Genomic DNA, 72,089 nt, shown 5'->3' with positions numbered 1-72,089 from the left:
CAATAACGTTTCACCAGGCAACGCCGGTCAACTGCTGTTTGTGTATGAGAAATCGTTTGGAAACTTTCCTCCTGCCAGCACGTTGTAGGTGTCGCCACCGGCGCCAACCTGGTGTGAATGCTCTGAAAAGCTAATCATTTGCATAACACAGCATCTTCTTCCTGTCGGTTAAATTTCGCGTCTGTAGCACGTCATCATCGTGGTGTAGCAATTTTAATGGCCAGTAGTGTAGTTTGAAATGAAGGGAGCAATGAATCGGTTTGTACTGCGGAAGCCGGTGGAACATGTGGCGCTGCCGCCCGCCGGCTGCGCCTGTCGGGACCGCGCTGGACGCTTAGCGGCCGTGCAGTGTGGGAGTGTGGCGGCGGCGGGCGCGCGGACCCCGGCCGAGAGGAAGGGCCCAGTGAGTAATCTTCGACACGCAATCATCCAATCAGGGCGCGCTCAAGGACGGCCCACGCCGCGCCGCGCGGCTTCACGTGCGCACACTCGTCACCGCGGGCTGCTCCATCCCGCGCAGACCCCCAGCCGGGACCAGCAGCAGGGCAGCCGGAGCCACGTCACGGCTCCCTATCCGTCTTCCAGACCAAATAACGAGCAGCCACGTTATTCCTTCCTATACTGCACAGCCAAATCCTACAAACGGCAAAACAGTCGGGAAAAATACACTACTGGCCACTAAAATTGCTACACCACGAAGATGACGTGCTACAGACGCGAAATTTAACCGACAGGAAGAAGATGCTGTGTTATGCAAATGATTAGCTTTTCAGAGCATTCACACAACGTTGGCGCCGGTGGCGATACCTACAACGTGCTGACACGACGAAAGTTTCCAACCGATTTCTCAGGGCGTTGCCTGGTGAAACGTTGTTGTGATGCCTCGTGTAAGAAGGAGAAATGCCTACCATCACGTTTCCGACTTTGATAAAGGTCGGATTGTAGCCTGTCGGGATATGCAGTTTATCGTATCGTGACATTGCTGCTCGCGTTGGTCGAGATCCAATGACTGTTAGCAGAATATGGACTCGATGGGTTCAGGAGGGTAATACGGAACGCCCTGCTGGATCCCAATGTCCTCATATCACTAGCAGTCGAGATGACAGGCATCTTATCCGCATGGCTGTAACGAATCGTGCAGCTACCTCTCGATCCCTGAGTCAACAGATGGGGACGTTTGCAAGACAACAACCATCTGCACGAACAGTTCGACGACGTTTGCAGCAGCATGGACTATCAGCTCGGAGACCATGGCTGCGGTTACCATTGACGCTGCATCACAGACAGGAGCGCCTGCGATGGAGTACTCAACGACGAACCTGGGTGCACGAATGGCAGAACGTCAGTTTTTCGGATGAATCCAGGTTCTATTTACAGCATCAGGATGGTCGCATCCGTGTTTGGTGACGTCACGGTGAACGCATATTGGAAGCGTGTATTCGTCATCGCCATACTGGCGTATCACCCGGCCTGATGGTATGGGGTGCCAGTGGTTACACGTCTCGGTTACCCCTTGCTCGCATTGACTGCACTTTCACCAGTGGACGTTACATTTCAGATGTCTTAGAGTCGGTGGCTCTCCCCATCATTCGATCCCTACGAAACCCTAAATTTCAGCATGATAATGCACGACCGCATGTTGCAGGTCCTGTACGGGCCGTTCTGGATACAGAAAATGTTCGACTGCTGCCCTGGCCAGCACATTCTCCAGATCTGTCACCAATTGAAAACGTCTGGTCAATGGTGGCCGAGCAACTGGCTCGTCAGAATACGGTAGTCACTACTCTTGATGAACTGTGGTATCGTGTTGAAGATGCACGGGCAGCTGTACCTGTACACGCCATCCAAGCTCTGTTTGACTCAATGCTCAGACGTATCAATATCGTTATTACTGCCAGAGGTGGTTGTTCTGGGTACTGATTTCTCAGGATCTATGCACCCAAATTGCGTGAAAATGTAATCACATGTCAGTTCTAGTATAATGTACTTGTCCAATGAATACCCGTTTATCATCTGCATTCCTTCTTGGTGTAGCGTTTTTAACGGCCAGTAGTGTATACGATCAGCAGTCATAAAACTTTGTCACCTCGAAGAAAATCAGGCTGCCACGATGAAGTTTATTGTTTGTCCTTCCTTATGTATTCATCCTTCAGTACACCAATTTTTTTCCGAATTCGCGGCAGAGACCAGGTTGTAGGAGTCTTAATTTTGGCTATTCAGGACACTTTACACCTGTAAAATCACCTCGTCATCGATCTGAAAATGCCTGCCACGCAATGGTTTCTTCATTCAAGGTAATAGAAAGAAATCACTGGGTGCCCTATGACGAGGATACAGACGGCAAGGTAAAATTTGATAGCCGACAAAAGCAGCATAAGTGACTGTGTTCTGTGCAAAATGCGCGTCGTTGTGGACCAGTAACACCATCTTCCCGCGTCCTCCTACGTTTCATCTTGACACACCCCGTAAATATAAAGATAGTAACTGCTCTCGAAAGAACAGATACGAGTGATGGGTAAAGTATCTATTAGCAGTATTACGTATGTAGAATGTGGACAGTTGGGTATGTAAGTCTCACGGGAAACGTGCAAGGGTCGAGTCCCTGCAGTCGCGCTATTCATCTGCGTCCTCGGTGGCTCAGGTGAATCACACAGGTCTCGCATTCGGGAAGACGGCGGTTGAATCTCACGTCCGGCCATCCTGATGTAGGTTTTCCGTGATTTCCCTAAATCGCTCCAGGCAAATGCCGGGATGGTTCCTTTGAAAGGGCACGGCCGACTTCCTTCCCCATCCTTCCCTAATCCGATGAGACAGATTGCCTCGCCGTTTCGGCACGGTAACTCAGCGTGTTCTGTCAGAGGGCTAGCTGCCCTCTGCAATAAAAAACTGAGTTAATGGATCAACGACGAACTGAAACAGGTGTCTTGCGACGTCCGCACAGAGCAGATGCAACGAACTAAAACGAAGAAAATGAGACTACAAAAAAAAAAAAATAAAAATAAAATAAAAAAAATAGAGCGTCTGCCATGTAAGCAGGAGATCCCGGGTTCGAGTCCCGGTCGAGGCACACATTGTCAGCTGTCCCCACCGAGGTGTGTCAACAATACCTGTCGGCAGCTGAGGGTTTCAATTAATTATAATTTACCTCCCGTAAACTTGTCAGGAGATTTTGGAAGTGTGCTCCTGTGCAAATTCGCACCTTAAGAACTTTTTGTTAGCGCCACATCATGGCAGTCCCAAAAAACGCTCAGCATCATCTTGCCCTCAGATGGCTGGGTCTTTTCCTATTTCAGTGCTGGTGAATCTACACGTTGCCAGCATCACTGAGAATGCAATCATTATTCAGTAGTGGTGTCAGCCGTGTCTGCAGCAAGCATAACTGACAATGAAGTCAACAAATAATAGCAACGTACGAGGTGCGGCTAGAAAAAAACCGGACTGATGCTGGAAAAAACATTTATTTACAATTATTTACAATTTCATGTTATCTCCTTCAATGTACTCTCCTCCTCGGTCTCTACACCGCTCCATACGAATTTTCCACTGTTCATAGCAATGCTGCAGATCATTTTCGGTAAGTCCATACATTACTTCCGTCGCTTTTTCTTTTACTGCTTCGACAGTCTCAAATCTAGTTCCTTTCAAAGCTGACTTGACTTTAGGGAAAAGAAAAAGTCACAGGGGGCCAAATCAGGTGAGTAGGGTGGATGATCTAAGATGGGATGTTGCGTTTTGCCAAAAACGTCTTCACTGACAACGCACTGTGAGCTGGGGCTTTGTCTTGGTGAAGGATCCATGACTTTTTTCTCCACAAATCGTTCCGTTTTCTCCGTACTCGCTCACGTAGGGTAGCCAGGACGCTAATGTAGTAATGCTGATTCACTGTTTGTCCCTCTGGTACCCAATCAATGTGCAAAATCCCTTTGATGTCAAAAAAAAAAAAAACAATCATCATTGCCTTGAATTTCGATTTTGACATTCGTGCTTTTTTTTTGTCGTGGAGAACCAGGAGTTTTCCAATGCATCGATTGGCGTTTAGTTTCGGGATCGTAAGTAAAAAACCACGATTCATCGCAAGCAATAACATTTTGTAAGAAGGTGGGATCACTTTCAATGTTTTCCAGGATGTCAGAACAAATCATTCCTCGGCGTTCCTTCTGTTCAATTGTGAGACACTTTGGAACCATTTTTGAACACACTTTGTTCATGTTGAAACTTTCATGAAGAATCTGCCTAACACTTTCCTTGTCAACTCCTGTTAACTCAGACACTGCTCTGATTGTTAAACGGCGATCTTGTCGAACAAGTTTACCGATTTTTTCAATGTTTGCATCAGTTTTTGCTGACAATGGTCTGCCAGTGCGAGTGTCATCAGTGGTGTCTTCGCGGCCATCTTTAAATCGTTTAAACCACTCAAACACTTGTGTTCGCGATAAACAATCATCGCCGTGCACTTGTTGTAACATTACAAACGTTTCACTTGCAGATTTTCCTAGTTTGAAACAAAATTTGATGTTAACACGCTGTTCTTTCTGTACACTCAACATTTTCCGACGCACAGACAAAACGTCAACTACTTAAAACAGACGCCACGGGCAGACTGAGTGCAGGAGGCGGATGAAACTCGAGCAGTAGGCGGAGCGAGAGTCACGTGACAGGCAACGCGACTTTCAGCCTTATTGCATTCGTTTTACTGTTTCACCAGTACTAGTCCGGTTTTTTTCTAGCCACACCTCGTATTTGAGCAGCCCTCCTGCTATTCGTGGTTGAGTGCTGCACAAAATCAAGGTCTCGGGAATTCAGAGTTGTCGGGCAAATTAACGCGAAAAAGCCAAGTACTGTCACGTAGCTACTATATAGTCTGTTACGAGTACAAGTGCAGATATTTTGATCGTTGGTATCTTAATATGTACCCACTTCACGGTGTCACTTGTTTTTTCTCTGCGCGTATCTTCCCGTAAACATGTCGCACAACTTAAACCTGATATTTTCTGAACGGAAGTATCTGCACCACTATGTCGACTAGGCTTGTCAGCATAGATAACCATTTTGCATCCACACTTCAACATCTGATCTGCTGGCCAGGGGAAAATGAGCATTAATGGCTTATTCTTGCCACATGTACTTGGAGCTACTAACCAACCTACAAACGTACTACTCCTAATAGCTATAATTATTATTACTGGTGTAATGTTGTTCAGTACACTGTTCTCAGTCACCAATAAAATTATCTGCACTTACACGACTAACGCTCTGTATAGAATACCACTCATGATATGGACATCTTTTATTCTACATAAACATGTCCAAGGTTTTCGACAAGTGACCATATGCAAACAGATAACTTGTCTAACGTTTAATAGACTTTGTTTATGGCGCGCCTAAATATTGAGTCAAATATTTTTTTTTTTTTGTTTTCAGTCGGACAATGTACTATTTTGATGACGCTACAAAACTAAAGAAACATGAATACACTGATATAATGTCTGCGTTTGAAGTGCCATTTTTCACAAAAACAGTCAAGTCCTAAAATTTAAGGGACTACTTACATTATTGTCACTGCTGCAATTCACAATCTAGGTTTGCAGAAGTTATCGAACGCTGTTAAGCAGAGTATATCTCTCCACTTAAAAAATAGATAAAATAAAAAATGTAACAATAAACTCACTAGTAACATGATAGATAAAAATTTACGACTATTAATCGTCACCAAACTACTCGCTGTTTTTCGAACTGTCTCACGTTGTGAATATGTTTTTTTTTTTCTCGGTATCTTCAGTCGATGTGCGTTAAGGGGTCCAGCGGACAGTATCACTAATGGATTTCCTAACACTGGCCGCTCAGTAAATCCGAGTTTTTTGTTTTGTTTTTTTTAATTTTTTTATAGAAGCTGTTAGCGCAGCACTAAGTGATCGAATCAAAGAAAAGTGGTATCTATTTACAAAGACATCTGATGTGTGACGTTCTTCTGAATTTGACAGTACGTTGATTTGCGTGGTATTATGATTTGAAGAATTTGTTAATAATAGTAAATTGGACAAGAATCGGTGGAAGTTTTAACTGTGTTTTATGTCTTCAGTTTCTGTATATTATAAACTCGTCAGAAAGAATTGTTAATGGACTTCAAATGAAGACCCTACTTCAAAAATTGATTAGTGCTAATATCTTCCGGACGCGTTAAGATCCCATCAAACTTGTTATTTTCAGAGAAGTACTGAGACAGCGTCAGTCAAGGAAGACATTATACCCAATTTTTGTGACGTCAGTAGACTATCAGATGAAAGGAAGTGGGCTATCAGCTCAACGTTTGAGTAACCATTTCGTTAGAGCTGAAGGCACAACTTTACTGTCTTTTGCCGACGAAAGCCGGACTTCTTCGCCCTCTCTCAGTACGCACCAAATAAAATCTCCACATTTCTCTCTGTATTTTTCTTAAGAAAATTTTCAGTCTTGTTTGAAGCGGTCAGACAGAGAAACAAAGTACTCAATGAAAAGATCCTTAAGACGATGTGCGGAAAGCGAATAAAGTCTGTAAATATTTTCTCAAGACCTTGGGAAAAGCTCCAACGTAAATTTCCCCGTGCGGCGTCGCCTTTTATGCTGAATTTGTGTCCACCGCTGCACCGTCACGATACGCAGGCTAGCGAGTTGAAATTTAACGAGGCCTTGAAAGAACCACGAAGTGCTTTGATGTCGAAGCAGGAGTATTCCCACTTGACATTTGCAAGGATAAGATTTTTAGCGTGTTGCGTCGACAGCTTAAGAGGTATGTAATCACTTTTAAGCAATGCTTCCATTTTTCATTATTGTGGCGACATAGTACTATTTGTCAACTTTTGCGTACAAACTTATTATCTGTAATGTGGGTCGTTTCAAACTGTAGAATTCTTTGCCGTTAACAGCTGTTATCGTTAAATGAACATTGGCATTACGGAGGCAGTACTTCATAAGACAATATCGTTGAAGATCGATTCCGGAATAAACACTTATATCACATAAGTACATTTGTGAAAATACATCTGACAATTTTAAAGCACTGTGCAATGCAAATAAATACAAATGTTATTTTCATAATGAAATAAATGTTCGCGTTAAATTTTATAAAATCCGCCCTAACTGAGCGTTCTGAGTTTTATAATACAAGTTTCCTCAGGTGTTACAAATAACTATATAATATTTATAACTCTTTGTATTAAATCCGTGTTGTTGTTGTTATGGTCTTCAGTCCTGAGACTGGTTTGATGCAGCTCTCCATGCTACTCTAACCTGTGCAAGCTTCTTCATCTCCCCGTAACTACTGCAACCTACATCTTTCTGAATCTGCTTAGCGTATTCATCTCTTGGTCTCCCTCTACGATTTTTACCCTCCACGCTGCCCTCCAATACTAAATTGGTGATCCCTTGATGCCTCAGAACATGTCCTACCAACCGATCCCTTCTTCGAGTTAAGTTGTGCCACAAAGTTCTCTTCTCCCCAATCCCATTCAATAGCTCCTCATTAGTTATATGATCTACCCATCTAATCTTTAGCATTCTTCTGTAGCACCACATTTCGAAAGCTTCTATTCTCTTCTTGTCCAAACTGGTTATTCTCCATGTTTCACTTCCATACATGGCTACACTCCATACAAATACTTTGAGAAATGACTTCCTGACACTTAAATCTATACTCGATGTTAACAAATTTCTCTTCCTCAAATTTCTCTTCCTTGCCATTGCCAATATACATTTTATATCCTCTCTACTTCGACCATCATGTTATTTTGCTCCACAAATAGCAAAACTCCTTTACTACTTTTAAGTGTCTCATTTCCTAATTTAATTCCCTCAGCATCACCCGACTTAATTCAACTACATTCCATTATCCTCGTTTTGCTTTTGTTGATGTTCATCTTATATCCTCCTTTTCAAGACACTATCCATTCCGTTCAACTGCTCTTCTAAGTCCTTTGCCGTCTCTGACAGCACTACAATGTCATCGGCGAATCTTAAAGTTTTTATTTCTTCTCCATGGATTTTAATACCTACTCCGAACTTTTCTTTTGTTTCCTTTACTGATTGCTCAATATACAGATTGAATAACATCGGGGAAAGGCTACAACCCTGTATCACTCCCTTCCCAACCACTGCTTCCCTTTCATGTCCATCGACTCTTATAACTGCCATCTGATTTCTGTACAAATTGTAAATAGCCTTTCGCTCCCTGTATATTACCCGTGCCACCTTCAGAATTTGAAAGAGAGTATTCCAGTCAACATTGTCAAAAGCTTTCTCTACGTATACAAATGCTAGAAATGTAGGTTTGCCTTTCCTTAATGTAGCTACTAAGATAAGTCGTAGGGTCAGTATTGCCTCACGTGTTCCAATATTTCTACGGAATCCAAACTGATCTTCCCCGAGGTCGGCTTCTACCAGTTTTTCCATTCGTCTGTAAAGAATTCGCGTTAGTATTTTGCAGCCGTGACTTATTAAACTGATAGTTCGGTAATTTTCACATCTGTCAACACCTCTTTTCTTTGGGATTGCAATTATTATATTCTTCTTGAAGTCTGAGGGTATTTCGCCTGTGTCATTCATCTTGCTCACCAGATGGTAGAGTTTTGTTAGGCCTGGCTCTCCCAAGGCTGTCAGTAATTCTAATGGAATGTTGTCTACTCCCGGGCCCTTGTTTCGACTTAGGTCTTTCAGTGTTCTATCAAACTCTTCACGCAGTATCGTATCTCCCATTTCATCTTCATCTACATCCTCTTCCATTTCCATAATATTGTCCTCAAGTACATCGCCCTTGTATAGACACACTATATACTCCTTCCACCTTTCTGCTTTCCCTGTTAGGAAAGTGCATTTCTCAGTAACATTGCGGGCATCATTTCTGCCACAATTTAATGCGAGGGAATGCTGAAAAGTAATGCCTCTGAATTTTTTATTGTGCTTGTAATGGCGGTTGAGGTATGGCATGTCATGCGCGTTACTCTGGCGGTTTTCTCATTTCACTCACGCAAGTTGCAACCCATGCTGATAGAGGGCTTCGAATTGTAGCCTCTAACATGGCGGTGTGTAAAGTAAGTATGTCGGTGCGCGAGAAACAGCTTCCTGTAATCGAGTTTCTAATCGCAGAAAACGCGCCTCCAACTGAAACCCATAGAAGAATCAAAACTGTGTAAGGTGATTATTGCATTGACATCAGTAATGTACGACGTAGGGTTGTTCGTGCTCGTAGCGAAGGAAACGGTGGTCCTAACAGCAACGTGTGTGATATCCTATTTTCATCTGCTTCCAAAATTCAAAGAACACCGTCAAAGACTTCACTTTAGTAATGATGAAGTGTTGCAGTCAGAGGTGAGATTGTGACTCCGTCAACAGAGCCAAACACTCCACAGTGATGGTATCAACAAACTGGTCTCTCGTTGTGTTAGACGCCACGGTGACTGTGTTGAAATATAAACTTCTACACATGAAGAATAAGATGTAGAACGTTATTAACTTGTTTTATTTAAAATCATTAAGAATTTTCACATAAAAAATTCGGAGGCATTACTTTTCAGCACGCCCTTGTAGAAATTTCAACACTGGCTGCCAAATTTGAGTTATATTCCGCCATCAAGCATCTGCCGTAGGGATAATCTCATCCCTAAAGCCAGTTGGCGATTGTTGCACAGTACGACTTCCATCGCACAGTGGAAGAGAGGTCCATTAAGTCTTCAGTACCAGGAGAGCAACTGAACGTATTGCCTGCCTTCTTCCGACAGGAATTTCTGTCATGTTTAGCAATCCCTGCTTCCTTGTTGTGCAGCCTATCACAGAGTCCACTTTCGGTTGCCTGGATCTGATCCCTGTGTGGCTAAAGTCGGTAATTTTCTGACTGAAGAGGTGTTCTATTACCGAGCGAGGTGGCGCAGTGGTTAGCACACTGGACTCGCATTCGGGAGGACGACGGTTCAATCCCGTCTCCGGCCATCCTGATTTAGGTTTTCCGTGATTTCCCTAAATCGTTTCAGGCAAATGCAGGGATGGTTCCTTTGAAAGGGCACGGCCGATTTCCTTCCCAATCCCTCGTTAACCCGAGCTTACGCTCCGTCTCTAATGACCCCGTTGTCGACGGGACGTTAAACACTAACCACCACCACCACCAGGTGATCTGTTCGACAGTTGCTTACATGCTCCTCTAATGGTTTTTCCAATCTCTTGATCACACACAAGTACACTTGCCCATAGCTACAAGGTATTTTGTTGAGTCCTACATCTCTAGCAGTTGTCGAGAACCGTTGACCAGTCTTAAACATTCTTATACTTTATTCTTGGGTTTGTTTATTGCAATGGTATGCTGTTTTCCCAAGATCTATTGTGTACAGCCCATGAAAAATTTAATGACGTGTGAAAAGACATGGAAAATTATATCTATATTACTAAGTGGCTGTCCTAGAAATAGGTACTAGTATCAGGTTGCCTGTTTAACAGCTTCCAGGGCAACAAAATTGATTTTCAATATTTCACGTAATTATTAACCGGATTTAAAAATTTAAAATGCTGTCACAGTCTCCTCATTATGAGGTACAATCTTATGTTGAAAGCTTAACTTGTTCGACAAGATCGCCGTTTAACAATCAGAGCAGTGTCTGAGTTAACAGGAGTTGACAAGGAACAAGTTTACCGATTTTTTCAATGTTTGCATCAGTTTTTGCTGACAATGGTCTGCCAGTGCGAGTGTCATCACTGGTGTCTTCGCGGCCATCTTTAAATCGTTTAAACCACTCAAACACTTGTGTTCGCGATAAACAATCATCGCCGTACACTTGTTGTAACAATACAAACGTTTCACTTGCAGATTTTCCTAGTCTGAAACAAAATTTGATGTTAACACGCTCTTCTTTCTGTACACTCAACATTTTCCGACGCACAGACAAAACGTCAACTACTTAAAACAGACGCCACGGGCAGACTGAGTGCAGGAGGCAGATGAAACTCGAGCAGTAGGCGGAGCGAGAGTCACGTGACAGGCCACGCGACTTTCAGCCTTATTCCATTCGTTTTATTGTTTCACCAGTACTAGTCCGGTTTTTTTCCAGCCACACCTCGTAGATGACATGAGTGCGTGTGAGCTTCGCGTCACGTCTGTCTTGTTGATGCCGATGATACAGATGATAGCGAGGGCAACCCAAAGCCGGAACACAGCCTGCTCCTCTCAAATAACACAAAGAGGTCTTCGACCCCAACGGCCCCTTCCGACGATCGGCTCACAACGGTGTCACGTGCTTTCACTCCATGAGGAGACAATGCGCGGAAACGTTAGAACTTGTGCAGGTGTCCAGACTGGAGGGAGTATTGCACTCATCTGCGCAAATCTCAGCACGTGAGAAGTTCGAAATCATGCATTTTACTAATTTGTAATATTCTTACAGAATATAAATTGCATTGTACAAGTAAACAAAATAGTTGATCACGTGGCTTCTGCGCTTTTATACAACCAAAGCAATTTCTCTTGATGCAACTAAAGTTTACATGCCAGAAAATAAAAATGTCTATAATTATTGTTGTTATTTTGTACGCAATGGAACATTCTTCATCATGATCAAATGTTTTATACAAGTTCGACGAAGTATTGAAGCGATGTTTGGTGCACTGATATTTTGCGGTTTTTTATTTTGCTTTTTCGTTGAGGAAATGGCGTTTTCTAGCACTAAATGATAAACCTGTTTTGGTACTTTATTTTTACTACAACATCTCTCTCAGTCATGTTACAAACCAACAATTTTCGAATAAAACCTGAATTAAAAGTTGACAGTTTGAATTTTGCTATAAATAATGCTTATTTTTAAGTAACAGACGGGAGGATAACTATGCAGAACAAAAATGTTCCGTATGTTACCCAGCCCTTTGTAAAGGTATTTCACAGTTTATGTTACATACTTCTAGAGATTGTCGAGGGGACTTAGTAGATCCAGTTTCGCATAGAAACCCAAGTCCGCAAACGTCATACAACGACGCTGAAGAACGTCAAAGTTACAGGCACCGGCGCCTGTAAATGTACGTATATACAGGGCGATTCCATGATGATGTTGGAATCTTTAAGGATGATGCAGAAGGATAAATGCATCAGATTGACGTAAGGGGAACGAACGAGTCGAAAGTTAAAAGCAAAAACCGTTCTTATGCCGCTAACAGTGGATACATGTATCGACTATGTTTTTGATAAGATTGTAGGGTAGGCAGCTTTCAGAGATGAAAGTATGTTGGAAAACAAAGAAAAATGTCTAATAAACGTGGGCTCTAAAATGCATACCTGAGGAGCTATGAGCACTTGTTCATCATCGCTAGTGTGAAACACGTGTCATCTGTTGAATACGTGATCAGAGCTCCTAAGGTACGCATTTTAGAGCCCATTTAGACTTTTTTCTTTTTTTGGTCCATACTAACTCCTCAGAAAGTAGCGTACGTTACCTTCTTAGCAACAACAATATCGGCACATGTATTCAAATGCCATAGGTATTAGAATGACTTTCCCTTGTAATTTTCGACTCGTTAGTTTCCGAACCAGGGACCCTTACCCCAAATTACCGCCTCAATCACCCTTGAAAGTTTGTAACATCATCACGGAATCACCATATATATACATTTACAGGTGCCCGCGCTTGTAGCTTTGACACTCTGCAGCGTCGTTGGTGTTATTTCCGGAAATGGGGCCGGCCTCTGTGGCCGAGCGGTTCTAGGCGCTTCAGTCTGGAACCGCGCTGCTGCTACGGTCGCAGGTTCAATCCAGCCTCGGGCATGGCTATGTGTGATGTCCTTAGGTTAGTTAGGTTTAAGTAGTTCTAAGTTCTAGGGGACTGATGACCTCAGATGTTAAGTCCCATAGTGCTTGGAGCCATTTGAACCGGAAATGGGTTATTAAGTAAAACTTGATATATTGAGTTCCCTGTAGAGCCTTTAGAAGTGTGTAACATGAATTGTGAAACACCATGTGCATATTCACTCAGTTACAAGATGTTTCAATGCTTATGGTTTTTAGGGTAATCTAGTAAGATGTGGATTGCATACGTCAAGGAAGGGATCGGTATTAGGGTGAAATGATAATTAAATCAAGACCCTGATCTGCCGACAGGTCATGATGTACATCAACGGGGACAGTTGAAAATGTGTAACCGCATCGGGACTCGAACCCGGGATCTCCTGCTTACATGGCACACGCTCTATCTGAGCCACTGAGGGCACAGAGGATAGTGCCACTGCCGGGATTTATCCCTTTCACGCTCCCCGTGAGACCCACATTCCCAACTTAATGCCCACACACTACATTCGTAGTGCCCCTGCCCATTACACTCATTACCCACGGCAGACTATCTTACCGAGTCCCGTAAGAGTACGGGCAATGCGTGTGCATCCTCACAGAAGAAGAAGGTCAATGTCCGGTTAGCCTTAACTATATGAAAATAGTATCTGTTCTTTCGGACATGTCCGAAAGAAAACATACCATCTTCATACGGTATTAGGGTGGTTTTACAACTCTAGTCGGAACCATGGCCACAGCTGAAAATCTCTTCTTGGCGATGTTTGTATGTATGTATGTGTGTGTGTGTGTGTGTGTGTGTGTGTGTTCGAACTATGTAGATAAAGTTACAGGTGATTGGTGAACTGGAACGTGCGTAGGACTTTTTAGTTAATGTCGCCGTAGTTCAGTCTTGTAGTATCCTCGACGTCAGTGTAGAGTCTTGTGTCTTAGGGAAGCAAGGGAGAGGGTGTTGATATGGGTGACCAGTATCCTATTTCTACGTGGATTAACATGGTTCTCTATTTACTTGAACTGGAAGTATTTACTTATCTTGCATAGAGTCCGTGTGTTGTGGTACTAGCTCATCTGTAATAGTCCTCTTGCAGACAATGTCTGTAATCTTGCTATTACAAACTTTGCTGGTCGCTATGCACTGTCGTAGCCTGAGTGAATCAGTGAGTGAGCTAGTGAATGTGGCCCTCCGGGCATCGGCGGCGGCCCAAGTACGTGCTGTCGAGCGGGCGTTGTCGGCGTGTTGCTAGTCGGTGTGTCTCTGGCCTCTCTCGTGACAGGCGGCTCGGTCCAGCGGCTACTATCGATCTTCGCGGTGCATCTTTGCCGAACAGTGTGCTGGCGACGGCTTACGCCAGCACAGGTTTCACATGTGAGCAACTACGGCGCTGTTCTTATTCTACCTAACGATCGTATTCTATTTTACTTCATTTAGAGCGCGTTGTCCGACAGAGCAGAAAGCTACGAAACGGTGCCCGCGGACACACGCCAGATCGGTTGCGGTGTGGGGGTGCCGTGGCCAGTTACCTGGCGCGCCAGGGGTTCTATTTGCGTCCGCCGGTGCGTGCTGTGCTGGCGTCGCCCGCTGGCGCCCGGCGCGGCGGTAGGAATGCGGAGGTAGGCAGCCGCGAGTGCAGGGCCCGCAGCTGCCCCTCTGCGGCTGTTGTCCGCAGCCTTCACAGGGACACGGCGGTGCGGCGCCGTTACGGGACCCAGGTGGTACCGTTCCTCCAGGGCGGCTGCCGAGTGCGTGGTGCGGCGCGCCGTGTGTTGCAACGGCCGCTCCGGCGCGTGCGGCCGCCTCTGACCGACAATAAAGCCGCTGGAAACATCCCGCCGATACCTTTCACCCGTCACTCCTTTCACTGCTAGGCGCGTGTGGACTGAGCACCGCCGCACAGTCTCTCAGCGCCATCCCGACAACGGTTTATGTAGAAGGGCTTTTCGCTCTGCAGCGGAGTGTGTGCGCTGGTTTGCGGTTTCCTGGCAGATTAAAACTATGTGCCCCACTGACACTCGAACCTTGGACAATGCTTTTCGTGGGCTCGGTACCGACTGAGATATCCAAGCACCAATCACGACCAGACCTCGCAGCTGCACTCCCACCAGCAAAGTATGCAGGAGAACTTCTGTGACGTATGTAAAGGATTTTTTTTTAATTACCGCTATCAGTCACAAACTTTGTCAACTATTGTATTGCTGCAATTTTGTCATATGATGACATGATGGAGACCGTGGCTGTTGTTTGAAGACAAATGTTCATGGTGTTGGGAATAGCAATTATTTAGCGACATGTTTTGAAATAAATCTTCAGGCTAGGGTTGGGGTTGGGTTGGGTTGTTTGGGGAAGGAGACCAGACAGCGAGACCATCGGTCTCATCGGATTAGGGAAGGACGGGGTCAGGATGGCCGGACGCGGGATTGAACCGTCGTCCTCCCGAATGCGAGTCCAGTGTCTAACCAATGCGCCACCTCGCTCGGTCATCTTCAGGCGAAATGGCAATACAAAAACAACTTTAAAGTGGTTCAAATGGCTCAGAGCACTATGTGACTTAACTGCTGTGGTCATCAGCCCCTAGAACTTAGAACTACTTAAACCTAACTAACCTAAGGACATAACAAACATCCGTGCCTGAGGCAGGATTCGAACCTGCGCCGGAGCGGTCGCGCGGTTCCAGACTGAAACAGCTTTAAAATAAGGCCATACTGATGCTACATAGTCTTTTAGTAAATATTGTGGTCATCCTGTGGAAGAAGAGAAAACTTAGTAAGGGGTGCTGTCACTTTGGAAGCTGGACTGATGTTTGCACGGAAATGTTTTGTAACGGTCACTCACTTCTTTCCTCTGGCGTGGCAGTCTCGTAGTGATGCGCTGGGGTGCCTCAATTTCCGTGCCTCTCCTAGTCACTGTTCACAAATTGTCACTAACATAGCAGTAACTTGGAAACACGATCACAAATAGTTCTGTAGTGCATTGGACAAGATGGCGGTCGAAATACAGCTAGTTTCGATTTGACTATCGATCTATGTGATGTCAGATGTTTACCTGTCTTCTGCACGTCTTGTTATCGTATTACAGATGTAGGTTGACGAAATACATTACAAATTGAGCATTGTAACAGGCGCTCCTTTCTTCTTCCACAGGATGACCCCAGCATTTAGGAAAAGACTGTGTAACATCAGTATGGCCTTATTTTAAAATTGTCCTTGTAATGCCATTTAGCCTGGAGATGAGGTTTACCTTGAAACATGTCGCTAAATAAATAAGAAATACAATAGTTGACAAACTTTGTGTCTGGTAGCGGTAATTAAAAAAAAAAATACTTTACGTATTTCTTGAGACAGTCACAGTCGAAAAATAGTCAAAATGGCTTCAAACTTCTGTGAAGTTTGAGAGGTAGGAGACGAGATACTGGCGGAAGTAAAGTAGTTCGACACAGAGTTGTATAACTATCGTATCCTACCATAGACTACCATAAGAAATTGCAGGCTAATGTATTCCCGCAGTACCTTTGCTCAGATACGGTAGTACCCGCAGGTTGGAATCCTCCATCGGGCATGGATGTGTGTGATGTCCTTAGGTTAGTTAGGTTTAAGTAGTTCTAAGTTCTAGGGGACTGATGACCACAGATGTTAAGTCCCATAGTGCTCAGAGCCATTTGAACCCATTTTTGGTAGTACCCGCGTTACCTGTACGTTAGCTGTACTGCGTACGCATCGGGAGCTACCTCATACTGTCTGATTTTCTTATGCTTGCGATCAGTGTGTTACTACATCCCCTAAAAACCGGAAATGGTGAAGCGTCTAGAAACTGAGTGTGGATATATAAAGGGGCAAGTAACCTAAGGCACATAGTTTACCTTATGTCTATTTCTTAAGAATAAACAGTATTTTTAGCAAAACTGAAATTTTCAATAATCTATTCGGGTTTTATTCGAAAATTATTGAGGTGTAACGTTAACAGAGGGTTGTTATAGTAAAATGAAGAAAACAATACAGATTTATCATGTAGCGCTAGAAAACACAATTTCCTAAATTTCGTCAACAAAAAGGTAAAATAAAAAAAGCCCAAAGCAAAAATATACCAAACATCGCTTCAATATTTCATTGTACTTACGTAGAACATGTTTCTGTTATTCATAACCAGCTTTCGCATTTATCAATAATAACAGGAAATCTTGGCTGGCTCTGAGCACTATGCGACTTAACTTCTGAGGTCATCAGTCGCCTAGAACTTGAACTAATTAAACCTAATTAACCTAAGGACATCACACACATCCATGCCCGAGGCAGGATTCGAACCTGCGACAATAGCGGTCGCTCGGTTCCACACTGCAGCGCCTAGAACCGCACGGCCACTCCGGCCGGCAGGAAATCTTGCTTTGATGATGAAGAAGAACGTTTTGTTGAGTAAAAAATAACAACAATTATATATGTATGGGTGTGTGTGCGCGCGCGCGCGTGTGTGTGTGTGTGTGTGTGTGTGTGTGTGTGTGTGTGTGTGTGTGTGTGTGTGTGTGTGTGTGTGGCCGTGCGGTTAAAGGCGCTGCAGTCTGGAACCGCGAGACCGCTACGGTCGCAGGTTCGAATCCTGCCTCGGGCATGGATGTGTGTGATGTCCTTAGGTTAGTTAGGTTTAAGTAGTTCTAAGTTCTAGGGGACTAATGACCTCAGCAGTTGAGTTCCATAGTGCTCAGAGCCATTTGAACCATTTGTGTGTGTGTGTGTGTGTGTGTGTGTGTGTGTAAGTATGTATATATATGTATGTATACTGGAAAGCCAAAAAAACTGGTACACCTCCCTAAAATCATGTAGGGCCCCGGCGAGCACGCGGAAATGCCGCATCACGACGTGGCATGGACTCAACTAATGGATGAGGTAGTGCCGGAGGGAACTGACATCATGAATCCTGAAGGGCTGTCCATAAATCCGTAGGAGTACAAGGGGGTGGACATCTCGCCTGAACAGCGCATTGCAAGGCATCCCAAATACGCTCAGTAATGTTCATGCCTGAGATTGTTGGCCAACGGATGTGTTTAAATGCAGAAGAGTGTTCTTGGAGTCACTCTGTAGCAATTTTGGACGTGTAGGTTGTCGCATTGTCTTGCTGGAATTGCCCAAGTCCGTCGGAATGCACAATGGACATGAATGGATGCAGGTGATCAGACAGGATGCTTACGTACGTGTCACCTGTCAGTGTCGTATATAGACGTATCAGGGTCCCATATCACTCCAAGTACACACGCTCCACACCATTACAGAGCCTCCACCAGCTTGAATAGTCCCCTGCTCACATGCTGGATCCATGGATTCATGAATATGTCTCCATACCCGTACACGTGCATCCACACGATATAATTTGAAACGAGACTCGTCCGACCAGGCAAAATGTTTCCAGTCATCATCAGTCCAATGTCGGTGTTGACGATCCCAGGCGAGGCGTAAAGCTTTGTGTTCGTGCAGTCATCAAGGGAATACAAGTGGGCCTTCGTCTCCGAAAGCCCATACGGATGATGCCCCAGCACTAAAATCTGCAGCAATTTGCGATTCTCTTCAGCCGTCGTAGGTCCCGTACGTGCAGAATCTTTTTCCAGCTGCAGCGATGTCGAAGGTTTGATGTTTTACCGGATTCCTGATATTCACGGTACACTCGTGAAATGGTCGTACCGGAAAATCCCCACTTCATCGGTACCTCGTAGATGCGTCCCATCGCTCGTGCGCCGACTATAACAGCACGTTCAGTCTCACTTAAATCTTGATAACCTGCCATTTTAGCAGCAGTAACCGATCTGACAACTGCGACAGACACTTGTTGTATTATATAGGCGTTGCCGAACGCAGCGTTATATTCTGCCTTTTTACATACTGTATCTCTGTATTTGAATACGCATGCCTATACCAGTTTCCTAGGCGCTTCAATGTTTGTATATATTTGTATTTGTCGATGTAAATGGTACTTGCAACAAAAGTAATTGCTTTGGTTACATAAAAGTGCAGAAGTTAGGCGATCAGCTTGTAAAATGTAGTTTGTATTCTGTGAGGATATAAAATACACAGTGGACTACCGCTGAATGTTGCTCGGTTCTAATTCTGTGCAGAACCAACAAGCAAGCAAACAAAAAACATAGAGACGACGTCGGCTCCAATTTTCTCTCTTAATCATTCATTTATGTTTCTTTCCATACCAAATCTACCGTTAATCCTATCATTTACTACGTCACTTATGTTGTGTACCAAAACTGCCGAACCGTAGTTTTGGTAGAGCACAACTCTAATCGTGAGTAGTCCTTGGATAGTTCAGTCAGTAGAGAACTAGCCGGCGAAAGGCAAATGACCCAGATTCTAGTCCCAGTGCGGCACTCAGTTTTATCTCGCTAGGAAGTTTCAGATCATCGCACACTCCACTGCAGAGTGAAGCAATTCCTCAGCCCGGCTAAGCCATATCTTCGCAGCGTCCTTCCTTCGAGGAGTGCTATTCTCGCAAGGTGTGTAGGAGAAGTCTGAAGTTTGGAAAGTGGGAGATGAGGTTCTGGCGGAAGAAAAGCAGTGAGTCGTGCATGGATAGCTTGTTCGCTAGAACACTTGCCCGCGAAGTCCCAGATTCGAGTCCCATCCGGCAAACAGGTTTAATTTGTCAGTACGTTTCAACGGTACGCCGGTATCGCTTTTGCTGTTTCCTCTCCAACAAAAGACACTCACCTTCAGAGAATACACTTTATATTAAACCATCCATTATGCTTATTTCTTTTCCACTGTCATGGCAGTATGTTGACCTAGTCATACAGCTGGCTAAATGCGCAGCGCGCTGGCTTAGAAAAATATGGAGATGAGCCAGACCCGATTAGAAACTGCGCGGAGAGTTAACGACCGCTGGTCTGATGCCGGCCTCACAGTGTGGTTTTCAGGCGATTTACCTCACTCCTTTTCGCAAATGCTTAGCTGGTCCCCAGTCTCCGCCTCAGTTAAAATGTGATAACTCTCGTGTTTAAAGTACACTCGGTTCACAGAGATGATGGCACTACAGGTGAATCACAGGATGCCTCATCACGAACCAAGCAAAATTATCAGGCCTCGCGAAAGCTACAAAATACTCACTGGAATGGTATAGGCACAAAAAGCAACTAATATACGCGGAACCAAAAGCAAAATTTACATAAGACAAAATGGTTCAAATGGCTCTAAGCACTATGGGACTTAACATCTGAGTCATCAGTCTCCTAGACTTAGAACTACTTAAACCTAACTAACCTAAGGACATCACACACATCAATGCCCGAGGCAGGATTCGAATCTGCAATGCGTGGCAGCCGCTTGGTTCCAGACTGAAGCGCCTATAACCGCTCGGCCACCCCGACCGGCTACATAAGACAGTACTGGAGGAACTCACTATGAAATTAGCCACCGCGTGCTATGAACACATCAAGGTTACAACGATACCAGGTTGAAATGAACTGATTGATTAGTGAGAAACCAAACACACACACGAGATACGATTCACACGAACAAAAAATGGTTCAAATGGCTCTGAGCACTATGGGACTCAACTGCTGTGGTCATAAGTCCCCTAGAACTTAGAACTACTTAAACCTAACTAACCTAAGGACAGCACACAACACCCAGCCATCACGAGGCAGAGAAAATCCCTGACCCCGCCGGGAATCGAACCCGGGAACCCGGGCGTGGGAAGCGAGAACGCTACCGCACGACCACGAGATGCGGGCTCACACGAACATTCCGCTTAAAAGAGTTAAGCAGATGGGTTAAAGGCGCTGCAGTCTGGAACCGCAAGACCGCTACGGTCGCAGGTTCGAATCCTGCCTCGGGCATGGATGTTTGTGATGTCCTTAGGTTAGTTAGGTTTAACTAGTTCTAAGTTCTAGGGGACTAATGACCTCAGCAGTTGAGTCCCGTAGTGCTCAGAGCCATTTGAACCATTTCGCAGATGGTGAAAGAAAGGGCTTCCTGCACCACATGTTTTGATTAAAAAATCAAGAAGCAGAAAAAAAACATTACTATATTCTGGAAATAAAATCATAAATTACTCTGGAAAATTCATAAAATTTACTGCTGAAATTGAAACTGCATGAGAAAACCGTCTCATCAGTAAGGGTGGCAACACACCATCACATTGTAACAGGATTTTGCTACCCAAGACCTCGTAAGACTGCGATGACTCTCAGCAAACGCTCAGCCCCGAGTGCCTGAGCGCGCTCTCGGAGTATGACTCCCGGTAGGCTGACGAGGAGAGGTCATGACATTGGGATCATAGATTTACTTCACACTTTGTACACCTTTAGCAGGTCACTAAAACAATATACTGTGCAAGTAGTAAGGTGCACTACTCTGGCAATTCCGACAAAATCGCAAGAGAAGTTTTACGCGTCTGTTACGTAACCGATGTATCTGTGCGTAGGTACAGAGTGCTAGAGTTCATGATGATCAGGTGGTTAGCATACGAGCTTCGTAAGAAGAACGTGTAAACGTGTACGAGGCGACGGTTCAGCTCCTGATCTGACTTAATTTGTAATCTATTTTTTTCCATCACTGGTCATATTTAATTTATATGATGAGACTTCCTGGCAGATTAAAACTGTGTTTCGTACCGAGAATCGAACTCGGGACCATTACCTTTCGCGGGCAAGTGCTGCTCGAGTACGACTCACGACCCGTCCTCACAGCCTCAATTCTGCCAGTACCTCGTCTCCCTACCTTCCAAACTTCACAGTAGGTCCCGAGTTCGAGTCTCGGTCCGGCACACAGTTTTAATCTGCCAGGAAGTTTCATATCAGCGCACACTCCGCTGCAGAGTGAAAACCTCATTCTGGAAACATCCCCTAGGCTGTGGCTAACCCATGTCTCCGCAATATCCTTTCTTTCAGGAGTGCTAGTTCTGCAAGGTTCGCAGAAGAGCTTCTGTGAACTTTGGAAGTTAGGAGACGAGATACTGGCAGAATTGAGGCTGTGAGGACGGGTCGTGAGTCGTGCTCGGGTAGCTCAGATGGTAGAGCACTTGCCTGCGAAAGGCAAAGGTCTCGAGTTCGAGACTCGGTCCGGCACACAGTTTTAATGTGCCTGGAAGTTTCATAAGTTTCATATCAGCGCACACTCCGCTGCAGAGTGAAAATCTCATTCTGGAATTTATATGATATTTGAGAGAATATAATTTTAAAGAACCAAGTGTATTTGGATGAAGTTTTAGTGAATTTCATGTTATTTGATTATTCACTATTTTGAATTTTAACTATTATTAGAAATAAACGTATTTATAACTGTCGACAAGTAATCGAAGAAACGCATAAAGTTTTCTTGAAAATGTATGCCTCTTGTGATTTGAGAAATACCTTACACATGCAATCTGGTAAGATACTCGGAAGTACTTTGCACCTCGACGCTTCGAGCTGCAGTCACAGAGGCCAAGACTCAACTGCAGAAAGCATATTCAAATGCATGTAGGTTGCAATATTTATGCAGAGATGAAATGTTTTCGAACGGGATAGACTAGCATGGAGAGCCGCATCGAAGTCTTCGGACTGGTCATCATAAGGTGAGAACAGTTGAAACTTTTATGGAAACAACATCGTTCAATTTATTGTTTTAATGAATGCGATTGTGGGACTAAGAAACATAAAATAATATTTATATTAGGTACATGAAGAAAATTTGTGAGAAAGAGAACAGACAAAACGCCCAATTGCGTGTATAATTAGGCGTGAAATTAACACAAAAATCTTAACCTTATAGAAACTTACAACATGATTTGTTTATGTATTTGCAGCGTCTCCGAAGCGATTGGTAACGCACGTTTCTTCCTACATCTTGCAGCAACAGCAAATTCTGAACTAAAATTCCAGAAAAAGGAAGACATAATAAACATTACTCCAGGCATGAGAGCTTTGTAGGATTTGTAACAACACCAGAGATTTACCGTTATGGATTGAAATCTCACGTCCTGCCACGTATGACGAGAAGCTGAATTCTACGGAGAGGTTAACGCATTAGTCCTTTCCTGAGGCAGTAATTTCACTACTGGAATGGAAATTAGTCTACTAGTTTGCAATTCCAGTTGGCTAATTGCTTGGCAGTTGCAAATGAAATTACGGAGCACCACAGCTATCGTTGCCCGAGGAAGTTATCCGTGTCCAAATGTTTCGCCTTCGCGTTAGCGCTGTCAGAGACATCTTCCGTAATTATTTCGATACACGGACAATATTCTAATAAAATATTTAAGGAATACTCAGAAGCATCAAACACTCACAAGAGGAAGTCCTCAGATACGGCCAACCGATTCGGCTCAGATTTGGTAGGTCGCTTGTGTACTATCTAAAACGAAGGAATCTAAGATATTTTGGGTCAATACCCCCGCGTTCTTGAGAAAATCACCCCTAAAGATTATGACGAGCGATCGACTCAAAGTTGGCGGGATCGATAGATAATTGTAAATAGAGCATTTTTCATCACCAGGTATGGGGTCCGAAAACGCATATTTTTCCAGAAATCGAGGTAAGAAACTTTTCCAATGCCGCTTCTGTACCCGCATGGTCAACAGTTTTCGCCGACAGCACCGACAGCGCAACGGCCAAGGTAACTGGCTGCGAATCTCGAAGAAACGTAGTGGATGTTATTCTTTTGGTTTGTATTTTTCCATATCTCAATTGACAGGGATAGGAGGGTCAATAAGGTAAGTAAATCAACAAGGAATCATAATAAGGTAGGCAAATAAATTTCTCAAACCTCTTGGGATAGTAAACAACTAAAATGTTACTCCAGGTCACTTTACAATGGCACTTCCAGTCACTGTTTCGTGTCCTCACTTTTCTTCGAAGAACTAGATGGATGGTACTTGTCATATAAACATTCGAAAGAAATATACTCACGGCACCAACAGTATCTAATGAATGCAATCTTTCGACAGATACACTGTTCCTTCCCTATGATATGACGAAGAGGCAACCGGGACAACATAACTCTCCCCGCGTGCATTCTAAACCGTGCCTCGCTGTAAACAAGCGTCGCGCGGTTGGCTATCTGTGATCCCTCATGAGGAAGTCGCAGCACTTTTACTCGGAGTGTTTTCATGTGACAAGGTTTAAAAGTTTATTACTTTACTCATGCACGGCGTTTGGGAAATTAGTTTGTCTACCTTATTATTATCATTCCTTATTGATTTACTTACCTTGTTAACCATCCTATCCCTATCAACTGAGTTATGGAAAAATACAAACGAGAAGAATAACATCCGTTAGGTTTCTTCGAGATTCGAACCCGGGTTTTCCGATTCCCAGCCAGTTACCTTGGCCGTTGCGCTTTTTTTTTTTATCGTTGTGTTAGGTCGTTGCGGACGTCGCAAGACATCCTGTTCAAGTTCGGTGGTTGATCCTTCCACTCAGTTTTTTTTATTACAGAGGCCAAGCGGCTCTCTGACCGAACACGCTGAGCTACCGTGCCGGCATCTATCGGCGCTGTCGGCGACAGGTGTTAACCGTGCGGGTACAGACGCGGCAGTTGTAAAAGTTTCTTACCTCGATTTCTGGAAAAGTATGCGTTTTCGGACCCCATACCTGATGATGAAAAATGCTCTATTTACAATTATCAATCGATTCCGCCAATTTTGAGTCGATCGCTCGTCATAAACTATAGGGGTGATTTTTTCAAAAACGTGGGGTTGTTGACCCAAAATATCTTAGATTCCTTCGTTTTAGGTTGTACACAAGTGACCTGCCAAATCTGAGCCGAATCGGTTGGCCGTCTCTGAGGCCTTGTCAGTTACATCCTTACTGACAAATCCTTTTATTCAGAAACCAGGCAGTGAAACACTATTGAACTCGTACTTAGAATTATTCTACGTAGAGTAATGAATTCAGCGTGAAATATTATTGAGACTTTTAATAAGTAAAGAAGAATTTAGACTTTGAGAAACGGAACAGGCGATCCAAGGAATTCAACGTGAGTAGGCCTTTCGCCCAAACTTGTTAATGTTTATATTTGTCATATAAAAATATGAAAGCAGTGAACAATACTTCAGCCATTCACAGTATCATATGACAGTGATCAGATCATCATAAGCAATGGTGAATATGAGGTCAGACAGTGATACGTAAAATCAACCAGGTAGTTTCTAAACATGGAATGAAAATTTCAAGAAGTGAACTAAAATGATGGCATTTAGAGGTTATGAATGTGTAAATATCGAGTGAGAGGTTTAGTTTGAGTATTTTAAGGTATCGTCGTGTTTAAGCTTGCAAAACAGGAAGACTTGGGAGTAAAGTTCCGTAGATTTCATCAAGATTTCTGTTGTGCACTTCTGAACCACTAAATGATTAGAGTAAGATACATCGAAAGTCAGTGCTTTACGACGAGGTTCTCTCTCTGGAAATTCGAGACCTTCAGAGCAACAAAAAGAATTGCCCTTCTTGTTTTGAAAGAACATTAGCGAATTGAAGATACAAATGGCACATGTAACAATTTGAAATTTGATGGGGCGCGGCCAGTAAGTAACAGCAAAATATAGCCTTGCGCACATTTGCCGAAAGGTATACTGTGTTCTTATTTGTAAATTAATAATAAGTTTGTTGCTAGTCTCACAGGCAAACATCTGAAAGAAAGTTGCTTTAATCGTAAGCGCGTAGTAAATGTCTAATTCTATCACGAAAATATGGAAACTAGTACAACAGTTGCGCACACAGAACGCTTTAGGTCTGGTAATAGCTTGAATGTCGATATGATATAATTGATGTTTCTGGGAATTCTGTTTATAGAGAAAGGTCGCCATTTCGTATTAATGGATGAGTTTTCTCTGAGAATATTGCATACCAAATTTTTAGAAAGGTTGCAATATTGTGAAACATTCTTTGAAAGAACTGAGAACAGAGCCGTAGATGTCTACATCAGCCTACAAACAAAGTTCTAGAATCCACCTTCGGATTATCCATTATAATCTGAGCAGAAAGAGGAAAAAAATTGAATTAATAATCGAGCTACTCCGAAGATTGCATAGATACTGCACTAAATTTTGATGCATTATAAAGACTCCTAATGAGAACCAAATTTATTTAGATGCTCTAATGTTGCAGTCCTATATTCTGCTAGCCTCTGCACCAACAAATGCTGGAGAAACTTTTCCACACATGTTTATCGAGAAGGAAAGAGAGTGAGGACCCATGTCACAGATGTATAGGTTTCCCATAGAGACAAGCTGACGTGTGCAGCCACTCTCGTAGCGCTCCAGGGGCCAAGTGGCTTCCACTGTCGTCGACACTACGTCATTTTATGTGCTACGGGCTCTCTGAAGAGACAACAGTCCATTGAGACCGATTAGCCACATGTACAACATAACGTCATTTTATTACTTAGTGGAACTACCCATCTGATTTAATAATGCTTTGAGTGTCATTGCCGTAGTTTCATTGTTTATTTCTCTTCTGGACAAGGTTCCGGGTGCTATTAACCGCCGTTACTGTATCAGGAAGACTCATTTTCGAATTCTATCACAAATAATGAATCTTTAGCATCAGGTAATGTCCTTATTTTTGTTAAAAATCATTTTTAATTTGATAAATACAGAAATACGTTCCAAATTTATCCTTCACATCTAAGTAAGGCTTGTTATGTATGTGTGCTTTCTTCGGACGATAAAATTGAGTTAACATTAATCACTGCCGGTGTTTACCAAGCTAAGCTTTTAACCTATAGTTGGATCCAGTGTGTTGAGTACTGTTACATTTTTTTTTTAAATAATTTTTTCATATGTTTCCCATCGTCTGTCAATTTAGCCGTATGGGCAGTCGTATGTATTCGAAATTTCTCTACTCTCATAATTTGTCGTATGTACTGACTCTCTGGTACAGAGTTATTTATTCAGCCTTGCTGGTGTCATCTTGTACAACTTATTTCCATAAATAATTAAATACTGTCATTTCTTGTACTACATCTTCCTTAATTGATGTTTAAAGGCCTAACTGTTGTTGTTTCTACTGCGTTTGCTTTGAATGTTTAATTCTTGCCGAATTTCTGTGCTTAATACTCTGTTCAATTCTTTCTCCTCATAATAAAGATTATGAGAACTGGAGTTCTCAATAGTTATTTGTTCCCTTTGAACTATTATTCCATCAATTAAATACAAGAAAGTGAAATTACTGCAAAAATGGTAATATAAATAGTGAAATGGAATGGCATAAGCGATATCTATAAATTTAATTTATTTTCCCTAGAAGTAACGGTTCCACATTCTATTTTTTAATTTTCATTTCCTTGTTCTCTACTAGTTTCGTAGTCTTAGCGCCATTCCCCTAGCGCACAAATCAATCTTTCAAATCAGCTGGGCTGACATGCTGCGCGTGCTGTGGAGTGTTATTTCCAGCAAAGAATACTTCATCTGGACCCACATGTAAAAGATCTGCATAAAAATGACGGATAGGATGTTTATAGATCATCAGTCCTCTAATTCGTTTGATGCGATGATTCCATCTCCTATGCCAACCTCTTCATATCAAAGTGCGCTTGTACACAACGCCCTTAATTACTTGTTGGACACATTCCAGTCTCTGTCTTACTCAAGTGTTGTCAACCTTTCTGTGTGCTGTCCTTAGGTTAGTTAGGTTTAAGTAGTTCTAAGTTCTAGGGGACTGATGACCGGAGATGTTAAGTCCCATAGTGCTCAGAGCCATTTGAACCATTTTTTTTGTTGTCAACCTCCACAGCTCCTTCTGGTATCATGGAAGTTATTCCCTTGTGTCTTAACTGAGGTGCCATCATCCTGACCTTATCAGATCCTGCAGAGAACCTCTTCGTTTCTTACCTTATCAGACCACCAAGTTTTCAAGATCCGTCAATAGCACCACACCTGAAACACTTCGATTCTCTTCTTTCAATTCTCAAGTCCTCGAATAATTCCTATAAAATCTTGTATTTGAAACGTACATTCTTAAAAATTTCTTCTTCACATCTGGGCCGATTTTTGATGCTAGTGGACTTCTTTCGGCCAGGAATTCCCTCTTCGCCTGTGCTAATGTGGTTTCTAAGTCCTGCTTCGTCCGTGATGTGTTATTTTGCTTTAAAAGTAGCAGAATTTCTTCTCTTCACTTACCTCTTGGTTATTTTTTTTTTGCAAATATCATCCTATCCCTCATTACTTTCATCTTTCTTCTGTTTGTTCTTCATTCATATCTGTACTCATTAAACTGTTATTCCATTCAACAAGTCGTGCAAATCTTCCTCGCTTTCCCTAAGGGTAACAATGTCATCAGAGAAGCCAAATCTTGAAACTTTCTTCTATTGTCATTGCTTCTTTGATGTGCATATTCAACAGTATGGGCCAGAAACTGGTTTCCTGTCTTACACACGTTTTAATCCAAGCACTGCGTTCTTGGTCTTCCAGTCTTATTGTTCTCTCGTGGTTCTTGTACTCATTGTATATTATCTATTTTTCCCTATAGCTTACTCCTGTTTTTCTTAGAATTTCGAATATCTTGCGCCATTTTATGTTGTTGAACCCTTTTTTTAGGTCGACAAATCCGATCAACGTGTCTTGATTTTTCTAAAGTGTTGCTTCCATTATCAAACGTAACATGAGAATTGCGTCTCTGGTGCCTCTACCTTTCCTAAAACCAAAATGTTCGTCATCTAAATGATGCTCAGTTATTGTTTCTATTATTCTGTGTATGATTCCTGCAGCTTTGATGAAGGGACTGTTAAGCTGATAGTTGTGGTAATGTGAACATTTTTTGCTCGTTTGTTGGTTGCTCCTGGAAACGTTTAAAGATTCCCACATTATTTTCTGTGTAGCCTTTTTCTGTGACTCTTCAGTCCGTTGTCGACCATCGCCTCTTGAACAATTTTCCACCCTGTGTCCCAATTTCGTGCATGAGTTTTCCAATTCCTTTATCCCATTCTCCGTAGGTCTTCGTCAACACCCTCTGTCTACTTGGTTTCCGATCGCCCGCACCCTCTTTACCCTCAGAGATTTCCATTTGGCATCTTCTTCTGTGTCAACCAACCGTGACTCTTGGCCGACCCACTTGATATGGGTTTTAATGTGTGATGCAGAGCGCGTTGTTACACTGCCTGTTGCACCGTCCTCTTTGGCAGCAGGGACCTATTATACTGCGGAGTACCTTCCTCTACCTTGCTGTCAGAGGCTTCCAGCATGCCGGTATCGCTCATTGTTGGTTTCCATGTTTCTGAGTAATATGTGAGATTAGTAGTTTAGTTTGTGCAAAACAATTTCTACAGGTTGCCACTTGCCGTTTTGCTTAAAATCACACGAGATACACGGTAGCTGATAGTCGACGGAGGCTATATAAACTCTTTGATCTTCTCATATTCATGAGCAGATACAGTTCCTGACTTTGGCATGTGTGCTCTTCCATAAGCCTTACGTGTAGTGTTCGCCTCAATGACAGGTGCGTAACCATGCTGAAGCTTCTGCATAGTTCGTCCTTGGTGAGTTTTGTGTTGTGGCCTTACGTGGTCCAAAGCACATTTCTGTCCCTCGCGTCTCGCCCCCTAATACTGGAGACATCATCAGAGGCTATACAGACTCAGATAGCAGTTTGTATCAGACAAGCTGAGCAAGCCGAAGTGTTTACGTCAGAACCGGTCACGGCGTCCCAAATTTCGCGCAGGCCGAGTTTGCGAGCTAGGGCTGGTAATAAAAGATATCGATAAATACCGTAATTATTTTCTTACTCGATGTATCGATATCGGAATGGCAATAACGGTTGCCAATACTTTAATTTTATATTATATTTTTTTTCCAATTATCGGTAAATATTTGAAACTGTTCTTTTTGAACCGTAGTAGAACATCATTTTACTTTCACATCTGCCATTTCGATGTTCGTACGACGATTGAACGATTGAAAGGAGGGACAGTATTACGATCTTCCGCGGTGAAACAACTTTTACAAGCAAAAAAAAAAAAAAAAAAAAAAAAAATGGCTCTGAGCACTATGGGACTTAACATCTATGGTCATCAGTCCCCTAGAACTTAGAACTACTTAAACCTAACTAACCTAAGGACATCACACAACACCCAGTCATTACGAGGCAGAGAAAATCCCAGACCCTGCCGGGAATCGAACCCGGGAACCCGGGCGCGGGAAGCGAGAACGCTACCGCACGACCACGAGCGGCGGACTTCTTTACAGCCCAGAATCTGACTATTGTTTGGTGCAATAACAAGGAAAATCTCAGGTATGCCTGGGGCTTGCCTCAGATAGCCGTCTTTGGCAGGTCCGCTCTCTGTTACTCTGAATTTGTCCGATGCACAAGTCCCATTCGTGCACTAAGCGATCGAGCTATTTCGAAACTATACTGCGACAGAAAAATTTCATTTTCGACCAAAATGGTCAACGCACCAGTGCCTTCATCGGTTCTCAACACTTGCCTTAGAAGGTGATTCTGGCAGCCCGCATCTCGTGGTCGTGCGGTAGCGTTCTCGCTTCCCACGCCCGGGTTCCCGGGTTCGATTCCCGGCGGGGTCAGTGATTTTCTCTGCCTCTTGATGGCTGGGTGTTGTGTGTGATGTCCTTAGGTTAGTTAGGTTTAAGTAGTTCTAAGTTCTAGGGGACTGATGACCTCAGAAGTTAAGTCCCATAGTGCTCAGAGCCATTTTGAGACATTTGATTCTGGCAGCGAGTGAGTAACAGAATTACTTTTTCCGCCTTTGTGCGCCGGAGACTTCCCCAGGCGCTGACTCAGGGGCGCGAACCGTCCCGCCAAGAGGTGGCGCGAGCGAGCGCCACTCTTATTTTCCACTTTACGGCTGCACTCGCGTCTATTAGATAATGGGCCGGGCAGAGGTAATCTCACGGCAGACATATTTATAGTCCTGTTTCAATCAGCGGCCCGCGGCCGCGCTTCTCGTTACCGAGCTCCCGGCGGGCCCCAAAGATAAACAAACCAATGAGCGCCAATTAAGGCGGTCCCCAAAGTTGCCGTCGCCCGCCGCCTTATTAACGGGTCGGAGCTCTGGAGCTCTGAGCTCACGCTACGCCGGAACAGCAGCCCGGCGCAACTGCAGGCAAACAGTTCCGTCCCGCTAATGACACCTCCTGCCAGAATCACAGCTCTATCCACGATCGCGCCGGCGATGCATGCGAGGTTCCCGAGACTTCACGGCAGCGGAAATCGCTTCGGTGTTAAAGTGGAACCCTCTTAACTAATTCTGTGCATACCAGTCAGTTTATCAGCTGCGAAGTAGTTAAAACCTGGCATTGATTTAAAGGCGTAATTTTGTGTGCATTTTACTCTAATAATTTTGTATTACGACTGTGGATTGAGTGCTTGACCAACATACGACAGGAGTGTGTTCAAATACCTGCCCGTTGATCCTCATTAGGTTTTCTGTAGTTTCTCTACCTACAACTTCTGCATATCATACAAGTCAAGGAACTTGAAATGGTGAACCCATGATTGCAATCTATTAATTTGCATTTCCACGAAATCAATTGAGTCCCACAGGGTTGAAGGTAGGGGCCACCACTATTTCTGATCTCTCTCTCTCTCTCTCTCTCTCTCTCTCTCTCTGTCTCCCTGTCTCTCTCTCTCTCTCTCTCTCTCTCTCACTCATTCACACACACACACACACACACACACACACATTATTATAATTGTGTCGGGCAGTAACAAGTAAATAAACTCATTCATTTTACCTAGTTCGTTGATGTCTTGTTGCATAATCACATTTGTGATGAAACATTGTTGTTGACGGAAGCCAGGAATGATGAAAAAATGTGTGTCTTCCCACCCAATGTTCTCTCATAGACGCCCTTCCAGGAGCTTAGCGTTCTTGAAAGTTGATCATTAAATACATACAATCCCTACCTAAAAACCGTCACAAATAATCCAACAAAATTTAAAAGTGCCAGTGATGTTCACAGTTACAATACAAGAACAAAGAAATGATATTTATAACTCTTTTAAAAGAATAAGGTTTTTTTCTCTGAGAAATGTGTAGTCGGAAAAGTCTTTAACTGTACAACTAGTACCATAAAATATGACATATACTAAAAACAAATTTAATAGATTTTTCGTCTTGATAATATAATATAATCTACAGACCATTTATTAATTAAAAATTTAGCGATGATTTTGATAAGTTGCTGTTAAGTATCTTAGCAACCTGCGAGGTGCTGGAGCTAGCAGTGTATTTAACACTAAATTCTTCTAGAATCTTCATATGGAAATGATGCTCTAAGCCCCCCCCCTTTTTCTAACTCCGACTTTTACTGTTGCACATGGATTAAGAAGAAACGTGAACTGACAGAAATCGAGCCTGCAATTGGAGTAGAAAAGAGTTTGGCACCTACAATAATTTAATTTGACAGAAATTAATTTGATAAAGAAAAGTTTCATTAACGTGGTGAGAAATGAAAGGGTTACTCTACCGATCTACAGAATGAAAGTTCTGTCCAAAATAACAATTAGATTTATTATGACTAAACTCAAAATAATAAACAAAACACATGAAACATCTACAATACGTCAAATTGGATACTCAAATAAATATTGTGAAGGTGAAGTTGTCCATAAACTAGCTTGTGACATTTATGACCAAGTGGTATGTGGCGCCAATTCCTTGCAACTCAAATCTTAAGAGGAACACCCAGCCAACCCAACATTAATTGCTGCTACAGTAGTGAGAACTCAGACAATGAACACCCAAGACAGAACAAAGTTAGAAAAGACGAACAGGCGCGCTCTGCTGAGCTCTGATTATCACCTAGCAAAATTCCCTAATCTGCTGGTGCTGCGGACATACATTACCAAGCTGTCTTCTTAACTGCAAGGACACGATCTGGCATACTGGAGGCGATGGTTGGTTGCTTCGACGTCCCGTCGTGGTGATGATAATGTCGCGAGTATAGCCCGAAACAAATTATCCTGGTCTGGTAGTTCCAGACTAAAGACTTGCTAGCAACACAAATGCTCCTCTGAGGGAGATGAAGAAGGCTCGCTACACAATCACTGACGGTACAATGAGTGATTTTAACAAGCGAAGTCGCACAGCAACTCCGATACAGTCACCTTTAGCCAAAACTGCTCAAGACGGACAACATAGGCCGCTTGTAAGCAGAACGCTCAATTGCCAACTGTACTCGGAAAGTTAGGTTGAAGTCGAAACTTTAGCATCTTCGTCAAACAGTTACAATCAAATGAAAGTATATTAGACAGCCAACGGAAGGCAGGCTGTCCAGAGCAGCGAGAGCTCAGTCTCGTAACCTACTCCGACCGAAAGGCGAGAGCCGACTCTCTCAAGAGCACCCATACAAGCCGAAAACAGAACATTCCCGCCCCCACGACAGTGGCCGTGGTTATACGTTCGAATCAGCAACTCGAAAACCGGCGGAAAATTCCACTCTATTGCTGACGCACTACTATTCCACCAATGGAGATACTTGGCGCCAATTTCTGCGCCGGTTTTGCTACGTCACGGAGCTATCCCCTGAGCAAGCCAATGACAGATATGATTTTGCAGAAAACGCGGGAATTTGCCCGCCAAGACTGCCTGGGAACACAAGTCATTCCCATGCCTCGCTGGTAGCCCGCCAGAAAGTGTTTTCACTAAGTTTCTGCGAAGTAACGGAATCTCTAGCCCAGCCGCTCCGTCAGGCCTCTGTGGGCGTGTCGCCCCCGCTCTTATGACAATGTCGGCGTCTAGAAAGCATCCACTCGACTCCCTCACACCCGTCGGCTTAACCCTTTCAAGATCAGCAGAACCCGTCTGTCACCGGACCACCCGGGTGACGAGAGACGCTGCATGGGAATTCCACGTGTGAAGGAATAGCAACTTTTCACCGCATGCAATTAGAGAGGAAGATCGAATTACTCAAAGTAAGATAGAAATATGGGTGGGGGCTCATGCCACCTCTCAAAGCAGCACCTCAGGTTTTGTCTTTCTATCGAAAAATCTATCAACAGACACTACAGTTCACTTATCTCACAACTTGTCACATGTGGAATCAAATTCGTGGTCTCATAGGGTTTCTTACAGGTGATGTAATCCTTTTTTTTACATTGTGCTCTCTTTCTGTTATCAAAATTATTCAAAGTATTGTGGGAACTGTAGGAATCTGATAAAAATCCAGCTAAATCGTTGTTTGAATACGAATATGAGTTAATATAACCCCCAATAATTTAGTTTATAATTAATACTGAATCAGACAGGACGTAAGGGCATATAATTTAGATGAAAACATAATCTCTAACCAGCACTTTATCTCTCACTAAATATTGTTTATTCAGCACTTGCACATACAAGAGTGTGGAGCGAACTGCCTCCGGACAGAACACATACGGTGTATATACGGTTCCAGAACATTCCAGAACAATGATTCTTGATATTTGTGGTTACTTCTAGAATGTCCTCGAACCGAATATAAAAATTAAAATTTTGCGGTTCAGGTGTGTTTTAAATTCACGACCCTCCAGGCACCAGTGTAGTAGCATAACCGCTGTGCCACAGTGACGGTGCTACTCAGCTTCTTCTGCGAGAATATGAAATCAGACTAAAATTATTAAGACTCAGAAAAGAATGCAAACTGCTGAAAATGTTGGAAGAGAAGCACTTAATTCGGAAACCGCGTGACTAATAACGATGAAAAAAATTGACCAACCATTCACGATTTATTAGCGCGAGCGACTTATGTAGACATAAATAATGTGGGGAATAAGCGCATCTTCTAATGTCTATGTAAATTTTTTTATTAAAATTCTGTTTTATCTCGTATGTAATGCAATAAAATAAAAATTTGTATTATTTTGTGACTATTAGTGTAATGTAATAAAATAAAATATGAGCTGTGACTTATATAAAAAAGCAACGCACATTAATGCAATGGCTCAGCGTAAAAGAGAAATAACTAATGTAGAAATATTATTAACAGTGTAATATGTTGTTTAATTTAGCCCGACGTGTATAAGCACTCAGTAACTAGTTCAGTTCTCAGGGTAGTTACGTAATCGTCGATAATTAATTGTCCTTTTCTTAATTCCCAACACAAGGGATGTGCTTATTGCACCAGAGAATATTTGCCAAGACTGTTCGATGAACACTACTGCAATACGTAACTTATCGTGGTTTCGTCTCGATTCCCCAATATAAGATAACAAGAGTAGCATCTACAAATGAAATCCTATAATGGAAGTGGACTCCTGTGACCAGACCTTTTCTGCCTGGGATGTTATCTCGTTATATAAAGAAAATCTGTAAATAAAATTGTTAAATTATTAGTAGCTGCCTCCGGTCTCGTGGGATCTGAAATAAAGTTAATTGTCCTAACCGACGGCACGTCTCGTAGATGTTAAAATATTTTTCTAAGATGGCGCCTAACAATGAAAATTCTTTGTTAAGGCCCATATCTACTTAAGACAGTCTAGGTATCAGACGGTTATTTAATAGACCACCTACACAAATTCTTTTGACAAAATAACCATTATATTTTTCGGGTTTTTAAGTACAACTTACATTATAAGCTGGTACAGCAAGATGAGCTTTATAGAAGAACGTCCTCCTAGGTCCGAATCCAAGCAGATAAGATAAGCGAATGACAAAGGAAAGATAGTTCATGCAGAGAAGCGCAAAAGTCCATGGAATAACATGTCCATTGTAGTTCTCTCTCTTTTTCTTTGGAGTACTTGTCCATTATTTATAAAATTTATCGTAATATTTAGTTTACATTTTTTAAACCCAAGTCCACCCAGGAGAAACAGTACACGTATTATAAATAAAGGCATTTAACACTAGAGTAACACACACGGAATGTATTTGCACCCTCTTTCTTCTTAATATTTAAAAGCAGTAGTCACAATTAACACCCAAAAATTACTTTGTTTGTAAACGACGTGTTCTCTTCAGTGTTTTATATGACTTCGAACAAAAATTCAGTATTTCGGTTCTCCAGACATCATAAAAATTAATTCTTCCTCTACTTCGTCTTCCTCCTGGCCTTATCCCGTGTCTCCACGGGGTCGCAATGCTATTTTGGATTTGGCACTGTTGGTTGTTGCGGGCGGCTGGGTGCCTTTACCGTCGTCACCTCTTTCCTGCCGGACGGTATTTGTGTAACCCATCTGTCTGCCTGTAGTTTTATCGAATGTGCAAGTATGAGAATGTTTTATAAATGTTTAACGTGGATACCAACCCGGTACTCAGCTAGTCGGGTATGGAAACCGCATACAAACCGCATCCAGTCTGGCTAGCATACCGGCCCACGTTGTTAACCCGCCGGGCGGATCCGATACAGGACCGGCGCGCTTTACCGCGCTCGGCTATTTTGGCGGGTCATCACGACATTTAATTAATCACTTCGAAATTAATTTTGAGTATTACGATATTATATATGAAAAAAATAAAGCATAGAATAAAGAATTTCAGTAATGCGAGCTCTGTTAAAATTTGCGAAAACTCGAAAAAAATAATGGCTTTTACTCATTCTTAGGAAGTTTGCTGTACACTTCATTAACCCATCGGAGGCCAGAAATTCTTAATTTGCAGTGCAGCAGTCTCCGCATAAAAAATTTAAAAAGCCGTAAATGTGGAATATTAATAGCAGAGCCGGAACTTGAGGTTAGGATGGAATTTGTAATTTACCGCCGAGTATGAAATTCTGCGAGGTGCCTCCTGCGTTAACTGGCGCATTGTGGAGATGTAAGACAAAAGCGGCCACCGCCCTCTCGCAACAAAGGGTCGGCTATTTTCATCTCATCTTAACCTTATTAAATATTTCATTCATAACTGCGGCTTGCGGGGGCAGACTGGCGTTGATTCTACACAGTAGGTTCCCCGCATGTTTCCCTGGATTTATAACCTACCTGAATGTGATTAATTTCTAAAACGCTAATATGCACGTTACACAATTTGCTGTCGATTCATAGCCATACACGGAAGCGCCAAAGAAACTGGTATATAAATGCGTATTCAAATACAGAGATGAGTAAACGGGCAGAATAGGTCGGCAAGGCCTATATAAGACAACAAGTGTCTGGCGCAGTTGTTAGATCGGTTACTGCTGCTACAGTGGAAGATTATCAAGATCTGAGTGAGTCTAAACGTGGTTTATAGTGGGCGCACGAGGCTCTGAGCACTATGGGACTTAACGTCTTAGGTCATCAGTCCCGTAGAACTTAGAACTACTTAAACCTAACTAACCTAAGGACATCACACACATCCATGCCGGAGGCAGGATTCGAACCTGCGACCGTAGCAGTCCCGCGGTTCCGGACTGAAGCGCCTAGAACCGCACGGCCACCGCGGCCGGCGGCGCACGAGGGATGGGACACAGCATCTCCGAGGTAGTGAGGCAGTGGGGATTTTCCTTACGACCATTTCACGAGAGTACCGCGAATATCAGGAATCGGGTAAAACATCAAATCTCCAACATCGCTGCGGACGGAAAAAGATCCTGCAAGAACGGGACCAACGGCGACTGAAGAGAATCGTTCAACGTGACAGAAGTGCAACCCCTCGCAAATTGCTGCAGATTTCAATGCTAGGCCATCAGCAAGGGTCAGCGTGCGAACCGTTCAACGAAACATCATCAATATGGGCTTTCAGAGCCGAAGGGCTCGCGTGTGCTTCATGATTGCACGACACAAAGCTTTAGGCTGGGCCTGGGCCCGTCAACACCGACATCGGACTGTTGATGACAGGAAACATGTTGCCTGGTCGGACGAGTCTCATTTCAAATTGTATCGAGCGGATAGACGTGTACGGGTGTGGAGACAACCTCATGAATCCATGGACTCTGGAACCTGCATGTCAGCAGGGGATTGTTCAAGCTGGTGGAGGCTATGTAATGGTGTGGTGCGTGTGCAGCTGGAGTGATATGGGACCCCTGATACGCCTAGACACGACTGTGACAGGCAGCACGTACGTAAATATCCTGTCTGATCACCTGCATCCATTCATGTCCATTGTGCATTCCGACGGACTTGGGCAATTCCAGCAGGACGATGCGACACCCCACAAGTCCAGAATTGCTACAGGGCGTCTCCAGCTCTGAGTTTAAACACGTCCGCTGGCCACCAAACTCCCCTGACATGAACATTATTTACCGTATCTGAGATGCCTTGCAAGGTACTGTTCAGAAGAGATCTCCACTCCCTCGTACTCGTACGGATTTATGGGCAGCCCTGAAGGATTTAAGAATTCCCTCCAGCACTACTTCAGACATTAGTCGAGTCCATACCACGTCGTGTTGCGGCACCTCAGCTTGCTCGCGGGAACCCAGCACGATATTAGGCAGGTGTATCAGTTTCTTTGGCTCTTCAGTGTATATCATATCTACTGACGAGAGAACAACTAGTTTAGTCACCTTCGGAAATGTTAGTCATCTCCCTGAAGAGAGAAAATCGTACATTTGCAGCACAATAAATGCTGTCGAACTTGTACCAGCTCCACGGAAGTCGTGACACTGTAGCGATACGTATGTGCATATGGCGTCAGCGCAGTAAGGAGACGTGACGGGATGGCAGAAAGGAGCTGTCGTGTTTGGACGTCCTTGTGGCCACACTGTGAGTGGAATTGCTCGTCTACATGTTCTAAGACGCCTGCCCTCTATAGAGCAACTATGCCACGGTGCTTATCACGACTCGAAACTTGGATAGATGCTCCGTCCACTCATATGTGTCCTTTTATGTATATCTTATAGTTATTGCACAGTCGTCCTCTGAAGCCCTCAGAGGCACTTATGAGTAACTCTGTATGTGAGAAACTACACTGGACCTAATATTGAGGCTTGTGGAAACTTCATTAATGGTTCTCATACCATAAAAAAGTATTTGCTTTTTGCTGATTTATGTCTTTATTTTGTTCAAAGATAAGTCAAAATGGAATAGTAAGTCCATTGTAGCTTTGTAATCACAAATTTTAAAGACATTACATTTTGTAATATCATCATTAGTCCTTCGTCTCTTGACGTTACGTTTCTTGTTGTTTTAGGTAAGCAGCCATTCGTGATCAACGTAACACGTTACTACTCCAACGTGCAGCGGTCGAGTTCTCCTATATACACACAGGTATCTCAGCGCCATCGATTCACAGTAAGCTGTTATCAGTCTGTAACAACAAAACTATTTTTTCGATAAGAATAGAAGCTGAAATAATGAATTAAAATTTGTGGCAAGGGCGGGACTAGAACCCGGATTTCCTGCTAAATAAGCAAAAGTTTTATCCACTTTTTTATTTATTTTTATTTTGTTCTGTAATTTTCGTTGTGTTTGATCTGTGCGGACATCATACGACACCCGTTCAAGTTGATCGTTGATTCCTTTACTCAGTTTTTTTTATTACAGAGGGCCAGCGCCCCTCTGACCGAACAAGCTGAGCTACCGTGCCGGAATCACTAAACCCACCTGGCACTGTGGCTCACACAGTTGCGCTCACTACCCTGTTCCACTGCCCTCCCTAATGCAGACTTCATTTCCATCAAAGATAATGCAGGGACTCAATATGTATAAAGGAAATTGGAATTCCAGATCAAAATTATATTTTTTATATTCGAATGGTCTCACTTGTCAGTTGGACAAGAAATGTGACACATGAACACTACGGAAACAACGTCAAAGACGGTACCACCCTAGTGTTGCAAAGTTAATGTCCAACGTCGATACAAAGCCCCACACGTAAGAGGACGTAAGAGTAGCAGTTTAAACAGCTTTAAGGCTAAAAATATAACTCGGTATTTGAAAATTGTCATAAATAATAAATATAAGGAAATCGTTGTAAGTGTGTTTTATGGCGTTAAATGACTAAAAAATCTTTAACGATAATCGTAACAAATAAGTGAAGTGTAAAAACAGCTCATGGAACTAGACATACCAAGGAAGTTGTAGGGCAGATTTTGCCAACCGCCTTCATAAGGTAAAATCATACGTAATTAAAAACGTAAAACAACCACGTTCCACCTCGTATGAAGATAATGTAATTGTAAAACCAGGAACACGTAACGCCGGGAAGCGTACATGGGTAAAATAGCAAGGAGAAGTAAAAAAAACTGAAATATCGAAACAAAAATAGATAAAAAACACGTACCACTTTACGAGAAAACCGTCTGGGGTTACCTGATACATAATGTTAGGAAATTTCTGCACGTGCATAAATAGTAAGGTTTAAAGGAAAACGGCAACACCACTTGAAAAGAAAATAACTGGCCAGCTGTAACACGGCTCAAATGGCTCTGAACACTATGGGACTTAACTTCTGAGCCGGCCGAAGTGGCCGTGCGGTTAAAGGCGCTGCAGTCTGGACCCGCAAGGCCGCTACGGTCGCAGGTTCGAATCCTGCCTCGGGCATGGATGTTTGTGATGTCCTTAGGTTAGTTAGGTTTAACTAGTTCTAAGTTCTAGGGGACTAATGACCTCAGCAGTTGAGTCCCATAGTGCTCAGAGCCATTTGAACCAACTTAACTTCTGAGGTCATCAGTCCCCTAGAACTTAGAACTACTTAAAGCTAACTAACCTAAGGACATCACACACACCCATGCCCGAGGCAGGATTCGAACCTGCGACTGTAGCGGTCGCGCGGTTCCGGACTGTAGCGCCTAGAACCGCTCGGCCACCCCGGCCGGCAACTGTAACACGAACGCGACATAATGTCGGTATATGCTAATGTCGAAACTGGATGAGTAGTCTACATAAAGCTTTCGTTATAAGATATTAATGAAACAGCCCAGGTCTCTTATTTATTAGAAAAATTGTGTTTTCAAAATACGAGATCAGGGTGATCTGTTAAGGCACTATGTATTTGTTTCTTCAAGATTATCTAGAAGCCCTTGTTAACAATGCAGAATTTCCATAGAACTTCCAATTACTTTCGTCATATGTTTATTTGTGCATAGACATTAGCCGAACATAGCTTTGCAATTTTTGCGTATATTAATATGTACAGCAAAAATTTGAGAAAACTTTTGCCCGTCTGTCCTGTGTTAAAATTCTCGCAGTCCTCACAATTAATTTTTTACACACAACAAAATGTCAAATGTCTGATATTTTGACTGCTATATATAATGACATTCATTTGCTGTAAAAGTTATGGTGCCACCTGTCTTCTAAATTACAACAAGAGAAGTTGCGAAGCTGTAAGAACGATCATTGCAGTACTATCATTTCGTTTGTTGTTGATCTAAAAAACCGTTAGTGTGGAGTACATAGTGCAGTTCTCCAATTGTGGGAGACTCAGACTAAGAGATGCCGTCGACTTTAATCAAGCACATATTATCACAGGAAACTTAATACGAACAGTTGTTTTGGTAAATGTGTTACACGTATCTCGCGTATGTAAGTGTTGAAATTCACATGATAATGGCAGCTAACATGTTCTCAGTTATCGAGATCCTTAAGCGTAGAAGAAAAGTATTCCAGGAAACCGTATAAGTTCGGCAAATACGAGTAACGTCACAGATCAGTAATCATACTGAACAACTACACGAAATTAATTTACTCGCCTGAGTTGAAGTCCTGAAGTATTTAATTATTTATTTCTTTCAGTGGCGCATAACTATAGAGAACGATTTATGTTTCTCTGGGCGTTCTTATTACCAGGTGCGAACTAAAAGCCGGCCGCTGTGGCCGAGCGGTTCTAGGCGCTTCCGTCTGGAACCGCGCGACCACTACGGTCGCAGGTTCGAATCCTGCCTCGGGCATGGATGTGTGTGCTGTCCTTAGATTAGTTAGGTTTAAGTAGTTCTAAGTTCTAGGGGACTGATGACCTCAGATGTTAAGTCCCATAGTGCTCGAAGAGCCATTTGAAGCATTTTTGCTAACTAAAAAAGGGAAATACACTCCTGAAAATGGAAAAAAGAACACATTGACACCGGTGTGACAGACCCACCATACTTGCTCCGGACACTGCGAGAGGGCTGTACAAGCAATGATCACATGCACGGCATAGCGGACACACCAGGAACCGCGGTGTTGGCCGTCGAATGGCGCTAGCTGCGTAGCATTTGTGCACCGCCGCCGTCAGTGTCAGCCAGTTTGCCGTGGCATACGGAGCTCCATCGCAGTCTTTAACACTGGTAGCATGCCGCGACAGCGTGGACGTGAACCGAATGTACAGGTGACGGACTTTGAGCGAGGGCGTATAGTGGGCATGCGGGAGGCCGGGTGGACGTACCGCCGAATTGCTCAACACGTGGGGCGTGAGGTCTCCACAGTACATCGATGTTGTCGCCAGTGGTCGGCGGAAGGTGCACGTGCCCGTCGACCTGGGACCGGACCGCAGCGACGCACGGATGCACGCCAAGACCGTAGGATCCTACGCAGTGCCGTAGGGGACCGCACCGCCACTTCCCAGCAAATTAGGGACACTGTTGCTCCTGGGGTATCGGCGAGGACCATTCGCAACCGTCTCCATGAAGCTGGGCTACGGTCCCGCACACCGTTAGGCCGTCTTCCGCTCACGCCCCAACATCGTGCAGCCCGCCTCCAGTGGTGTCGCGACAGGCGTGAATGGAGGGACGAATGGAGACGTGTCGTCTTCAGCGATGAGAGTCACTTCTGCCTTGGTGCCAATGATGGTCGTATGCGTGTTTGGCGCCGTGCAGGTGAGCGCCACAATCAGGACTGCATACGACCGAGGCACACAGGGCCAATACCCGGCATCATGGTGTGGGGAGCGATCTCCTACACTGGCCGTACACCACTGGTGATCGTCGAGGGGACACTGAATAGTGCACGGTACATCCAAACCGTCATCGAACCCATCGTTCTACCATTCCTAGACCGGCAAGGGAACTTGCTGTTCCAACAGGACAATGCACGTCAGCATGTATCCCGTGCCACCCAACGTGCTCTAGAAGGTGTAAGTCAACTACCCTGGCCAGCAAGATCTCCGGATCTGTCCCCCATTGAGCATGTTTGGGACTGGATGAAGCGTCGTCTCACGCGGTCTGCACGTCCAGCACGAACGCTGGTCCAACTGAGGCGCCAGGTGGAAATGGCATGGCAAGCCGTTCCACAGGACTACATCCAGCATCTCTACGATCGTCTCCATGGGATATACACTGTACTAGTGCCGACATTGTGCATGCTCTGTTGCCTGTGTCTATGTGCCTGTGGTTCTGTCAGTGTGATCATGTGATGTATCTGACCCCAGGAATGTGTCAATAAAGTTTCCCCTTCCTGGGACAATGAATTCACGGTGTTCTTATTTCAATTTCCAGGAGTGTATGTGACAGTGCCATTTGGTCTCAGCGAATTCCTTAACTTCTCGAAACCATTACGGTAACAAACAAGTATGAATGGATGTTTTATGTAGCTATATATATGAACTAGCCATGAACAAGCAACAAGCTACATGGCATGGGCCAAGTGTAGGAGAGTCTCTTCCTTAGTCCTAACGTAATGAGGGCATGGTATGGGGCGATCAGATGTCTACGCAAAGGTTACGCAATTTACTTAAATTATGGACCGGTGGTTTATGAACATGAATCTGGTGCCTGATAGCGTTCCAAACGTGTTCCATCGGGTCTAGATCAAGCAGGTTTGGTGTCGACGTCAGCTACGTGAGCTCCTTATCATGTTCCACAAACCACTGTAGCACAATTTGAGCTCTGTGACCTGAACAGTTATCTGGCTGAAAGATGGCATCGCCGTCGGGGAAAACATTTCGAGCAGACGGAATATCCGTGCACGACCATTCACCTGGCATGACAAGAAGCATTATTTATGCGACCAGACGATACATTTCCATTCATACGCAATACATTCTCGACGATTCTCTGGCCACTGCAGTGGTACACTCTGGTGACAAAAGTCATGGGATAGTGATTCGGACAGATGACGGTAGTATAGCGTACACAAGGTGATTCACGTAAAGAGGTTTCCGACGTGATTATGGCCGTACGACGGGAATTAACACACTTTCAACGCGGGATGGTAGTGGGAGTGACATTACATTTAGGGAATCGTTAGGAATTCAGTATTCTGATGTCAATAGTCGCACGACTGTGCCGAGATTACCAAATTTCTGGCATTACCTCTCGCCATGGAGAAAGCAATGGCCGACGACCCTCGCTTAACGACCGAGAGCATCGGCCCTTGCCATAGAGTTGTCAGTGCTAACAGACCAGCAACACTGCGTGAAATAACAGCAGAAATCAATGTGGGACGTACGACGAACGTACCTGTTAGGACAGTACAGCGAAATTTGGGGTTAATGGACTATGGGAGCAGGCGACTGAGGCGAGTGCCTTTGCTAACAGCAATTCACCTGCAGAGCCTCCCCTTGGGTCGTGACCATATAGTTTGGACCCTAGACTACTGGGGAATCGGGGCCTTATTAAATGAGTCTCGATTTCAGTTGTTAAGAGCTGATGGTAAGTTTCGAGTCTGGCGCAGCCCCCCCTAAGCCAAGTTTTCACCAAGGCACTGTGCAAGCTCGTGGTGGCTCCACAATGCTGTGAGATCTATTTACATGGAGCGAACTGCGTCCTCTGGTCCAGCTGAACCGATCATTGAGTGAAAATAGTTATGTTCAGCTGCTTGGAGACCACTTGCAACCATTCATGGTCGTCGTGTTCTCAAACAACGCTGGAATTTTTATGCATGACAATGAGCCATGTCACCGGGTGACTGATCTGAAAAACATTCTGAACAGTTCGAGCGGATAGTCCGGCCACCCATATCGCCCGACACGAATCCCATCGAACGATTATTGGACATAATGGAGAGATCAGTTTACCTGCTAGGTTAGCCAAGAGCACTAATGCGCTGCTTCCTGGACTCGGGTAGGCGCGCCGGCCCCGAACCGAATACGCCTGGCGGATTGATGATGGAGGCCGGTGTGCCAGCCAGCCTGGACATGGTTTTTAGGCGGTTTTCCACTTCCCACTAGGTGAATACCAGGCTGGTTCCCACGTCTCACCTCAGTTACACGGCTGGCAGGCATCTGAACACTTTCCCACTGTTTCATGGATTAAATTAGCTGCAGACAGTTTAGGTGCACTAATTTCATCCTAGGGGGTATGAGGTGGCGGCAGGTAGTGCATCCAGCCACCCCTTAAATTAACCTTGCCAAATCCGATCAACCATACCGACCCTGCGTCACTGCGGGAAAAAGGCACAAGCAAAAGAATAATGGAGAGGTCACTTCGTGCACAAAACCCTACACCGGCAAATCTTTCACAATTATGGGCGGCTATAGAGGCAGCATGGCTCAACATTTCTGACGGGGACTTGTAACGACTTGTTGAGTCCATGTCACATCGAGCTGCTGCATTACTCTGGGCAAAAGCAGGTCCGACACGATATTAGGAAGTATCCCATGACTTTTTTCACCTCAGTGTACTTTCCTTACTTGCAAGTGGCCGCAAAGCCATCAGGCAGGATTCATTCTCGCGCTACGCACTGGTGATAATATTTTGTGTCTGTATTTTATGTCTGTAACAGGTTTATAGACGGAAGTAAACCCGATCACATCCTCTTTCGACTTTCCTGACTCCTGCATAGCATATAGTTGGGTGGGTGAAATGTCTTTGCAGGATTAAGGTAACCAGGGGACCCGCCCGAAACTTTTTCACTTTTATAGGTGGTGGTGGTTAGTGTTTAAGGTCCCGTCGACAACGAGGTCATTAGAGACGGAGCGCAAGCTCGGGTTAGGGAAGGATTGGGAAGGAAATCGGCCGTGCCCTTTCAAAGGAACCATCCCGGCATTTGCCTGAAACGATTTAGGGAAATCACGGAAAACCTAAATCAGGATGGCTGGAGACGGGATTGAACCGTCGTCCTCCCGAATGCGTTTCACTTTTATAGTTTTAAATAATGACAGTATTTGGAATAAGTGTAGTTGTTGGGATAAGGATAGTTGTGGGAACGAAACGAAAACATTTTTTAAAAATGAACCGAACGAAGTGAAATAATAATCATGAATTTATGTTACATCCTTGTATATTATGCATTTCCATGTCTCCAAAAATGTGTTTTGCATTCTGGATGGTAGTCCCATCTTGAATGATGGGCAGAGATCAGGGACTGGCTGTAGGACCACATAACCTGTAACTTTAAGTCGACAAACATTTTCGATTTAGAGTAAGCTCGTTAGGCCGTAGTAACAATATGTAAATCACAATTCAAAGCGGCAATGATAAATATGTTTGTCGTTTCTGAAAGTGTATTCGTTTGGAAAAGTTAACGCCTACAACGGACAGAAGATAATCGACTACCGCAGCGGTCACGGAGTCTCTTGTTCGTGACTAATAACATAGCTTCGTAAAATATGGACATGGAACTGGGCATCCATGATGTCCTCTTGCCTCTGCCTCTGATAGTTAAAAGTATCTTTTATGTCAAAATCTTCCACAAATAGTAAACTTTTGCGCAAAATCAGTATGCAAAATCTTTCTAACGATAGTTCATTCATCCCTGTACGATTAGTATGTGTTGAGAAAAAAGAATGTTGACTTGGGACATAATGTATATGACTCTGTCCACACCATTTATATTGAAAATCGTTTAACATTTCTGATATAACCATTGCATCAGTGTTTGCCTGTACCATAAAGACTCTACCTCTCTTTCTCACTTGCCCATTTTGAGTGAAAAAGTTGGATGCGTGCTTCCTTGCATGTCGTCCCGAGGTAAAAACATTAAATTAATATTTGCAAACCCCGCTAAAATTTAATTTGATCCGTTTCTCGCTCACAATCATGCACAATACGCCTTGCGGGCCCTCATACGATGTTATTGGAATTTCGTCGTTTCATGTATTCCATTTAATTTGGCGATCGGAACGTAATCACACGTAATAATTGCATGTCTAATGCAATCAAGTAATAAATCATCGTTTCCAGTCCCATATAAAAAAAAGAGGAATCAATTTGAATAACGCTCATATAACATATTCATGGGCTTATACTTTGTGCGAACCGTTCCTTCAATGTTATCCCCTTAATCTAAACCGCAAGCACGCTCTGCGCACATATGAAAGCTGGGGCAGAACAAAACGGTTATGTTTCAGGAATTCTTAGCTCGTGTATGGAAAGACTACACTTAATTTGGTTAGCCCACAGTTAGCGCCTTAATGTGGGAATATTATTGGCGCTAACCGAAGCTGAAATTAGATTAAACTATATGGTTACGGGGACATTTTCAAGTCTCAGATATCTATGACGTATATAAGCGGACTGAAGCGATGAATGAAAATTTGTACCAAGGCTGGGATTCGAACCTTGGTCTCCTGATCGATAGGGAGATGCACTGATCACTACGCCACCCTGGCACAGTGGCCTTGGAAAACTGCACGGACTACGCTAGCACGCTTCTCTCCTCAATCGAAATTCCCATTCACACCATTCCAGAGGCTCTAAATGGTTCAAATGGCTCTGAGCACTATGGGACTCAACTGCTGTGGTCATAAGTCCCCTAGGACTTAGAACTACTTAAACCTAACTAACCTAAGGACATCACACACATCCATGCCCGAGGCAGGATTCGAACCTGCGACCGTAGCGGTCGTGCGGTTCCAGACTGTAGCGCCAGAGGCTCTCGAACTGCGTTGAAATAGCACGTCAACATCGAATGATACAGTGGATCCTGTCTGAAAACCAGGCGTAGGTACTTAAATCGTGTGAAACTATGTGATTCCAAAGATCTTTTCAAGTCCCAAACATTTATGATGTATAAATGTAGGCGGAAGCGAGGAATGAAAATTTGTACCAAGGCCGGGATCCGAACCCAGGTCTCCTCACGAGGCAGATGCGTAGTGGTTACCGCTTCTACCTAGTGATCATGAGATCCGGGTTCGAATCCTGGTCATGATACGAATTTTCATTCGCCACTTCAGCCTGCATAAACACATCGAAACTGAAATTGTTGTATTATGAGCCGGCTGTTGTGGCCGAGCGGTTCTAGGCGCTTCAGTCTGGAACCACGCCACCGCTACGGTAGCAGGTTCGAATCCTGTCTCGGGCATGGATGTGTGTGGTGTCCTTAGTTTAGTTAAGTATGTTGTTGTTGTGGTCTTCAGTCCTGAGACTGGTTTGATGCAGCTCTCCATGCTACTCTATCCTGTGCAAGCTTCTTCATCTCCCAGTACATACTGCAACCTACATCCTTCTGAATCTGCTTAGTGTATTCACCTCTTGGTCTCCCCCTACGATTTTTACCCTCCACGCTGCCCTCCAATACTAAATTGGTGATCCCTTGATGCCTCAGAACATGTCCTACCAACCGATCCCTTCTTCTGGTCAAGTTGTGCCACAAACTTCTCTTCTCCCCAATCCTATTCAATACCTCCTCATTAGTTACGTGATCTACCCACCTTATCTTCAGCATTCTTCTGTAGCACCACATTTCAAAAGCTTCTATTCTCTTCTTGTCCAAACTGGTTATTGTCCATGTTTCACTTCCATACATGGCTACACTCCATACAAATACTTTCAGAAACGACTTCCTGACACTTAAATCTATACTCGATGTTAACAAATTTCTCTTCTTCAGAAACGATTTCCTTGCCATTGCCAGTCTACATTTTATATCCTCTCCACTTCGACCATCATCAGTTATTTTACTCCCTAAATAGCAAAACTCCTTTACTACTTTAAGTGTCTCATTTCCTAATCTAATACCCTCAACATCACGCGACTTAATTCGACTACATTCCATTATCCTCGTTTTGCTTTTGTTGATGTTCATCTTATATTCTCCCTTCAAGACACCATCCATTCCGTTCAACTGCTCTTCCAAGTCCTTTGCTGTCTCTGACAGAATTACAATGTCATCGGCGAACCTCAAAGTTTTTATTTCTTCTCCATGGATTTTAATACCTACTCCGAATTTTTCTTTTGTTTCCTTTACTGCTTGCTCAATATACAGATTGAATAACATCGGGGAGAGGCTACAACCCTGTCTTACTCCCTTCCCAACCACTGCTTCCCTTTCATGTCCCTCGACTCTTATAACTGCCATCTGGTTTCTGTACAAATTGTAAATAGCCTTTCGCTCCCTGTATGTTACCCCTGCCACCTTTAGAATTTGAAAGAGAGTATTCCAGTCAACATTGTCAAAAGCTTTCTCTAAGTCTACAAATGCTAGAAACGTAGGTTTGCCTTTCCTTAATCTTTCTTCTAAGATAAGTCGTGAGGTCAGTATTGCCTCACGTGTTCCAGTATTTCTACGGAATCCAAACTGATCTTCCCCGAGGTCGGCTTCTACCAGTTTTTCCATTCGTCTGTAAAGAATTCGTGTTAGTATTTTGCAGCTGTGGCTTATTAAACTGATTGTTCGGTAATTCTCACATCTGTCAACACCTGCTTTCTTTGGGATTGGAATTATTATATTCTTCTTGAAGTCTGAGGGTATTTCGCCTGTTTCATACATCTTGCTCACCAGATGGTAGAGTTTTGTCATGACTGGCTCTCCCAAGGCCGTCAGTAGTTCCAATGGAATGTTATCTACTCCGGGGGCCTTGTTTCGACTCAGGTCTTTCAGTGCTCTGTCAAACTCTTCACGCAGTATCGTATCTCCCATTTCATCTTCATCTACATCCTCTTCAATTTCCATAATACTGTCCTCAAGAACATCGCCCCTTATTTGACCCCTAAATCGTCACTGTTACCAAGGCTCTCTAGCATTGGAATAGCACCCCAGCGTAACACTGATGGGGAAATCCTCTACCTCAAGTGACCGTATAGATATCATAATTACATTTAATAATTTTCTATACTTCCCCCCATGAACCATGGACCTTGCCGTTGGTGGGGAGGCTTGCGGGCCTCAGCGATACAGATAGCTGTACTGTAGGTGCAACCACAACGGAGGGGTATATGTTGAGAGGCCAGACAAACGTGTGGTTCCTGAAGAGGGGCAGCAGCCTTTTCAGTAGTTGCAGGTGCAAAAGTCCGGATGATTGACTGATCTGGCCTTGTAACATTAACCAAAACGGCCTTGCTGTGCTGGTACTGCGAACGGCTGAAAGCAAGCGGAACTACAGCCGTAATTTTTCCCGAGGGCATGCAGCTTTACTGTATGATTAAATGATGATGACGTCCTCTTGGGTATAATATTCCGGAGGTAAAATAGTCCCCCATTCGGATCTCCGGGCGGGGACTACTCAAGAGGACGTCGTTATCAGGAGAAAGGGAAATGGATAGGTTAAAGTTAGATATAGTGGGAATTAGTGAAGTTCGGTGGCAGGAGAAACAAGACTTCTGGTCAGGTGAATACAGGGTTATAAATACAAAATCAAATAGGGGTAATGCAGGAGTAGGTTTAATAATGAATAAAAAAATAGGAGTGCGGGCTGGTTCAAATGGCTCTGAGCACTATGGGACTCAACTGCTGAGGTTATTAGTCCCCTAGAACTTAGAACTACTTAAACCTAACTAACCTAAGGACATCACAAACATCCATGCCCGAGGCAGGATTCGAACCTGCGACCGTAGCGGTCTTGCGGTTCCAGACTGCAGCGCCTTTAACCGCACGGCCACTTCGGCCGGCCCTAGGAGTGCGGTTAAGCTACTACAAACAGCATAGTGAACGCATTATTGTGGCCAAGATAGACACGTAGCCCAAACATACTACAGTGGTACAAGTTTATATGCCAACTAGCTCTGCAGATGTTGAAGACATTGATGAAATGTATGCTGAGATAAAAGAAACTATTCAGGTAGTGAATGGAGACGAAAATTGGTCAGTAGGAAAAGGGAGAGAAGGAAACATAGTAGGTGAATATGGATTGGGGGTAAGAAATGAAAGAGGAAGCCGTCTGGTAGAATTTTGCACAGAGCATAACTTAATCATAGCTAACACTTGGTTCAATAATCATAAAAGAAGGTTGTATACATGGAAGAATCCTGGAGATACTAAAAGGTATCAGATAGATTATATAATGGTAAGACAGAGATTTAGGAACCAGGTCTTAAATTGTAAGGCATTTCCAGGGGCAGATGTGGACTCTGACCACAATCTATTGGTTATGAACTGTAGATTAAAACTGAAGAAACTACAAAAAGGTGCTAATTTAAGGAGATGGGATCTGCATAAACTGACTAAAACAGAGGTTGTACAGAGTTCCAGGGACAGCATAAGGGAACAATTGACAGGAATGGGGGAAAGAAATACAGTAGAAGAAGAATGGGTAGCACTGAGGGATGAAGTAGTGAAGGCAGCAGACGATCAAGTAGGTAAAAAGACGAAGGCTAATAGAAATCCTTGGGTAGCAGAGGAAATATTGAATTTAATTGATGAAAGGAGAAAATATAAAAATGCAGTAAATGAAGCAGGGAAAAAGGAATACAAACGTCTAAAAAATGAGATCGACAGGAAGTGCAAAATGGCTAAGCAGGCATGGGTGGAGGACAAATGTAAGGATGTAGAGGCTTATCTCACGAGGGGTAAGATAGATACTGCCTACAGGAAAATTAAAGAGACCTTTCGAGTGAAGAGAACCACTTGTATGAATATCAAGAGCTCAGATGGAAACCCAGTTCTAAGCAAAGAAGGGAAGGCAGAAAGGTGGAAGGAGTATATAGAGGGTTTATACAAGGGCGATGTACTTGAGGACAGTATTATGGAAATGGAAGAGGATGTAGATGAAGACGAAATGGGAGATAAGATATTGCGTGAAGAGTTTGACAGAGCACTGAAAGACCTGAGTCGAAACAAGGCCCCGGGAGTAGACAACATTCCTTTAGAACTACTGACAGCCTTGGGAGAGCCAGTCATGACGAAACTCTACCATCTGGTGAGCAAGATGTATGAGACAGGCGAAATACCCTCAGACTTCAAGAAGAATATAATAATTCCAATCCCAAAGACAGCAGGTGTTGACAGATGTGAAAATTACCGAACAATCAGTTTAATAAGTCACAGCTGCAAAATACTAACGCGAATTCTTTACAGACGAATGGAAAAACTGGTAGAAGCCGACCTCGGGAAAGATCAGTTTGGATTCCGTAGAAATGTTGGAACACGTGAGGCAATACTAACCTTACGACTTATCTTAGAAGAAAGATTAAGAAAAGTCAAACCTACGTTTCTAGCATTTGTAGACTTAGAGAAAGCTTTTGACAATGTTAAGTGGAATACTCTCTTTCAAATTCTGAAGGTGGCAGGGGTAAAATACAGGGAGCGAAAGGCTATTTACAATTTGTACAGAAACCAGATGGCAGTTAAAAGAGTCGAGGGGCACGAAAGGGAAGCAGTGGTTGGGAAGGGAGTGAGACAGGGTTGTAGCCTCTCCCCGATGTTATTCAATCTGTATATTGAGCAAGCAGTAAAGGAAACAAAAGTAAAATTCTGAGTAGGTGTTAAAAGTCATGGACAAGAAATAAAAACTTTGAGGTTCGCCGATGACATTGTAATTCTGTCAGAGACAGCAAAGGACTTGGAAGAGCAGTTGAACGGAATGGATGGTGTCTTGAAGGGAGAATATAAGATGAACATCAACAAAAGCAAAACGAGGATAATGGAATGTAGTCGAATTAAGTCGCGTGATGTTGAGGGTATTAGATTAGGAAATGAGACACTTAAAGTAGTAAAGGAGTTTTGCTATTTAGGGAGTAAAATAACTGATGATGGTCGAAGTAGAGAGGATATAAAATGTAGACTGGCAATGGCAAGGAAAGCGTTTCTGAAGAAGAGAAATTTGTTAACATCGAGTATAGATTTAAGTGTCAGGAAGTCGTTTCTGAAAGTATTTGTATGGAGTGTAGCCACCATGTATGGAAGTGAAACATGGACTATAAATAGTTTGGACAAGAAGAGAATAGAAGCTTTCGAAATGTGGTGCTACAGAAGAATGCTGAAGATTAGATGGGTATATCACATAACTAATGAGGAGGTATTGAATAGAATTGGGGAGAAGAGGAGTTTGTGGCACAACTTGAGAAAACGAAGGGACCGATTGGTAGGACATGTTTTGAGGCATCAAGGGATCACAAATTTATCATTGGAGGGCAGCGTGGAGGGTAAAAATCGTGGAGGGAGACCAAGAGATGAATACACTAAGCAGATTCAGAAGGATGTAGGTTTCAGTAAGTACTGGGAGATGAAGAAGCTTGAACAGGATAGAGTAGCATGGAGAGCTGCATCAAACCAGTCTCAGGGCTGAAGACCACAACAACAACAACAACATAGTGAACAGGCGACGAATGTAGTCTTCAGAAGATAAAAAAATACTATAATGGAAGCTAAGGAGTGTGATACACTGCGTAATTTTGAGATGGCATGAGTTTGACAGCAATATAGAAATTGCAAAATATTGGCACTGTGTGGTAGCAAGTCTTTCGGTGTTGAGAGGTCTACCACATGGAAACCACTCAAATGTTCCTAAAGACTATATACTGTCACTGACACGAGTTTCGAAGTGAAATTCTTCTGCAAGAACAAGACGCAATGATATCTAGTTCCGACTTCTACATCAAGATCACGGTGGCATAATCATGCTATGAAATCGTACGTGTGTCTGGATATACTCTCCAAGATGCCTTAGAGACACCAGCCTCACAGGGAATGTTCGCATTTTTTTGATAAGGGACATGTTCACATATGTAGAATATAACAGTATTATAGTCAAGCGTCATGAAACACACGAAGTTCAAGCGGAGATAATTTGAAATACAACTGTCAACACAGAGTTCCAAAGATTTAATATATAAAGTGAACAAAAATGTGGTTCAAACAAGGAGAAAAAACGATTTTTAGGTAGTTTATAGAAGTACAGAAAACATGTGTTTTCATTAGAAGAAGGAAAATCGGTTAAACATTCCAGGAATAGATGAAAATAAACATAATGTTTCGCTTACGTCTTTAAGCTTCCCTTTGGAATACTGAAGTAACTTCGCGGCTGCGTCGTTTATGAGGCCTTCGATAATATTCCATTTATCAGTGCATACTACCAACAATGATACTTCAAACTGGATATCATGCTGTAATTGGAGTATACATCAACACCATACATGTATACTTTTTTTTATAAACAGATATATATTTTCTTGGAAATGCAATATGTTGTAAAGCTTCCGCTTCCGTAAGATACCGTGGTTCTGTTCAATATCTTCCTCCATGTAAGACTACGAAATCGAAATACCGAGGTTCGATATCTCTGTGAGACCTAGGAATTTTTGTGTAATTTAATACGATTTGAGCACCAAAAAGAGTGCTTTTGAATGTAAGAACAGACCAAATTTCGGGCAGTACTTTAATTTTTAAGTCACCTTGGGAACGGGTTTGGTGCGCCGGTTTATTATTCAAAGGAGATACAGGCGCAATGGCTCAATTGCATATCCCCTGTAAATCCATGCGATTAATGTAAAAGAAATATTAGTACGCTCTGAATGACAACAGGAAATGCGTAGAACGCACGTTTGACAAAGACCAGAATTATTTTCTCCCCCCATACGTGAATAGAAAGGCACTGGAAATGCTTTAATATTGGCTAATATTGGTACGAAGGTGTGCTCCGTCAAGCTCTGTACTGTGGTTCGGGGCATACATGTGTTAACATGGTTTTAAATGTAAACTGTACTATTCACGTTAATCTTCTGTTTGAATATGACCTCAACACGTTAGAAAAAGTATGCAAATACTAAAATAGGAGAATTATAACAATAAAACAATAGTAGGGGAGTTGTTGCATTGTTTTTGTTAGTTAAATGTTCCATAGATAATTTGAACGATTCTTCTGTAGAAATGAAAGATTCAGTTCACAGGGCAGGTATACATGATCAATGTTAACACCGATGAATGCTTTATGATTTTATTCCTACTCATGCAGCTACACTTAAAAACTAGTTTTTTTAATTATTTTTTTAAACTTGCTGCCACGGCTACCAATTTTTAAGTAGAAGTTCGTCAGTGTAATAGAAGAAGTTGCCCAGAAGAAATGATTTTTAAATTAGATGTAAAACTTGCTTCGCTACCTGTCAGCAATTTTTTGTTACTGGGCAAATGATCAAAAAATTTTATTGCTGCATTTTGGACTCCTCTCTGAGCCACTGACAGCTTTAACAATGGGAAATGAAGATTATTTTCCTCTCTAGTGGAGGAGGAGGAGGAGATTAGTGTTTAACGTCCCGTCGACAACGGGGTCATTAGAGACGGAGCGCAAGCTCGGGTGAGGGAAGGATGGGGAAGGAAATCGGCCGTGCCCTTTCAAAGGAACCATCCCGGCATTTGCCTGAAGCGATTTAGGGAAATCACGGAAAACCTAAATCAGGATGGCCGGAGACGGGATTGAACCGTCGTCCTCCCGAATGCGAGTCCAGTGTGCTAACCACTGCGCCACCTCGCTCGGTTTCCTCTCTAGTGTCGCAGGAATGTACATCATTGTTTTTCTCAAACGGAGATGGCTTTTTTCTGACGAATTTCATTAGCTAATATATATACTGTAACGGAGCAGTTAAAGTGCCTAGCCCCTTGAAGAAGTACCGACACGACGTCCGTAGGTCGACACCACATATTAGTCTTAGTACTCAATTTTGCGTAATGAATACTTTCTTTATAAGTGATGAGTTACCCCAGAAAATTATTCCGTATGACATTACTGATTGGAAATATGCAAAACATGTCAGGAGGTTGATACGTTTGTTTCCAAGATCAGCGATTATACGAACAGCAAAAGCAGCTGAACTTAACTGTTTGAGAAGTTCGGTAACATGCTTCTTCCAGTTTAAGTTTTCATCAATATGTACACCCAAAAATCTGGAGCATTCTACCCTACTTACTGCTAATGAAAGGGTACGTAATAGTTGGGAAACATAATTACATAAAGTGACACAAAGTAGTCAACATTTGTTTCCATTTTATTTGGTAATGTAAATAGTCATGATATTGTTGTTGTCGTCGTTGTTGTTGTAGTTCTCAGTCAAAAGACTGGTTTAATGCAGCTCTCCATGACAGTCTGCCCTGTGCAGGTATATTCGTCTTTACATATGGAGCGAGGTGGCGCAGTAGTTAGCCGACTCGACTTAACGTTCGGTGGAACGACGGTTCAGATCCCCTTTAGGCCATCCAGAGTTGGATTTTCCGTGATTTCCATAAATCGCTCCAGGTAAGTGGCGGGACTGTTCCTTTCGAAAGGGCATGGTCGATTTCCCTCTTCGTCATTTCGTAATCCGCGCTTGTGCTCCGTCTCTAATGAATGCGCTGTCGACTGGACGTTTAATCTTCATTCATCTTTACACAACCGCTGCAGGCTACATCCTTATAAAGCTGCTTACTCCCTTGGTCTCCCTCTACAATTTGTACCCTCTACACTGCCTTGCACTACCACATTAGCTTTTCCCTTATGCCTCGAGGTGTGTCGAATTGCTATATTCCTTCTTTTAATCACATTGGGCTATCAAACCTTTTGCTCCCCAATTCAGTTAAATAACTCTTCATCAGTTATCCAATCTGCACATCTATCTATCAGCAGTACTTTGCAATAACTTCTCTTCACCTATTATTTATTCTGTTTATCGTCCACGTTTCGTTTCCATACACAGACTGTTGAAAAAGTGTCGAATATTTTGAGAGGTGGTAATCCCATGAAAACAAGAAGAAAGCGGCTAGTAAACATGGGATCTAAAATACCGTAGGAGCTATGAGCACTTGTTGAACAGAAGAAGTGTGTGTCACGGCACTGAAGAGGAACAAGTGCTCATACATCCTATGGTATGCAATGTAGCCCGTGTGTTCTAGTCACTTTTTTCTTGTTTTGGTGGGTCCTACCACCTCTTAATATATTCGACATTTTTTTCAGAACTTTGTAAACTCTAGTAAATACTTCCAGAGAACGCATTTAAATTTACCTTCGGTGTTAACAGATTTCTCTTGTTCAGAAATTTTAGACCTGCCTTTTATATTATGTTTATTCCTGCCATCGTCAGTTATTTTTCTGTCCCAATAGCAAAATGTGTATTACTTTTAGCGTTTCATTTCCTAAAGTGTTTTCCCCAGCTTCACCTAACGAAATTCACATTAGTACTAAACTCAGTAGATGTTCAGCTCGCACGTCCACTTCAACCCATTGCCAGTATTAAGACACCAAGGACCAGTTACAACAACAGATGTGTGCTAGCTTTCTTCAGGAGGCGACACCCTAACGGACTCAGTGAATGCATCCAGGTCATGCTGATAATTGGGCTAATACAGGCAAGTTCTTTGTAAATTTGACTAAATTTTGTAATCGAGTTAGTAGGACATGTGATACGGCATCCAGGAATAGTTGATCTGGCTGCGGAAGGAGCAGTAGAGGAGAAAAGTAGGAGAGACAGACCAAACCCAGAATACACTGACGGATCAAAAGTATCCGGACATGCCTATGTAATGCGGAATTGACCACTAGGTGTCACGAAGGCGGACCCGCCAGAGTAAAGGGAGGTGGGGATATTGTGTTGTCAGTAGAGATGCAGTAACAGCAGATTGAGTAAGTTAGGAGAGCTAAATGACTTCAACCGCAGACTGGTCATTAGATGTCAGCTGAATAACAAACTCATCAGAGACAAAATAAAATGGCTCTAAGAACTATGGGACTTAACATCTGAAGTCTTCAGTCCCCTAGACTTAGAACTACTTAAACCTCTCTAACATAAGGACATCACATACATCCATGCCCGAGGCAGGATTCGAACCTGCGACCGTAGCAGCAGCGGGGTTCCGAACTGAACATCAGAGACATTTCGATTTTAAAGCTACCCCAGTCGATTTTTGATTATGTGGATGTGAAGTAGAAACGCGAAGAAACAACCACAGCTAAACCCAGAAGGACCTCATACACGGTCAGACAGCGACCGTCGAACATTGTAGAGGCTGGCTGTAAAAAATCGCATGAAATCGGCGGAAAGAATCACTCTCGAGTTCCAAAATACTAGCATCAGTCCAGCTAGGAATGTCTGGGTGTAAACTGCATTCTACCTGAAGAATTAAAGAACAGAGTTACTACATATATCGAAGACAGCCTCATTGCAGAGAAGTTCGTCCCGGTAGCTGAGTGGTCAGCGCGACAGACTGCCAATCCCAGCTGGGTCGGAGATTTTTTCCGCTCAGGGACTGGGTGTTGTGTTTTCCTAATCATCATCATTTCATCCCCATCGGCGCGCAACTCGCCGAAGTGGCGTCAAATCGAAAGACTTGCACCCGGCGAACGGTCTACCTGACGGGAGGCCCTAGTCACACGACATTTACATTTTATTGCAGAGAATACGTGAGACCAATACAATAGCACTTTAATCTCACTGTTAGCACCGCTTCATCATTATCAGAGTGAAGTCCTAGAAGGTGTTCTTTAAGTTTTGGGAACAGATGAAAATCAGATGGGGCCAAGTTGTGACTGTATGGACGATGACAAATGACGGCAAACCCAAGGCCTCGATTGCTGCAGATATCGCCGCGGTCGTGTGTGTTTTGGTATTGACATGCTGAAGGAGAGGTGCTCCATATATGGACGAAGTCTTCTGCGGTTGGAAAGTTGATTACAGGACGCTGTTTCTCACGTACCGACGTAATTACGTTATACGCTGCCATGTTATGTGCTATAATCCGTTGCCACCTAACGGCAGAGAGTTGTAGCTTGCGTCAGCGAAGTGCGAAAGTCGACAGAGTAATATGCGTAACAAGTAATACACAGCCGATACTGAGAATAGAATAAACAGTTCGATGGCATTATCTTTCAGCAAGTTCTCGTATACATTTTTTTTTCTTCTTGTCGTTCCCAACGACCTCAGTTTCACTATTTAGAAGGGTTGCAAGGTAAAGGTCTTACGTCAGTATGTCGTAGATTGGTCGGTTGGTTGATTTGGGGGAGGGGATCAAACAGCGAGGTCATCGGTCATAAAAAAATGTTTCAAATGGCTCTGAGCACTATGGGACTTAACATCTGAGGTCATCAGTCCCCTAGAACGTAGAACTACTGAAACCTAACTAACCTAAGGACATCACATACATCCATGCCCGAGGCAGCGGTCGCGCGGTTCCAGACTGAAGCGCCTAGAACCGCTCGGCCATACCGGCCGGCCGGTCCTATTGGATTATGGGAGAATGGGGCAGGAAGTCGGTCGTGGCCTTTCAAAGGAACCATGCCGGGCGGTCTAAGGCGCTGCAGTCATGGACTGTGCAGCTGGCCCCGGCGGAGGTTCGAGTCCTCCCTCGGGCATGGGTGTGTGTGTTTGTCCTTAGGATAATTTAGGTTAAGTAGTGTGTAAGCTTAGGGACTGACGACCTCAGCAGTTAAGTCCCATAAGATTTCACACACATTTGAACATTTTTGAACCATGCCGGCATTTAGAATTAATTTTAATACCTTCAGCTGCTGAGGGGTGCTGATATATACCAATGGGGACAAGTGAATTGTGTGCCCCGACCGGGACTCGAACCCGGGGTCTCCTGCTTACATGGCAGACGCCCTATCAATTTTTTTTTTTCGGTATTGTTCGCTGCGTTTGGTCTGGACGGACGTCACAAGACCTCCGTGCAAGTTGATCGTTGATTCCGTTACTCAGTTTTCTTATTACAGCCCTCTGACCGAACACGCTGAGCTACAGTGCCGGCGTCTATCTGAGCCACCGAGGGCACAGATGAATAGCGCGACTGTAGGGACTATCTCGCGCACACCTCCCGCGAGACCCACATTCTCACCTTGTATGTCCACACACTACATTCGTAGTGTCCCACCCCAACACACTCATTACTCGAGGAAGACATTCTTACCAAGTCCCGTAAGAGTTCGGGTAATATGTGTGCATCCGCTCAGAAGAAGAAGGTCATGGCCGATATTGCCAGAACTTCATACTTATAAGGATATGGTGTCTGTCCTTTCGGACATGTCCTAAAGAACAGCCACCATATCCGCATAAGTATATATGCCGACATTTCTCTCAAGCGACTAAGGGAAATCAAGGAAAACATGAATTAGGAGGGCCGAACGAGGGTTTGAACCGACGTCCTCGCGAATGTGAGTCCAGTGTGCTAAACACTGCTGTACCTCGCTCGGTCCCTAGATTAGAGACAGTGCCTCAGAGTGAAAATTTACGTTAGAATATGACATTCACGACTGAGCATGAATCTAATTTTTTTCGCTTGTTCATTTCTTACTGTGACCATCAGCTCTTAGTTTTCAGCTGCCTCTTCGTGTTAAATTTCTTTCTCTTCCTTTCATACCCACATACACTATTTTCTTCTCATTCCAGTTAGTTATAAGGCCTACGTTTGTACTTGATTCTTCGTGTTTCTCATTCTTTGTTGATGTTCTACCGCAGTCTTCAGAAAACAAATCTTCATCCAGGATTCAAACCTGTTTCAGGTAACAAAAATTAATACCAAATCATTCATCTTACACGTTCTGTATTTTAACCATCTCTCACAAATGCTGTAGCAGATAGGTTTTGGGAGATGAAGGAAATTTCCGTGACCTGTTTCTGTTTTGAATTTTCTGCTCTCTCGATGTAATCAAAGTTGCGACGCTCCTGTTTAAGCTCCGTAAAAGATGGATACACGTGGAAAAGACTGTTTGTCGTGTGCCGTCGCTTCTCATTTTTGTCAAAATGCAGTCTAAACGTCCTTCTCGAAAATGCTGAGACCCAGATAAAGTGGAAACTCACACTCACTGCGTGTATTATATCGGGTCGTAGCACTGTGCAGCTGTGTAGTGAAATTCGCGTGCCTTGGCGGTGCTGTCCGTTTCTACAAAGTGTCCTAGCGGTAGTAGCAATATGTTGGCATATTACCTCTAAAATTTCGGTGCTGAGCTTAACAGATGATTTACTGCCTAATCTTAGTCCTCAAATTATACGTCACAGTCCAGACCAATTCCCTGATCCCTAATTGCGAATCTGCCGGGGTTATTACGGCTCCAGCGAAACCGCAGCTGTTTCCCCGCTGATTTACGGTTTCGCGTCTGTCGAGGCGATGGTATGTCCAGTAATCCCCGTTTCCTTCGCACATAGTCGCCCGCAGATATGCTTCGTCCGCATTCAAGAGAATTGTTCCCACTGAACTTCATTTTCTTCATGTTTCAGAAAATCGCAAAAAAACAAACGTTGAACAACTACAATGATTTTTTATTATTGACAATTGCAGTAGCCTATCACGCTCTTTCCTCTTTAGGTACTGTTATCTCGTTCTGAAATACTAATATTGTTTCTTCCTTCGAGTACCCTGATCATCTTGCTGTTCTCCTCCGCTTAACTATCTTTCTTCTGTTTCCTTTCTTCAGGAATCTTTGTTGTCTGTATCGTTTCCCCTGATACAGAATTTATTTTTAGATCATCTAAGATTTCTTTCACTCTTGAGCTTAGTACTATCCTGTTTTCTTGGTAAATAACCTTTTCTGCTGCGTTCCCTGGTTTTGCTGTTCTAACATACCTAAAGGAACCAATTATGCCTGTTTCGCCATGGTAGACATCTTTCCAGACGTTTGACTCGACTTGTGATTTTATATTAAGTGAAATATAGGCCCATATGTATTCATTCTTTTATCGTCTGCAAATCTTCATAGCAGCGTCCGTCAATATTTGTGTAAATCTACCACTAGGAGTTTGTTTGTAGCTTGTTAGACTGCTGTTACTTGTCATCTAGGATGGACTACGGCTGGACAACAATGCTGTAATGCGTGAATTCTGTTGGATGACAAGGCTCGTTGGACTAGTACGACTCATGACATAACTCGTAATTCTATTGTTGTCCCCAGTCTTTCTCATTTCACTTCAGTACTTTCTCGTTGGTGAAGTGAGTTACAATGCCAACTTTTCTGAGGTCGAGTCTTGAAGCTGATATGCTGCAGCCTGGTATGAATTCGTCTCCTGTGCCAACCTCTTCATCTCAGAGTAGTACTTGCAACGAACTTCCTCAGTTATTTGTTGGATATATCCCAATCTGTCTTCTCCAAGAGTTTTTACCCTCTGAAGCTACCTCAAGTGCCATGGAACTTATTCCCCGGTACTATAACACCTGTCCTATCATCCAACCACTTCTTCTTGTAAGTGTTCTACATGTATTCCTTTCGTCGCCGAGCATGCGGAGAACCTCCTCATTTCTTATCAGTGTACCTAATTTTCAAGAACACGGAGATGCCCGCTTATTCGTCTGAGAGAACGTTATCAAGACCTGACAGTCTGAGAGGCACCTCGTTGTTGGCCTCGATTTGGCTGGCTGGTCGAATCGTGCAGTGTTCAGAGTTACTGGGCATTCGGATGTGACAATGGCCCGATGTCAGACTGCATGGGAACGCGAGGGTAGTAGCCGTACTTGTCGCCAAGCTTCTGGTCAACCACATCTGACCACTAACGCCGCATTCTGCACCAAGCACATCGTAACCATTTCACATCTGCGTCCTCCCATCCGAGGACAAGTAATGGACTCCATTGGTTGGAGACTTATAGCAGGCGGACTAGGGAATCATCGTTCCACGCGTAGGCTGCCGTTAATACAACAAACGGCTGCTTTTGTAATGCTACCTTACCGGGAATCATAGACTGCTGGTAAATGGCATCACATTGTGTCCAGCGATGAATCGCGGACCCCTCTTACCAACGTTTGGGAGAGGCACAGATGTGTTACTCATGACGTCATTGTGTGGCGAGCCATCGAGCGACTTCACGATGCGGCTGGTGGTTTCTGAGGGAACTCTCACGCCGCAGCAGCACGTCACCCTAATGCTGTATTCATCATAAGAATAAAGCTGATGTAAACATTACGCCATGTATTCTCCCGCGTTTGCTTGAATCTCATTGGATTTCGTTTCACGTGGAGCGAAAGCCAAGCTCTATCCCGTACAATCGAGTACGGTCATAAGGATATGTTTTACGCCGTTTTACAGGCACATACACTGAGCTATAATGCTGGAGAACAGCTTTACCGGCACATTTAACTTGGACAGCACTGGCCAGCGACCTGGTCCAACTAATCTGCAATGACATGGACAGCTGCAGTTCAGACGTAAAAAGAGACGAACAAATAAACCGCATAGCTTCGAATGTCATTTAATTTTTAAAGAAAATGAAATAATATTCGGAAAAACTCGAGCACTACCGCACGCTTCTCAGGTGACCCGACGGAAAGCATAAAATGTTCTCGTTGTCACCTAACGCAGTATTCTAATTACAAACAGGAGTGATGAAAATTCCTAACTTAAACATACAGCAATTTTTCTGAGCGAGCTATGAGTGATGCAAAAGCATACTGCTGAGATTTCTCCACACTGTTGAGTACTGAAGCCACTGAAGGTATTAATTACAGTTGTATGATAATCTCTTATCTGAAACCGAGAAATACATTTAAGTTCTAGAACTGGCATTCGCTACGCTGATAACCAGTCGATCGACAACAGAATCCATGAAGACACCAACGCGCCGCATTTTCTCCTCTTATTTTATGACGTACCATTCTATATCCCGCCAGCCTTCGGCAGTGATATGTGAAAGAGCAGCATGCATTAGTTTCAGTACGTCTGGCAGCTTAGCAATCTTGTTATTTCTCGGGCCAGATCTCTTAACTTTGCTCCAAGTCAGCTCTGTTGGGTTCATATCATAAAGGTACAGTGACAAACGTAAAAATGCAGCATTTGTATGGTGTGCTCGATGCTCTGAAAATGATTGTTTTTCATGTTTCTACGATACTTATCACTCTGGTTAGTGTGAGACTACATCTATGGTAAAACAATGGACATAGTCCAAATAAATAGGATTTGGTTTTTCATTTTTGCCCTAAAAATTAAATTGTTATGTTTTCTTAATTTAAGCAACATTTATCAACAATCTTTCATAACATATAGATAATTTATATTTGAAATTAAAACAGGTATTTCGCATGCAATACATAATTAGAAACAACACGACATGCATTGTTCATAAAAGAGATGATGAGTTTCATAATTACGAGATGTAGGTATTTCAAATTGAATAAAAAAATGAATAATGCGAGACTTGAACCAACGATCCTCGAAATCGCACTGTATTATCAGTTCACTACGCTACAGGTTCCGCTATACATCCGAAGTGTATCTATATCCCAACTGTATCAAATACAGTCTCTTCGGAAAACTTCATGGCAGATTCTTTCTGTAAATTTACGGAAAACATTAAGAACAACATATTTCTCGCCGCTTTTTAACCGTGTTCCACACAGGAAGCAGCCTGAGCCATTTTCATATTGCGCATTAACAGCGCGACAATCAGAGCACAACAGTACAGAGACTGTGACTGTACACGGTTTTTGAAAGAAAAACTACATAGCTAAAGAGTGATGAAGAAAAACGTTGGTGGCTGTTAATACATTAGAAAATATTAAAGTTTCATTTAACGTAACTTACTAATAAGATATATAATACATAAGTAGGACCTGCTTCCAAGCGCGTAACAACACCAGTGTATGTGTGCTCCGGTTTCTGACCAATCATTGCGTTTGTGTTTGTTTACATCAGGTTTATTCTTATGATGAACAGACTATAGTGCCAGTATCCAAATATCAAGGACCAGTTACAACAGTTATAGGCCAGCACGCCTCAGGACAGGATATAACGGCTTTATGACATCCTTCTCAACCAGATGCAGCCACGCCAGAGGGGGGTGTAACGTCATTTTGATAAGTGCCTTCCGATTTCTTGTAAATTTGATTCGATTTCGTAATCTTTGTTATAACTTCACCTTCCCTTCCAGCCCATGAACTTTCATTTCGTCTCATTTTCCTCATTCGGATGCTTCACCTTTTTTGTCGGGGTGTGTATATTTTGAAAAGAAATCATACATGAATATCGACAGCAGAAATGGAACGTTAATAATGACAGTACGGTTTCGAATCGTTCGACAGAACTGAAGGTGAGGAAGGATTGCTGGAAAATGGGACAGACTGCAGACCAGCTTATCAGACAGAGGTTTACCGAAAGGCTCGTTATCAACCCGAGGTCGGGGCAGTTCTGCCTCGCGGGGGCCGTAAATAAGGATTAGAGACTGAGCGCGGACTAACTAACGCGAACAAACGGCCCGCCGCGCCGCATAGCTGCCAGATGGAAACCACTAAAATGTCCCAGTACGTCCTGCTTTCCGCGGAAACGCTGAGATTTCCTCGGGGATTCTGCCTACTGGCTCTGCGACGTTGCGTTCGCCGTTTCTTAGCTATAAGGCTACGGCCACACGAGCGTTTTTTTCACGCGCGTTTCTGCCGGCGTTCACGCCGACATTATAGACCACTGCGTGTTGAATGGGGCTGGCCACACGAGGCGTTTTCGCACGCCGCGGGCACGCAAACTTCGGCGTTCAAGCTGAGCGAACGCTCTCTGGTGTATTCGTTCTGCCTGTTTTTCACGCTGGGCGCTGGCCACACGGGCGGGAGACACGCTGCGGCAGAGTCCGGAACCTCTGCCCTTTCCTCCGACGCTTACCGACAATTACCGAACTGAAATCGTAGCGATGCCAACATATGCAACAATGCGTGGAGCGGTATTATTTCAATAGGCTGGCTCTGAGCACTATGGGACTCAACTGCTGAGGTCATTAGTCCCCTAGAACTTAGAACTAGTTAAACCTAACTAACCTAAGGACATCACACACATCCATGCCCGAGGCAGGATTCGAACCTGCGACCGTAGCGGTCTCGCGGTTCCAGACTGCAGCGCCAGAACCGCGCGGCCACTTCGGCCGGCTTATTTCAATAGGTATTTCATAGTAAAGAACATATGCAGTCTAACAATGCGTGTTGCGATATTATAAAAAGTAGGTATTTCATAATGAAGTAGCCACACATGTCTTATTTTTGGTTTTATAACATGTCAAATGCATGATAAATGTACGTGGTTTGAAAGCCAAAGTACGAGATTTTAGTTGTTTATGTACGAGGAAAAAGTTCTATGGTTGGCAACCCTGCTCGGCAGCTCGCTGTTCAGTTTACGGACAGACTTTGCCGTCCTCGCTTCGTTGTCATTGTAGCAGTCTTCTTGTCTTTTATAAAGTGCCAGAATGGAGCGTCTGGACAGTGAAATCATTATTATGGAAGTGCAGAAACATCCATGGCTGTACAATACAAGGGATCCTGAATACAAAATTAGAGAAAGAAAAAGAGAATCGTGGCGAGCAGTTACAGCGGCCGTTCTGGGAGAAAAATGGGATGGAATGGATAACAAGCAAAAATCAGATCTAGGTAATTACAGACAAGCACATACTGCAAGAACCGCGTTCTTGTTTGATGTATTTCCGCTCATAGTTGATACTAAACTGCGTACAGTAGATGTTGTCACAGCTTGCACCAAACCACTACTAGCGTTTCGCAGGGCTTCACGCCGCGTGAGAGAGGCGGCCATGTGGCCGCGCGTGTTGCGTGAATTCTGGCAGAAACGCGCTCGGAAAAAACGCTCGTGTGGCCGTTGCCTAAATACAAGGTGAGATTGCTGAGATGCCAACTTTTCGTAAACTGTTGCCGTATAATGGAACGACGATAACGAATGTTTGTAACGGATTTCCCGCTATCGCAAGCGATCGCCTTACCATTAGGATACCAGCACGACTAACTGTCAGATCCAAACTTCCGTATTTCGTCAACCATGTGTCTACAACCTGTACTCGTAGATTCATGATGTATATTCCTGTACAGGGCAGACATTTTACTTGAAGTCTCCTTGTGTCCATCTTTCCAGAGATGGATGTGGGCCTCGGCTGTTCAGTACAGGATGTCAAATCAAACACCTTTCAGCCGTCTAATTTCCGAACTGCTATTTTATTTGGCTACCAGTTTCGGGGATTGACTACGCCATCTTCAAGACTCCTGACCGATGTGTAGCAAGATTCCAACCTCGGTTCCGGTCAAAATAAGGCCAGCCTTCAAATACTATTATCTGCAGATTTCTGCTTGACATAACGATTGCCGGCCGCGGTGGTCTAGCGGTTCTAGGCGCTCAGTCCGGAGCCGCGCGACTGCTACGGTCGCAGGTTCGAATCCTGCCTCGGGCATGGATGTGTGTGATGTCCTTAGGTTAGTTAGGTTTAAGTAGTTCTAAGTTCTAGGGGACTGATGACCATAGATGTTAAGTCCCACAGTGCTCAAAGCCATTTGAACCATTTTGACAAAACGATTACTTCAACCATCATCTGCCGATTGTGCTTGAACTATCGCTGTACCAAGCAGAAGCATACAGGTACCAGTATTTGAATGCTGGTCCCTATTTTGACCGGAACCGAGACTGAAATCTTCCTGCACAGCAGTCAGGGAGCTTGAAGATGGCGTAGTAAATCACCGAAACTGGTAGCCAAATAAATTAACAGTTCGGAAATTAGACGGCTAAAAGGTATTCGATTTGACATTTTACTTGAAAGAGCCTGTGTTATTCCGAATACGATGTAATGTTCCATTCGACATGCGTACTCCGAATTACGATGAATGCACTGAAGAACCATAAAAATGAACAGCATTCTAAAAAACTGCAGGCTTTATGTGGCCGACAGTCAAAAGTCTTAATAAAGTGAATATCAAAGAAACCTTCATAACTGAAAACATTTACTCCCTCCTCAATTACAGTTTATAGCTGACGTTTATCTGTTGCGGTTGTAAATACTGAGCCTTATTGACAGTACGTCACTACGTGTCATGCAGGTTTACAGTGAATATTGCTAGTCGTCATATATCTATGAGCACTGACACTTGTATTATAGCTAACAGAAATTTTCAATCCTTGAATTTAGATATTCATATAGTTTGAACAAAGAGCGGCTCGTGAAGTAAGGTTTTAATTTTATTTTAGTTTGCAGCTATTCTCAATTTTTTCTTTGGTGTTACAGTGCAGCCTCTTAAATATCTTTCCATCGAAGTAAATAACTCCTTTCTGAACACCAGAAAAGGTGGCAAAACCAGTATGAGATTTATTTTAATGTCTCGTACTGTTTTTGTGCAATTTTTATTGCCAGTCACAAAAACCATTACGAGAAAATGTATTAAAATTGAGTGCAAGAGGCCGGTCGCAGTGGCCGTGCGGTTCTAGGCGCTTCAGTCTGGAACCGCGTGACCGCTACGGTCGCAGAGTCGAATCCTGCCTCGGGCATGGATGTGTGTGATGTCCTTAAGTTAGTTAGGTTTAAGTAGTTCTCAGTTCTAGGGGACCGATGACCTCAGATGTTAAATCCCATACTGCTGAGAGCCATTTGAACCATTTTTTTTTTTTTTAGAATTGCAAGATCTTAAAAAGGCTTTTACAAAATGTGTAACAATACTTTAAACGCTTTTCTCACTTTAGGAGCACTGCGTCAGAAGCCCTTTTGCCTTTTTATGTCAACATAATGAGAGATGCTTCTAATAGCAAAACACGCTGATCAGGCCATCTTGATTAGTTAATTTCTGTGTTGACTCCACTTTAATTTTCTCCAAGTGGATCCCAACGCACTTTGCAAAGTGTATTACCATTCATTTCTACTTCTGGTGGTAGCAAATCTTTGCTGCTTTTTATCGAATGAGATGGCGCATTGGTTAGCGCAATGGACTCGCATTCGGGAGGACGCAGTTTCAGATCTGCATCCCGTCATCCAGATTTAGTCTTCCATGGTTTCGCTAAATCGCTACAGGCAAATTCCAGGATGATTCCTTTGAGTAGGCACGGCCGATTTCCGTACTCGTCCTTGCAACAGTCGGAGCGCGTGCTCCTTCTCTAATGACCTCGACGTCGACGGGACGTTAAACGTTAATCTGCCTTCCCTTGCTTCTTTAATGCTCGTTGTAAGTCGCATAATACACACTTGCGGCTATTCGGTGTCATCTGAGCTTTGCCTTCGTTGGTTAACTTTGGACCCTTCACTAACACGCTTGTGTCCTCAACAAACATTACAATTTTTAAGCTGATTTTCTACATCTTCTGAGTACAAGCACGTAGTAATGTGACGCGTGCTGCAGTTTACAGTGAAATGTTTCGTAGCAAGTACGAAATCTGAAAAAAAATTTTTTTGAGGATAGCGCAGTTGCCATATAAAAATAGGATAGTAAGAATATTAAAATATTATTTGGTAACTGCCGAAGCACGGACAGCATGACTAACATTCCTCCTACAAATCAGTGGCCTCCCACGTCGTATTAGGAACTGAGAAATGGTTGAAACACGACGTAGGAAAAACGGGAATTTTCGACGACGCGTTGTTCGTAAATCGAAAGCACAGTTTGGATTCCTTAAGTGGTAGAACTTTCGTTGCAGTAAATGTAATCATTTAGAGGTATTTTTGTTTTTTCAGTAAAAGATCACTGTTGCATGCGATCTTATTTTAACAATAAAATGCGTTTAGTGAATTCTGCCTTACAAAGCGAAAATTCATTGTTTTTCTCTGTCGATGCTGTTACATTATCAGCAGTGAGTTTCCTTTTATTCTACTGTAAAACATACATAAATTTTGGATGAGATACATACGAATTGGTAATGCAATCGTCATATTCACAAAAGTGTTTCAACACAAATAATATATAGCAACAGCATGTTTACCTATTAATGTTGCTGTCTGTTGAGTAATATCGGATGTTTCTACCTGCCATCACATTCAGGCATATCGGTCGTAGAGTCATTCAAAGGTAGCTTAAACACGTAAAATTAACTCCTTGAGTGCGAGGTCGCAAAAGGCCATTGATGTTTACGGCATCCAACGCCCCACGTACTGTCTACCATGCAACCACAATATTAGCTCATAATGGCAACAGGAGACGGGACGGGAGGTATCCAATGGTGAATAAAGGACTAGGGTACGGAGCGTTGTTGAACTACATAGTCGGCGAGTAACGCACAACCCCGCTACAGCGCTAGTGATGTTGATACAAAATAGAGCAGTGGCAACGATAAGCAAAGTAAGATTGCATTATGTCTACAACAACTGTTCCAGAAGTTGACATTTCGTCGGAAAGGAAATCAACAAATTTCGCAGAGTGGGAAAGAAGCGGCAGATGAAATATTAGCGTTTCTGCGAAGTGAGTAATTGAATTGTGAGGTGTCGTATACGCTCGACTATGCGGACAATGTACATGAGGAGTACAATGATGACGATACTTGTTTACCAAGTGAAAGTGATATTGAAACAGGTGTCGAGCCATGTAGTTCATCATCCTTGTTAGACAGGGAGCCACAAATCCCGTCCCCATTGAAACACAGTCAAGGACAGTCGTTGTTCAAGGAGGGATACTAAATATAGTTACGAAAACGGAAGGTCAAAATGGCTCTAAGCACTATGGGACTTAACATCTGAGGTCATCAGTCCCCTAGAACTTAGAACTACTTAAACCTAACTAACCTAAGGATATCACACTCATCCATGCCCGAGGCAGGATTCGAACCTGCGAACGTAGCGGTCGCGCGGTTCCAGACTGAAGCGCACAGATCCGCTCGGTCACAACGGCCGGCTCAGTGTTGTAAAAGAACAATTATGAACAGATGTCGGATAAGTCCATTGCAATTTGACAATGTAGTGCTTAAGAAAAACTACTGATATTCAAGGGAGGACAAGGCGCACTTGTTACAAAAACTGGCGTCTGCGCGTTTCAAGGATTCTCGATATAGTTTGCAATATGTGCATGATAGTGACCTTACAACACCTGCAGCTTATACAGTCAAATACCATATTTGTTTTATTGCGTACTAGCCCCAACAGAACAAATAGCCCTGTCACGGAAAAGCCACGTATAACACTCCTGTATGCTACTGCTGTACCGGAACCTTACAGTTGGAGACAGGTTGTGAAACAAAACTATCTTATTAAAGCAATTGTGGTATAAAGCAACAGAGCAGTGTTACCCTCTGAGAGGAATTTTGTTATGTTGACTGTGTTGTACCAAACCAGGGGGGGGGGGGCAAACCAGGGGGAGGGGGGGCTTATCAGAAATGAAAGTCAGAATTACGTAAATATTTGAACAGTACAAACAATATTTTCCTATCTACACTGTTCAAAGAACAAGGAAAACGGTCGCCAGCCTAATTAGGCAAGAGAAAGATTAACGTTCTTGTTTAAGAAAGTAGGTATGAGTAACTTTAATGGACAAACACAACCTATACTTTGCCACACGCGAGTGCAATGAACTCTGACACATACAGGGTTATTACAAATGATTGAAGCGATTTCACAGCTCTACAATAACTTTATTATTTGAGATATTTTCACAATGCTTTGCACACACATACAAAAACTCAAAAAGTTTTTTTAGGCATTCACAAATGTTCGATATGTGCCCCTTTAGTGATTCGGCAGACATCAAGCCGATAATCAAGTTCCTCCCACACTCGGCGCAGCATGTCCCCATCAATGAGTTCGAAAGCATCGTTGATGCGAGCTCGCAGTTCTGGCACGTTTCTTGGTAGAGGAGGTTTAAACACTGAATCTTTCACATAACCCCACAGAAAGAAATCGCATGGGGTTAAGTCGGGAGAGCGTGGAGGCCATGACATGAATTGCTGATCATGATCTCCACCACGACCGATCCATCGGTTTTCCAATCTCCTGTTTAAGAAATGCCTAACATCATGATGGAAGTGGGTTGGAGCACCATCCTGTTGAAAGATGAAGTAGGCACTGTCGGTCTCCAGTTATGGCATGAGCCAATTTTCCAGCATGTCCAGATACACGTGTCCTGTAACGTTTTTTTCGCGGAAGAAAAAGGGGCCGTAAACTTTAAACCGTGAGATTGCACAAAACACGTTAACTTTTGGTGAATTGCGAATTTGCTGCACGAATGCGTGAGGATTCTCTACCACCCAGATTCACACATTGTGTCTGTTCACTTCACCATTAAGAAAAAATGTTGCTTCATCATTGAAAACAAGTTTCGCACTGAACGCATCCTCTTCCATGAGCTGTTGCAACCGCGCCGAAAATTCAAAGCGTTTGACTTTGTCATCGGGTGTCAGGGCTTGTAGCAATTGTGAACGGTAAGACTTTTGCTTTAGCCTTTTCCGTAACATTTTCCAAACCGTCGGCTGTGGGACGTTTAGCTCCCTGCTCGCTTTATTCGTCGACTTCCGCGGGCTGCGCGTGAAACTTGCCCGCACAAGTTCAGCCGTTTCTCCGCTCACTGCAGGCCGACCCGTTGATTTCCCCTTACAGAGGCATCCAGAAGCTTTAAACTGCGCATACCATCGCCGAATGGAGTTAGCAGTTGGTGGATCTTTGTTGAACTTCGTCCTGAAGTGTCGTTGCACTGTTATGACTGACTGATGTGAGTGCATTTCAAGCACGACATACGCTTTCTCGGCTCCTGTCGCCATTTTGTCTCACTGCGCTCTCGAGCGCTCTGGCGGCAGAAACCTGAAGTGCGGCTTCAGCCGAACAAAACTTTATGAGTTTTTCTACGTATCTGTAGTGTGTCGTGACCATATGTCAATGAATGGAGCTACAGTGAATTTATGAAATCGCTTCAATCATTTGTAATAGCCCTGTACATATGTTCACGGTAAGACTGAA

The sequence above is a fragment of the Schistocerca nitens genome, chromosome 1 (assembly GCF_023898315.1).
Source record: "Schistocerca nitens isolate TAMUIC-IGC-003100 chromosome 1, iqSchNite1.1, whole genome shotgun sequence".
NCBI classification, from domain to species: Eukaryota; Metazoa; Arthropoda; class Insecta; order Orthoptera; family Acrididae; genus Schistocerca; species Schistocerca nitens.
The sequence above is the reverse complement of the archived record's forward strand: the minus strand, read 5'-3'. Positions refer to the sequence as shown.